Source organism: Periophthalmus magnuspinnatus, chromosome 12, assembly GCF_009829125.3.
Source record: "Periophthalmus magnuspinnatus isolate fPerMag1 chromosome 12, fPerMag1.2.pri, whole genome shotgun sequence".
In the NCBI taxonomy this organism is placed as follows: Eukaryota; Metazoa; Chordata; class Actinopteri; order Gobiiformes; family Gobiidae; genus Periophthalmus; species Periophthalmus magnuspinnatus.
In genome coordinates, this window is record NC_047137.1 from 8,923,961 (window position 1) to 8,983,799 (window position 59,839).

At 37.8% G+C, this 59,839-nt stretch overlaps 3 protein-coding genes across 6 annotated transcripts; 1 reads left to right on the forward strand and 2 right to left on the reverse strand.

Annotated features, from left to right (window-relative positions):
- Positions 1 to 1,050: 1,050 nt before the first annotated feature.
- On the reverse strand, positions 1,051 to 10,141 carry stbd1 (starch binding domain 1). Its single transcript, XM_055225672.1, has 4 exons — positions 9,698 to 10,141; positions 6,415 to 6,722; positions 2,255 to 5,808; positions 1,051 to 1,758 (listed from the first exon to the last, which is right to left on the reverse strand). Exons 1-3 carry the CDS (start codon positions 9,975 to 9,977, stop codon positions 2,260 to 2,262), a joined length of 4,137 nt encoding a protein of 1,378 aa, XP_055081647.1. The 5' UTR covers positions 9,978 to 10,141; the 3' UTR covers positions 1,051 to 1,758; positions 2,255 to 2,259.
- A 3,032-nt stretch (positions 10,142 to 13,173) lies between these two features.
- LOC117379221 (N-acetyllactosaminide beta-1,3-N-acetylglucosaminyltransferase 2-like) lies at positions 13,174 to 14,563 on the reverse strand. The gene has a single exon (XM_033975900.2). It carries the CDS (start codon positions 14,561 to 14,563, stop codon positions 13,238 to 13,240), a length of 1,326 nt encoding a protein of 441 aa, XP_033831791.2. The 3' UTR covers positions 13,174 to 13,237.
- Positions 14,564 to 18,277: 3,714 nt separating this feature from the next.
- smad2 (SMAD family member 2) lies at positions 18,278 to 36,203 on the forward strand. 4 transcript variants are annotated; one of them, XM_033976070.2, is made up of 11 exons: positions 18,278 to 18,483; positions 20,725 to 21,164; positions 26,842 to 26,931; positions 27,823 to 28,016; positions 29,428 to 29,562; positions 30,383 to 30,457; positions 30,579 to 30,632; positions 30,992 to 31,204; positions 31,918 to 32,055; positions 32,435 to 32,579; positions 33,000 to 36,203. In XM_033976070.2, exons 2-11 carry the CDS (start codon positions 20,905 to 20,907, stop codon positions 33,121 to 33,123), a joined length of 1,428 nt encoding a protein of 475 aa, XP_033831961.1. In that variant the 5' UTR covers positions 18,278 to 18,483; positions 20,725 to 20,904; the 3' UTR covers positions 33,124 to 36,203. The 4 variants fall into 4 exon arrangements, with proteins under 4 accessions (XP_033831961.1, XP_055081649.1, XP_055081650.1 ...); XM_055225674.1 differs by having other exon boundaries at positions 18,278 to 18,479; XM_055225675.1 differs by lacking the exon at positions 26,842 to 26,931 and having other exon boundaries at positions 18,331 to 18,483.
- The last annotated feature ends 23,636 nt before the right edge of the window (positions 36,204 to 59,839 follow it).

Genomic DNA, 59,839 nt, shown 5'->3' on the forward strand with positions numbered 1-59,839 from the left:
TAAAAAGAAAATAGATTTATATGGGAAATAAGACATTAGACTTTGGTTAGATTGTTGTTTTTTTTTACCCAGTTTGACTAGTAAATGAAGGCATGTGCATTTTTGGTTGAAATGAACTGAACTTATTGTGCCAAAAATTATATTAAAATATCACAATACAAAGTTATCAGGTATCACATCTTTTCTCATACCATGCAGCCCTATTGCAAAACACAAACATATAAAACCATTGCAAATCCATGGAAAAATTGTACATTTATAAAGGATTGTAATGAAGGCCAAATGACTAAACAATCATTTTGCACCTTTTCTGAAATTGATTATTATACACCTTTTGCCTCTGACCGAACCAAGCAGACACACATGGCATGAGCACGCGTCCCTGTCCTCCTCTGTCCTCCCTCCCCCTCTCCCTCTTTTCCTGCATGAGCCATCTCAATGCCAGCTGGACACAAAACAAGGACACATCAGGCCATTTCAATAAACACTGACAAGGACCTGGTGAATGCCCTTCCCACATTTTCGATTTTGTGTTTAAAGGTTAATAATTCACAGCTGTCTAAATATGCCAGCTCCTCGCCATTACTTCTGCTCTGTTAAGAATTGTGCTGTTAGATGCGCCAAGAGTGTTACATAATACTTAAACTGCTTTGGACTGGAAATGCTTCTCCCGTGTAGATCATATTAAAGGGCCTGGACCATTTTTCCCGTGTATTTGAGCAACATTTATCTTTTCTCAGTACAGATATATTGTATAAGCAGCTTTTATATGTGGAGTTCAAAATAAGTTCACGCCATACTGTTTGCTTCTAATTAACCAGGAAGTACGTGGTTAGCATCGTAGTTGATAGCTTGGCCATGATGACAAATCTCCGCTCTGACCTCTGAAAGTTGAAGGGGGGAGAAAAAAAAAAGCTTATTAACTCATCCCTGTGAATAATTAAGATCCTTTGTATGCATAAGGTAAGTGAGGAAAAACTTTGGACCACAGCAACCCATTTAAACTGAACTAGTGCCATTTTTCACATTTTCAGTCAGATACAGCGCCTTTAAGCTTGTAAAACTGATTTATTAGTTAATCTCACATTCATAACATTCAAAATGATTCTTAAAATTTGCATAATCCAGATATATAACTTTACATATTAACAAAAATAAGACATTCAGTACAATGAGGACGGAGATGTTAAAAATATTACTGGCAAAGCTGTATAATACTTTTTCACATTTTGTATATTACTGTAGTGGAAGGCACCATTATAATAACACAACATGGGCATATTTCTCATGCACAATCCCATGAGATAAGCAGCGTACAGCATCACAGTTGAGTGGTAAACAAACACACAATTACCTGATAAATTACTTAGATCGTAAAAAGTATATGGGCGGTTATTGCTGGGTTTATTGCTGTATAAAAGTGAACTATGTGCATTCACACACTGGTATATTGAGGATCAAGCAGCAGAGGCTGAATAACACTTTGCATTCAGTTTGCATAATTACACTGTATATAGTCAAAACTAAATTTGTTAATGTCAGTCTCTCTCTGCTGTACAATCATTTCACGTTCAAAAGTTGACCTACAAAATTGGTTTCATTGAAATTCCAGGAGAAAGCTTAACAGGTCACTAATCCATATTTATACATGACATATTACACTTGTGCAAAATGACCTATTAACAGCCTTCTGTTAGATATACACACTGAATGTTATATTAGAATCATGCAAGACAAAAGAGACGCCTTGAAGTGAATCTGCAATTAAAGAGAAAAAAAATTATGGATATACAATATCATCAAGGCCTTTTAAAAGGTGCACTATGCAACTTTTCTAGTGATGGGTCCGCCACCTGCTTGTCTCTATGGCAATATAAAATGTTTTGCCTGGAATGTTCCACAATAGGGCTTTAAAGTTAAAGGTCAAGTTATTGGTCAGATTTGTGGAGTGGCAGACATAGTAAACATGCATGCTTTTCCCATGCATTTTAAAAAGGAAAAGCATCACAAATTAAATAAAACCTATAAGCAGGTGGCAGGTGCCCCAACAGAAATGACCGGTATAATCACCATATGCATTTAAAAATATATATATCTTTTATTATGCTTCTTATCTTTACCAAAAACAGATTTCATGCTTTGACAGCTCTACTAAATAACCAAAGGCCTCATTCTCAATAACTTTTGAAAAATATAACTGCATTTTATACACAGACTATATGCAATCTATACCGTTTGTGTCTCCACTACTCACTTGTCCTACAGGAACCCCCACCACTTGTGCACCAGCAGGTCATCTCCGTAGCCTGTGTAGAGCAGTCGATTACCGCATTCCTCCCAGCGGCAAACCTCTCCTTTATCCAACACTACGAACTTCCACTCCACATGGCTCTCTGCAGGTAGGCCAACCACGCAGCTCCAGTATCCATCCTTAGTTTTCTCTAGGGGGACCACGCTCTTCCAAGCCCCTAGTTCTTGCTGGTCTCCAGTCACTGCCACTGTCTGATAGGGTGATAGAGGAAGGTAGTGCACACGGAAGGTGACATTGACATTCTGTGGCATGGGTTGGACCGCTAAAACCTTTTTGGCATTTTCTGCCCCATCCTCTGTAGTTGATGTTTGAGCTGATGATTTGCTTTCAACCAATTCCACTCCCTCCTTGGAAGAGCTTGCGTCTCTAGAACTAGTCAGATTCATCCATGGAAGCACTTGATAGCTACCATCAATAATCCATTCATTATGATCCATAGTAGCTTCCATAATACTGATTTCCGTTTTTTCTGAGTCGAGTTTCTCTCCTTCTTCCTTGCTGGCAGCACATGCTTGTTCTTTCTTCACCTCCACGTTTTTAGCAACTTCTTTTGTCATGTCATCACTAAAACTCTTCACAACTTGCATCATGATCGCTTCCATCTCTTTCTGATAACTATCTTCAATTTCACTTCCAAACGAATCCTCATTGATCACTAACGATTCATTACTTATATCTTCAGGTTCAGACAGCAGGATAGGACTTGAGGTTAGATCTCCAATTACCATGGTAGCCACATCTTCCTTGGTAACCGTGGCGACTCCATCACTTGTAAAAAGATTATGTGAAACCTTTTCTTCAGCATGAAACACAGTGCAAGTTGTACCTTGGGATGACAGCATGGGTTCAAATTCAACAATTTGACCAATTTCTTTGCTACCCTCTTCCATCTCAGGGCTAACTGCCATGCTAGATATCCCACTTTCCAAACTAGGCGATGACACGGCATCATCTTTCAGCTTGATTTGCTCTGTTGGCTTAATAGCACTGGCTTGAGAAAAATCTAGGGCAGCAGTCAAATCAGAGTTCTTGCTAGCATCTTGACTGGTTGTTTCTTCGATTAGCGCATTAGCCACTATGCCAACAGTAGCTTCTTCATTAGCCGGAGTCATTTTGTCTTCCAAGTGATCTTGACATGTAGAAAATTCTGTAGATTTTGACCTGATATGAGAGGTTTCGCTATCAACGTCCTCATCATCGGACATTTCAACAGCTGAAGTGCTGCCCTCCAAAGTCCTGCATATTATAACCACTTTACAGCCATTCTTTTCAGTCAAATTCGAAACCTGATTATTAGGGTCTGTAGGAATTCTCAAATCTTTCTGGTCACTATGTACTAAGATTTCCTTTTCAATAACTGGTGTAATCCCTGGCTGATTTTCCTCCTTTGCTGGCAATACGTTTTCAACCTCACAAACACTCTTGGATAGTTCACTGTTGATGTCTGCGACCATTTTTGGAACCTTCTGCTGAATTTTTTCTAAGTTTTCAACAGTTTCCATTTTGATCTCTGTCAGAACCTCACCTTCCACATTTGTAAGATCGTTTACTTCTACAGAAGCAACTGTATTTACTTTTTCCACTTGCATTTGAGTTGCCATGTTGGAACAATCAACCTCTCCATTATTATCTCGTTCAACAGCTTTTGCCTTTGGCTCTTTGGCTAAATTGTCACGATCAATAATTTTATTGTCTGGCAGTGGTTGCACACCTAATTGTTCTAAAGATACATTCTCTTCTATTTTAACAGAATTAACTTCTATGACAGCTTGTTGGATCACATTTGTTTCTCCAAGAGGTTTTGAGACTTCATTTTCTACACTTTCAAGAGTTTGCTGGTCTACTCTTTCTTCTTCAACGTGTCTAATCTCTTGGAGCGCTGTCTTAACTGTTGGCATATCGTTATTATCATGATATATTTGTGAAAAACTGTCAGAAGCGTTGCTAGTTACAATATCTTTTTTGCTCAACTCTAAGCTACATACTGTGTTCACCACTTCTTCTGTTATTTGAGCAGCCATATTTGAACAGAACACAACTTCTTTACTTTCTTCCTTGAACACTTTATATGAATCTTTCTCAGGTGCATTACTGGCCACGTTTTCATTATTAATACTAACACTGTGTTGAGCCTTTTGAACTTGAGAAGGTTGTTCCAGTGATTTTTCTTCCAATTGTGCAGGTCTATGTTCTAAAGACGTCTGCCTGACTTCCTTAATGGCATCAGCCACTATTTGCTCCACAATGCATTCAACCTTATTGCTAATCATTGCAGTTGATATTTCATTTGTATCAGTACTTGCACTCTGGCCAGCTGGTTTACTTTCATTGTTCAATCCAGAATCCATAATTGTAGTTTCAGTATCCAAAATTTCAGTCAACCCATGCCCTTTCAGATCAATAGATGGTTCAGTTGTGTCCGTTACACTTTGGATTTCTGTTTTGACATCAGCAGGGAGACCGGACAAACTCGTTTCTTTATCGAATACCTCCGTTAACTGATTTGGAGAAGGTTGAGACTGTACTAAACATTCTACCTCGTTGGAATTAACACTTGAACTTTGAACTTCTCTTTGATCAACATCGGTTTCTTTGCAAATGGGTTGAATCTGCTGCTCTCCGGTCGTATCTTTTTGGTCACTTAAAATGTCAGTGTAAGGTTGATTTCCATCCAGAACTCGGGGCGCAATTTCTCGATGCTGCTGATCTTGCAAACTTTTATTTTCTGACAAAATCACAGTTTCAGTTTCAACCATTTTAGACGTTTCCTGATTGACTAAACTTGAATCTTCTTTTACGCTGACATCAAGGGACTGGGGAATGGTGTCAACTAATGACGCATCTATTCTTTCACTTGGAACTGTATCTGGAAACTCTTTCTTGTTGTCTTTTTGGCTGGTGCTAAAATCCTTATCAATTTGGACTTCAGAGTGGCTGTTGCCTTCAAGAGCAATCATCTGATCAATTTGTGCATTTGATATTGGAGACAATGATGTATCACTCTGTTGACCGTTTAGAGCGAAATTTGTGCTATTTGAAGGTTTTACAATGACATCATCTCGAGTCTGATCAAACTTAGACGGTTCACCCTTTTGGCTAGGAGCAAGTAACAGTCCCTCCTTTACCTCAACTGGTGAAGGTGTAGAAATACCTTCATCATCACAACATTTGTCTGCTTGTCTCTCATTATTCATACCTCTGGATTGATCGTTTGTACCATTTGCCTGGTCAACAATGTTATCTTTATCTTCTTTGTAAAGAGCTGAAGAAATTTGTTCCGTCATCAAAACAGGAGCATTCTCAAGCGCAGATTCCAGATGCTTAGAGTTGGTTTCCTTTGTGTTTTCTTTGCTGTCATTAACACTCAAATTGGGGGTTGGGTAGGAACACGTTTGGCTGTTAAAAGTGAACAGAACAGTCTCCTCTTGTCTGAATTCCTCCTCAGACACGTCTTCGTTAGTCGTGGTGATGTCTTCGCTGGAGTCGGCTTCAGGCATCTAAAAATAAAAGAAAAAAAGAGTGGATTTGTTACATAATTGGGTCATTGTGGCGATTCATTGTTGTGGAACTGGAGGTTATTGAAGTACAATACTGTATAGTGTATTTTTGTCTGTTACCTCTGTCCCTACAAAAAGCCTCTAGAAGACCTTTGACCCACAGTAAACGCATCCCTGTGACCAAATAATGAGTGCCTTATGATGAGCGTGATGAGCTTCAAAGAGCTTTTATTTATTGTGGCTAATGTTAAACTGAATTTCTATTGGGATAAATTTAGGATCTTTCTAGTTGAAGAATTGGAATAAAATTTTGAATTACAGTATTATAATGATTATTTTCTTGTTTCTCACACATGCAGATGTAAACAAAATAAAGACATACAAATTTTCTCCATACAAATAATTCCATAAAATATTTTGATTCTGTATTGCATAAAAAATGTGTGACAAACAATGAAGGGTATCATTAACAATTTAATCCATTTTGATGATGTGTTTTTCATTTTATCCCCAGGTCAAATGTTAAAGGTGGAATTATTTTTATATCATTTTGTCAGACTCTTCAGAGAAAACAAACAGGTATATTTTTGAAAGATGAGTACTTACCTTCTCTTCCTCACAGCCAAGATCATTCAGCTGCGTTTCCCTCGTTCCATGGACCTCCTGTGTCGCATCCTCTGCTGACTTATGCGTGTTGCCTTTCTCCAATTTCTGCACAGCCTCTTCAGCATAGCTTTGCGTTCTGTGAGAATTCCACTCCCAGAAGAATGTGTGTTGTGCTTTCTCGATTGCAGTGTCTCTGCCTGGTTCCTTGTGTTTGTAAGATTTTCGCTCTGAGGCAGTCCTGCGCTGTCTCACTTGTGACAAATAACCATGCTCCTTGACATCATCCGGGGAGCTCTCATCACTAGCATCTAAAGACAGGGAAAGAAAAGGTCCAGATGTTCTTCTAAGAATGTGCATTAAAAATACTGACCAATTTTAAAAGGAGGTTGAACTAATTTGACCAGACATGAACTCAAATATCTCCAGATAGCCTTTAAGCATTAAGCAAGTTTGTGTACAGAACAAGCAACTGCCATTGATTTTTCTTATAAATGACAGCACACATAAACATGACCCATTTATTTTTCTTTAAGTTCACTATATATAAAAGTTCACTATATATAAAATCACCAAATATCAACTCAATGTTCAATAAAAGAACCATTTGGGCTAAACATTTATCATGTTTACCTTTTCTTTGCTCTTTTTGGGAAGTTGTTATATTTTATTGTGGTAAGATAGGATTTGTGCTGTAGAATAAGTATCGTCTATGGATCATTATAGATACTAGGGCTAAACAATATTGGAAAATTTCACAAAAATAAGAACTGCAGTACACATATTATGATGATTGTACTGTATTTTTTTTTTAATATTTTCAGTTATAATAAAAGAAAAAAATAAATGTTTTAATTTAACACGAAACTGTCAAAAAAAAACTTGAGACAAAACGAGGCTTAATTCAAGGCTAATCTTGGATTTAATAAGGAAAAGGAATTTTTAAAAATCAGCTTTATTTAATATATTCTTTTAAAACAGTACGATCGGGAACCTTGATGTTATTGCAATATATTGAGCATGTTGCAATATTGATTATTGTGTCACTCAATATTGCAATATCAATACGTTTCGCAATTTATTGTGCAGCCCCAATCGATCCGAACTCATTAAATCAGTGTTTCTCATTTGTTTGTAGCACTTTTAGATAAGGGTTTTATCTGGGTTATTTTGTCAGAAGCACAAAGTACTTTCAATATTATGGCTTTTTGTACAAAATTGATTCAGCAGTTTTGAACTCTCTTTACAACACAGCTTTATGGGAAAAGTCTCTTTGTGTGCTAATCAAGTCAACACTGAGACGTTATCAATGATGTCAGCAAATAACAGTTGCTGCTGTTTGCATTCTGCCAAAAAAACAAAAAAAAACCAAACAAAAACAGGTATACCAGGAAGTCTCAAACTTTGACCTACTTCTGCATTGCCCCCGAGTAATCTTTTGCCTACAATGGGATGTCTCTATAATGATGACAATGTGCATCCAGTTCAAGTAGCTGTGCATCAGGTTCAGTAGCTTTAACAATATTCACTGCAGGGGAGAGACTACCTTATTCTAATATGGGGCACTTGATCCTTATAACTTTACTTTCTTTGCAAGTTGACTCCAACCTACTTCCAAGCATCTATTGTTAGAGAATTGTAACTAAATAGTTTTCTGATTGTTCATGTTCTTAACACAAACAAATTAGTTTGGCTGTAGAAGTGAGGTATTATATAATAGCATCAATGGCCAAGTAATTTTTGAAGGTTACAATAAACTGCCTATGATCTCACTAAGAGTTTAACAGTAAAAAAAACATAACTACAGAGGAAAGGGTCTGGAGAGTAGAATAAGAAAGAAAACTCAATTTGGCCAAAAAATCCTATCCTATAGATTAATTTCACAAAATTCAGTGCACTTTTGGTCATTAAAATGACTAAATCAAGCCTGCTATTGAATACCTTATTGAGGGGCTTAAAGGCGTTGCACGTTTTGCACTGTAAATATACAACAGGAGGCTTGATTTTTGACATGTTTCTAGTTAGTCCTTGAGGAGCACTTGAATTTTTACTTGTAGGACTCATTGTTGCACTCCCATCTCTAGTCTCACTTTACAGATGGTTGGTCATATTGAATAGGAACTTGCCCTAGTGCCTTATTTAATTTTATTGACAAAAACAAAACATCAATTTGTCACAGCATATTCAATTTAAAAATCTAATTAGACAGTTCTTATATGGTCTATGTAAACACTGCAGCTTTTATCATGGAACATCTGACAGAGACTTTTAGCCCAGTAATGGCAAACTAATTTATGGGAAGCACCTTGTCAACACAACATATATCCCAACTGCAAATGTTTATACGTTGTGTACATGAATACCTAGCAACATTTGATAGGTTCAGCCTCATTGCTATCTGTTTACAGGCCAGGTTTCAAATGTTGACTGTAGCCTTTGCCTGTACTGTAGGAGGGAGAAATGGAGGAGTGCCATGTTGTGATATTTTTATCCCAAAGAGTGACAGTAACACTGGAACTGGGAAGCTGCTGCAAATAGCATTTACTACAGCTAGGCCTAAATCATTTTTTTTTTAAAAAGTCATCACACACGGAATGCAGTTTAATTGAGCATTTGTTCTTTTGCATTATTCTGCATTATTATACGTAAACAGCATTTTTGTGACACAGTTTGAAGACCTGGTAATACAGCTCTGACACAGCTAGATTTGAAGGCATTTCTTAATTGCCTTAAGGCTACTACAATAATCTTAACCAATCAAATCAATTAGTCTGTTCCTGCTTCTTGAGTTGAATAGGCTATACAATAGGTTATATAATAGGTTAATCAAGATCTATTTTGCCTGAGCCTGGCACATCTACCATTTAGATTTTTTTAATTAATGGTGTATTACTTTAATTTTATGCAGATTATGTAGTGATTTATGCAGCTTATTTATTTATTATGATTTTTTTTTATTATGACTTTTATTTTTATTTATTTTTTTTATTAGGAGGTAATTATTTATTAGGATATTTTTTATTAGGATTATTTATTCATTCATTCATTCACTCTTTTTATGTTGACCTTCATGTGTTGTTTAGGGTTTTTTTTTTTTTTGTTGTTGTTTTTTTTTGCATGCAGCTGTTTTGATTTGGCATCTTGATTTTCCAGCTTGACTCTTCCAACCCACATCAGCTCACACATTATACATGCCTTTTTAAATAATTGAGTCGCCTAATTAATCAGAACTGCCCTACAGGTCCAACAGCTGCATGACAAACTAAAACCTTTTTTTTTTTTTTACCTGTTGACCCCCTCCGTATTCCCTCCACGCGCGGCTCTTCCTTCTCCCCCAGGCCCACCGCTGCGTCTCCATACCCCGCGTTGGTGTCACGACGGTCGGCCTCGCTTGCTCTCCTCCTCCGCCGCTTCTCTCTCATGTTCTTGAAGATTACGAAACCAGCCACCACGCATCCAATCCCCACCAGCGTCAGCAGCACCGCGGGTCCATGGCGCGCAATCATGCAAAACAACGACGCCAAATCTATCCTCCTCTCCATGGCCACGGTCTTTTTCAGCGGCATGTCGAGTCCAGTGGTGCCCGGAGAATGTGCGTGGAAGCTCGGTGAGGATGTGGGAGGGAGACGCCGCTGCTCTGGACTCCCACACGAACAAAGTGGTCTGCTTTGAGGAGAGTAGTGACCTCTTGTTGCTGCGCAGAGCTGCTGCTGCAAACTAGCGCAGGTGCGTGGAGCTGATTGGCTTACAGATAGTCACGTGGACAGTGTGCTCATTCATAAAAAATAGAAATGCAATGTTTGTGAAAATTAAATCCCTGTCTGAGACTAAATATCTAGTCTGTTCATCTAGAGTAGGCTTCAATTTTAAAAGATTTTTGCCAATAGTTTCGGGTAATTAGTGGTCTGGGAGAGTTTGGGTGTGCGTAAATAGGCCTATTTTGGTTTTGGGCTTTGAGATTGTCGTAAATCGCCTAGATGTTATGTTACAGGCTGTAACTTTAAAACATTTTCAATTCAAAGAACGAGCCTACACATTTATCTTTAAAATTCACCACAAAACAGAAAGGGTCAAAATATACACCCTAAAAATTACGAGATGATGAGTTATTTTTTCTACCCCGTTGGTGGGTTAGGGCTGTTGGGTCACTTTTCAGTCATTTTCACAGAGCTGGGTCGTTTTGCTTAACCCAAATGCTGGGTCAGTAGGTTGGGTCATAGTTGGGTCATTTCAAATGACACATAATGACATTTTCCCACCTTTTCCCACCTCTTCTCAAACCCAACGAAATGGGTTACATACAGACTCTTCAACTGTCCACAGCAGCCATTACCCACCTCATCTGCTGCTCCAGATAAATAAAATAAATAGCATTGTGGTGGCCATTATAAGCATTAAGTTTTGGGTAGAATTAACCCTGCAGAGTAATTAAGTATAACCCAGATTGGGTTAAAATAATAACCCCGACTGCTGAGTTGTGTTGGTTCAATAGTGACACAACACTGGGTTATTTATACAATTTGGGTAATTTCTAACCCAACATTTTTAGTGTGTAGACCTATAGGCTAATAAACTCCCATCTAGGCTATCAGATAATCAAATTATAATATATTTAAGTGTTATCGCAAAAGTTACTAATTGAATTGTGTTAATTTTGGTGTGTGTTGTAGAGGCACAGTAAATGCAACTAGTGGTCAATGTTTAGCTACCGCGTTGCTACAAAAGCAGTTAGGTACAAAAGCAATTACATTTGATTATGTTCAAAGTATTACTAGGCCAAACCTATGTTAATTTATTGGCTCAGTCTGGTGAATGAAGCAAGTTGCACGGCTCCCATGTCTGACTATCAATAGTAGATTTATTCAAAAAATATAGTAGGTCTATACAATTATGATTATATAATATGTTGCACTGTACAAAATCCTCCAAAACCACATAAATTCCAGTCCAGTCTCCTCAGGGTGCATCCTCTGTCCTGCTGTTGTTGTCTTATATCCCTCTGTGTCTGTCCTCCTGAGCCTGGCATCCTGCAGCCACCTGATGGGCAGCTCTTTCTGTCACACTGTGTCCCATGGGTCGGGGGTGTCCTAGATGTAGAGCATGTAGCAGTGCAGGTCTTCAGGCTGTAGTCCCTCAGGCAGAGAAGGCTCCTGTGTCCACTGCTGCAGCATGTGAGAGAAGGGTCCAGGCTCCTGCTGCTTCTTCTCTGTCCTGCTTTGGACCCTCAGCACCCTGTCCCTCCTCTGAGCGGAAGCCCTGAGTGTCCAGTCTAAGGACAAAAGGCTGTCCCTCTGTGTGCTGTAGAGACAAGGGCAGAGGGACACATGTGTCCCCCTGCAGCCTGGTGTCCTCCATCAGCTGCACTGTGGGACAGCTCCTGGAACAGATGGTTCCTCTGATGGATCAAGCAAAAGACTGGACCAGTACACATCCTTGGACAGGTCCCAGTTAGAGGGGGTCCAAAAGAGCACAGCATTTTCAGTGACATGTCTAAGGTCAGTGATGTGTTTGTTCACTCTGTCTTCTGGCTTTAGTCTGACTGCAGTGGGACAGGCCTAGCACAGATGTTTCCTGTACTTATCACACATGTCCACTGAGAGGAGCTGTTTCTCTGCTAGATTGAAGACGTTTCTGTTTAACTCAGGGACAATGGTTAATGATAGACAAAGAAGAATTTGTTTAGCAAATCTTCAGAGTTATCAAATGTTACTAATGTCAAGAAGTGACTATTATGTAAATTATATCTATATTTAGGAATAAGGGCACAGTCATGTTTCATTTATCAGGCAATTAAGTTTGTTTCTTTATTTGACAGAAACCTGTGTGTACATTTGATATAAAATGCAAATTGTGAATAAGGAAAAACAAACTATTTTCTTAAAATTCCCATTTGTACACAATATAATAGCCCCATGTGTAATAGCAGCAATATAAATGTAGCCTTAGTCCCCAAATGCTTTTACAGTGCTCCTCTGAGAGTAATGCAATAAATAACAGCTATGAAAAATAATAAAAATACAAATAATTGTATTACATTAAAATGTTATAATTCATAAAAATGCATTGTATTTAGAATGACCTCCATTCAGGGAGCATACACCTTATCACAAAAGGGATGCAATCCTGGAGAAGGCATCAGGCAGTAGGGGGCGTTAGCTTCCTCTACTGTCTGGCAAAACCAAGTAAAGCAGCCTACAAGACATGTCACTACACTGTCACCTAACACAAATTCTATGTTTAAAACTGAAGACAGGATTAACCTTTACCAAGGAATGTGTTGTATACAGCACCTTTTAAGACCTCTAGATGTGCATTACATTATATTAGTTATTCTGAATGAATAATGTAATAATGTACTGTAACCACAGCTGCCCTGAGGCAGACTGACGTAAGCTAAGTCCGTTCACTACCAATGACTTGCTCACACACCACATGCACACAAGGCAAGTCTATTCTGACACAATGACAGTATGCACTAAAGCCACTGCCGCCCCATCAAAAACATAAATGTCTTGTTGAGTTCTTCGTAAGAAAATGTAATTAATTGTCCCATAAAATCCAAACACACAAGATCACATTTTCATCACAATGCAAGAATGACTTCTCCGTCAATCACTGGGCATGATAATTACAGGCAAAACAGAGGCAAATCAGTTTATGTTTAAACCGTACTGCTGAGGTAAATTCATCACATTGTCCTCTTTCAACCTTGCGCACAACCACCAAACACATTTGTCTGCTCTCATTTACACTCTCAGACCTCTAATGTCCGCCCCACTTTCAAATGAAGGTGGCTGCCTCTGCTCGGTCCCATTTGCCTCACAAATCACCGAAAGCATCGCATGCGCAGGTTCCGTAGATGGTTCCATAAAGCTATCATTTCTCTTGGGTTTCTCCTGTGCACCAGCAAAACTGACTTATATGCACATGGGTTGCCCCTTTGCGTATTGGGCAGATCGAAAGTCAAAAAACCTGGATGGTGGCTTGGAACTACTCCAAGTTTGCTCAAGCACATGCCGAGGTATACATCGTCTATGGGGAAGAGGGACACTTTGTCAGAAACCTCTTTTAACCGTAATGCCAGCGACCCAGAGTACACCACCCCACCTCCACCTGCATAGGATGGGTATGACCCTTGGTAGAAACTTTCAGGTATAAAGTACTTCGTAGATGGGTCCCGATTTGGTCTTGCATTGTTTATGACTTCTCCAATGAACAAGTCCAGTCCTTTGTCTGTTTCATTGGTGTAGGCTTGCCATAAACTGTGCTCCTCCCATTGTTTGTTAAGGTAATCCACAAGAGCGTCAGTTCGTACAAAGACATCATCATCACCTTTGAATACAAAAACTGCTTTCGGGCAGTACTGTTGAAACCAACGCCAGAAAAGCACATCCTTCAGAGTAAGGTTGAAGAATGTATCATTGAAATCCCATTGTAGGATATCTCCATACGTCTTGCTTTCTTTCTCCAGAAGATCATGAATCTTTGAGTTGGGTTTATACTCTTGCTTTCCGAGTAAGAAAACAGTTCGGACCAACCCTCCTCTTATATTATACTCACCGCTGACATGACCGCTGCGACCCCATGTTTCACGAATAGCTTGCCGGTTTTCCAAGTTGCCAGACTGTGATTTGATTGCCATGAGAAGCAAAGGTGTATCTAAAGTTTCATTGCTAGAACATAAACCTGGTTGATTGATAATGTATGGATACTCTCTGCAATGCATGGATGACACAAAAGCTCTCATTTGGTCAGACATGCTCTTGACTTTATTGGACGTAGTGTGCAATCCAACTTCGGGCATACAATCGGACATGCACCAAACCAACCTTGTTTTGGTTAGTTGGGTTGCTATGCTTGTGTTGCCTCTAAGTAATGGATTGTAGAGGCGATCACAGCCGTGTTGTAAGTGGTTCCATAAGGCTGTATCAATCTGTCGCAGGTTCCAGAAGGGGTTGAGTGGGTGAGGGGCCATTTTAGCAGAGCTAGAGGAGCTCCCAGGTGCTATGAAGTGGACAGGGGTTTTGGGAGGTGTGTAGGATATGGTGACAAAAATGGTAACCAAGATGTACACAAGGAGGTGACCGGTCATCATGAAAGGGAGCAGGCACATGCAGAGCAGCCTCCCATTGCATTTGCAGAATTTCCCCATTTTTCTGTGGAGGATAAAATGGAAGTTAATGTAAAGACAATGGAATTTTAAAGAAGACATATTATGCTTTTTAAAACTTAAGACTTGATAAAAATGAATTGTTCCCATCATAGTGGCACTTCACTTCACCTCACTTCAAATCACAACAACAGTTGCTTCTTAGGGTTTTAAAAGATCATTGATTTAATTAAAAGAAAGTTAGAAACATGTATATTCACCAGCATTTATGTACTTATTGTTCGAAAAATGGCAATGTAACATTTTTGAACCAAAATCAAAATTTTATGAAAAAATTGCAAGTAAGTATACAGAGTGGGCAGAGATAAAAGGTAGGAAACCGAAATGCCCAGAGCCTTGAATGCATAGTGAAAGAAAAATTTAAATCTGTCAACTGGACAAAAAGTTGTAGGAGTGAAGACGTTTCGCTGCTCATCGCAGCCGCTTCTTCAGTTCTGGTCAGATTATCGGTGGACACTACCTCATATCTATCTGAAGGGAGGAGCTAACTACAATGAAACTAACACGCCTATTGATTACAGTTTCTGTAGGCTAGGTTTAATGAGCTTTGAATGCAGGACAAAACACAATTAATGAAAAACATGCATGAATCACTCAAAATGCAACTTTGAATTATGAAGGAACATCAAACATCAACATCAAATGTTCCATTTAACTATCACAAATTTAAATACTAGTAGGATGTAAAACTAAAGCAGTCCAGGACTAACAAAACTCTAACCAAAACTAGACTAAACCAAGACTAAACTCACAGCAAAAAAGCTATAAAATCTCCACAGAGACAAGCAGACGGCAAACCCTCTACCGGAAAAGTTGCATAGTGCACCTTAAATGTCCTGCTTGAAACAAAAGCTAAACCATTAAAAAAGGTCTCGTCAACACCAAGGATTAAAACGATCCAAGATCACAACTAAACCAGGCAAGCAAAACTAAACCAGGACTATGTGATGTATAAGGCTAAATCAGGACTGGACAGTGTTATGTTTCACCAAGACAAAGGGACTGAACTTGGTACCAGGACCAAATCAAGGTCAAAAGACTAACAAGGTCTAACTTATAACACCCCAAACCTAGACAGAACCAAACTAAATGCTGATAATACAGATCCGAACTGAAACATCAAATTAATTCTGGGTATCATCAAAAGTATAGCCCACCATATTCTCAGAACCGCTAGGATAAATTATAGACCAGCATTACGACAAAGCAGAGTCAACCCTAGGGAGGTTTTGTCTCCTTGGTGATAGTCCACAGGGGCTTATTATCTCCTCCTGTATCCACTCCACGGCCCTCAGCTTAGCCCTATTCAGGTATATGCAAACAAACCCCCAAAGATACAGTAGCACACATTTACGTAGCCTATGTGTTGCATTAATCAATCTGAATGACTGTTAATGATTGCTGTGAGTATGGTGGTACAGGCTTTTCTCGTAAAAAAAAAACTAGACTGTATCAGGTCAACTGACTGTCAATTATTCAAAACAGGCTGGACATTTTATTAAAGCAACACAACCAAGTTACACGAGCTCCAATAATTTCTTTCAGGAGATATTCTACGTGAAATCTGCACATTAATTTGTTTTATTGTGAAATCTAAGCCAGGGTGCGCTTATTTTGTCCAAGACTTTCATAAGATGTCATTTATCCTATGCGTAAGGAGTCACTCAGTATTAGGTGCAGTTAGTTTTATATTGTCACTCAACAAGTTTTTCCAACGCTATTTAAATTAATGCCATTGCGGGCAAATACATCATTACTCTTCCAGAATAAAAAAGATAAATTATATGTTATATTTATATGCATGATACCTGAGCTCCAGGGTGGTGCTCGGTTTCAGTTCAAACCAATGTGGAGCCTGTAGAAGGTCTTATTCAGTGAAGGAACAACCGAGGCCAAGCTGATTCATGATTAATCACATATTGGGACATGCAGACTTGCTCAGGTCAAGAATGCTGATTGACAGCTCTAATGGCTGCCCCTGATTAAGACTTGCATGATGATGTTTGTTTACTATTTGTTTACTATTTGTTTACTATTTGTAATGCGGAACCAGTTGGACCAGAGTAGAGTGAGTTGGACCCTTTGGTTTAGCTGCACCATGAAACTCTATGTATCATGCAGATCAGGGGTAGAGGTTGGCTGACTGCATCCTGAGCAGCAGAAGTGGAATTTAAACAGCTACAGTCGCATCTAATTTATTAATCAGGGCGATGAACATGAACTTAGATTTTTCCACTGTCACCACCGAGTCAATGAGCTGCTCAGGAGACTGGTTAGAGTCGTAAAGGAGATGCGGTTCTGTCATCCTCTCTTCCAGGAGCAGACAGCTGTCACAGTGCGTAAAGTCAAGTGACGCCATACTGTAAAGGAAGTTAAACTCCACCAGTAAAAAAACAAACTCAGATGTAAACAATTTGGGACCTTTAAACGAGTGTAATCACATCCGCTTTAAAACTACAAAACTCACACACAAGGGCCCCCGATAAGGAGCCCACTGCGTTGAGACAGATCCACACTCCACACTCCACACTCCGCCAGGACACGCATTGTGGAAATACTCGCTTAATATCGCAGTAGCATCATAGTATACGAATATTTACATCAGCTGTATATTTCTCGACCTTGTAACTTTGATTAACTGGCACTGATCGAGGGACTTTTGTAGTAAAAATGCCCTATAGTGTTAAGATGTTACCTGAACACCCTAGTTTGAATTCATATCAAATGTAAGATAATTATTATTAGTGTAGGTCTACTTACAAACAACTGCTGTGATCCGAGAAGAAAAAGTCCCGACGCCAGCGGTCTCAGGGTAGTCGAAGTGTTAAAACCAGACTCACTGGTGTAATTTGCGGTCCGTACTGCATTCTTGGTTTATGTGTGCATCCATGTCGAGGGCACTGATCACTACTGGCAACAGGTCCCACAGGTGAGGCACAGTCTGCGCAGCATCCGCCTCTCTACGTCCATCATGGCGTATTTATAGTCTCCTTAACCATAAGGCAAATGCGCTGATTTGGAAGATGCGCCATTGGGTTTCATTGTGACAGTGACTAAAGAAAGATATGAAAAGTTTGTGATTTGCATTGTTGTGGCGCGGTGCTGCCTTGAACCGCGTATTTGCGTACACTGTGTGCGTCCAATAGGCCCGTCGTTGAGGTTTAAACTCTGGTGGGCCTTATCTACTCCAGTACACAGCATAGGCATCATTTTGATTTACTGAACAGAAGTAGCCTACAACAATATAGACCGTATTGTTTTACTGTATTTTATTTTATTTTTACCTTTTGCTTTTTCCCCTATTTTGTATTATTACTTTATATCTTGCCTAATCTATTTGCATTTAGGGGGCACGCTCCGGTGTGGCTTACAAACACACGGTTTGGCTGCATTATAACATTTGGCCCAATTAAATCATTCGATTTCAAAATGGACAAGCCTAGAATTTGGGCTATTGCATATAAAAACCTTAAAGGGATGTTCTGAATTGGACTGAATAGTTGGAAGTGATTGAAAATTGGCCTATTTGAGATTGTTATGTAATTTGAAGAGGACAATCAAGGTGCCCACTCCGAACATCAGCGACATACCTTCGTGCTCCGCTCAACAATAGATGAGTGACACTTTTTATGGCCAATAGCACGAAGGCCTGGCAACAGGTTATGGAGTAAACGGAGCCACGCAGCCAATGGGAACAGGCGGGGGCGGGGATTAGCCGCTTGGTTTATGTTTTGAGTGAAGCCATACATGTTTGGTTGAGCATTGAATGAGGGGCCATCATCCCGGCGGCTCTGTAGAGGAATATCCCCTCAAAAGTGTCTTTAAACGGCTTTATGATGAGGACACGGGCCTCTATTACGGGCACCTGAGTGACACACACCGTCTGTGGACCTCCTCGGTGGGTAAGCGCGTGGTTTTATTCACAGCATGAGCTGCTTTTTGTGCGACTAAACATGCAGCCGACCTGTTTATTTGTCTGTGACACAAAAGTAGCAAGCTTGCTTGCTAGCGGATTTTTCCTGCTCGTTTTTAGATGCGAGGGGAGGAGGTTTGGGGAATCAGTCATTTGGAGACAAAAGAAGCCAGGATTTGTGTAGCTTACAGTCCAGTCCCCACACTGTTCCAGTTGAATACGGTCCCCTTTGTGGTTAGTTCGAGCCTATTGGAGTCTACATCCATTGTTAGGAGATGTGAGCCAAAGCGCTGCTGCTATAGCCTTTAGCCTTTTCATAGCGTGTGTGAATGTTAGCGATGTGTGCACCCAGAGGTAACCCAAACATATAGGTTCTCACACAAAAAGACCTCAGTGCAGACTAAACAAATGTGTAAGATGTGCTCACAAGGCCCTGAAAGCACTAGTCAGCATAAGAGCAGTAGACACATGCAGTGGAGCCATATCAGCACGTTTTGTGCTTTTTGTTTCTTGCACCGTGTGTTTCTTAAGGGGCTGCTACCACAGCCTGCAGGGGCTTACGTTCCAGAGGTGTGCTAGTCACAAGTGCAGCCTTTGTTAGTATGTGATCAAGGACAGCTATAGTGTTCCTGTTATAGCCTACACGTTTTTATTCTACTGATAATGCTTACTTTGATTGGCTTCTCCTTTAAAGCCTATAATTAATGCAAAAATCTTTAAATCAGCTTGAATGGACATGCAGAAAACATTCTACCCCACACTGCAGCCAATATGAATCTGTCTGCTAGAAGTTCAGGTGGTTGTGAAGTTAATTATTTCAAACATGCTTTAGTCTGTTCATTTTCCTGACCTGTACTAGAAGTGAGCAGTCCAAGGGTTAATCCAGGGAAATTAATTCTTAGAAGAAGCTTGGACCTCCAGAGTACCCTGCCGCTCTTATCCTTCCCTCCCCGGCTGCTCAGATAAAAACTCTACATCACAGGGGTATCAGTCTTTTAAGACTCATCGATCAATGGCACGCAGCACTTACCCACCCACAAATATCTTTCAGGAGCGCTAATGTTGTTATTTAATTTTCATGTTTGTAGATAACTTCCTGTGTTTGCACTTACTCCAGAGTCTCTCAGACAGGAGCATCGATCTCAAGAAGTTTAAAAGAGTAATGTTAACATAGACTTGTTTATGGAAGTTTTACTCAAATCACAGCAGCTGTATGCATTGCCAAATCTGCTTAATAGGAAGTTGCACTTTGTTGAACTCTGAACATTAGTCTTCGTCTTATTCAATACAATTTGCTATAGTCTATTGTCTTTTCTTTATATAGTTTGAATATAAAGGGATGCCAAATACATTATGAAGCTTAATATAGTTGTACTATTATCTCTTATCATCAACATTTATTCACCTCTTTGTTATAAAAAAAAAAAAAAAATTAAATAAGGCAATACAGGTCAGCAAATAATACTAATAAATACAAAGATTTCAAACTTGATTTTGATGCTAATCAAAATCCTCCTCTGATTTAAAAACAAGCTTTGTTTTTTAGAAAATATAATACAATTTTCAACTCCAAGTAATAAAAGTAATATTTTTCTTAAATGTTGTAAAATAGTCTTAAATCTATACTGAAACTAATATAATACAACTATTGAGGAAATGTCCAGTTCTGTCCTAATTTTTGTGATTTTTGAACCCTCCAATATCAACGTTCTAATCAATGTTCTGTTCTAATTAGTAGTTTAGTATTGAGTGGGTATTGATTTTTGAGTCTTGTCAAAATTTAGACTTGAATTTTGGTTTTGGATAACTATCTTTGACAATATATTATGGTTGCTTTATTATTCTAATTGCGGAATCTTACTAAAGCCACAGTATGTAACTTTTCTCTAAAATGTATATTTTATTTTAGTTGTGTTAATTGCACTGAAAAACCTGCATTCTTACTCTGAATGAGCTTGTATCTCCACAAACCTGGCTCTTACTTGGTCTGGAGGAGGCCCTTCTCCTGCTTGTTTTCATAAAAATGCTGTACCTTTGGCTATAATCCTCCACAGTATGGCATAACACTTCAAATGTTCTTAATGAAGTGAAGTATAGTTTTAACTTTCCTTGGAATCCTGCAGGTTACATGTGACCTCCAGTAGCTTTTAAATTACTAAATGTTGTGTTACTTGTGTTTCTTGTATTTCAGTTCTTTTTTTCCAATAATTTCTTTTCTCTTTTTGTCTAGGTTTGAATTGTACCAGCTCCCAGTTGCTTGCCACTTGAGACATCCAAGGACAAATGCCTTAAGTTTCATATTATAGAAACATTGCATTCGCTTACAGACCCCAACCATTTTCTATTTCCTTATATCCAACATTTCACCGGTCTTCACAACACATTACCAATCCACCACACTCCAGCCACTATGTCGTCCATCCTGCCTTTCACTCCTCCGGTTGTGAAGCGCCTCCTGGGCTGGAAAAAGAGTCCGAGCGGGACCGGCGGCGCAGGCAGTGGGGGCATCGGAGGCGTGGGGGAGCAGAATGGAGGGGGACAGGAGGAGAAGTGGTGCGAGAAGGCTGTCAAGAGCCTGGTGAAGAAGCTGAAGAAGACTGGGCAGCTCGATGAACTGGAGAAGGCCATCAGCACACAGAACAGCAACACCAAATGTGTCACTATACCCAGGTGAGCCAGCCAAGAGAGCGCAAGTGGAGATTTTGTTCTGTTTAAGCGCTACAGGGAAAATAAAACATTCTTGATAATGGATGTAGTCTTTACTATTGCATTTAAATAGGCGTTATTACACTTCTGTGGGGTATTAACCTCTAAGATATAACATCTGTAGATCATCATGTTACCTTTTATTGTTGTGAGTCTCCGTTTGGTCTCCGCGCTAAGTCATTCCCCCTTTAGTGTGTATCCCGCTAATAAAACTTGTACATTACATCAATTTTGTCAAGTTGTTGTGTACAGTTTTGTATCATATTTTTGTATATTTATGGAGAATTGTCGTGTGGCAACATAGGTGACATATGCTTGTAGGCTGAGTTTTGGACAAAATCGTACAAATAACGGTAAGAGTTTGAATAGGGTCCAGGAGAGATCGCTAAGTTACTGAAACAAGCATAGATAACTTCTAAAATCTCTGATGAAGGAACATCATTATAAACATGGTAGAAAGCTAAAAAAGTAAAAGATCTTTGCATAATACCCCCCTCTTTATTAAAAAAAAAAAATTGGGTTTACGTAGTCTTATTGGGTATATTTACATGGCCAAACTTTCATAACTAAAACAACCTCATAATAATCAGGCAAGTGTTGTGTTTGGAAGACAAAATTCAGTGACAGTACAATGAACTTTGAAATAACTAAATGCATCTCAACCATAGCTTTCACAAATCTACATTGTAGAATGTTGTTCGGATGTTTCAAAAGTAAGTGAATATTGCTATCATGGTTTCAGTGCATGTAGGTTTTAGCCTGATGATTTAGTGGTGACTAAAATGTCCCAATGTTTTAGTTAATATTTTGGCTTATTTAATTTGTTCGGAAAATGGGGCTGGGTGATATGACAAGTTTTTGTTTTTTCATGATTTCATCATGAGTTTCAATTTTAATTTGCCTTGATTAAAAATAGCTTTCAGTATTAATTTCCTGAACATAAACAATACAGACTTAATCATTGCCATAGACCCAAACATATCTTTGACGATTTTAAAAATGACTAAACCTGGTTTCAAATTCAGATAATTGCACAGCCCTGTGTGAGGAAGATAAAAGATTTGGTCAAGTTTTTGTTTCGAATTGAAGAAATGTTATGACACTACATGGACAAGGATTCACGAGAGATTTACTAAGGTGAAGATGCACATTGGATGTTTGGAGCCATGACAAAGAATTTAAATGAATTGACCTTTAGCCAGGGAAAAAAAATGGCAAAAAACTAAACGGATGACTTTTGGCAGAACACCCATAAAAGTGAAATCAGGCTGATATGGCATTTGGACGTTTGCAAAAAGTATTTATTGTGTAATGCTGGACTGACTTCCACATTTGGTCATGGTGTACGGGTAGTAGGGCAGCAGAACAGAAAATGCATTAGAGGAAGCAGATGGTCATTACTAATATAAGGGATATCCAACATGCTTACAAAAACCTTGATTTGCTTACTTTGCGCAGCGATTAAGTTTTATGGGATTATGGGAACACTTCAGTCTGTGCACCATATTTTTCTTCTTAGGAAAAGTTAAAGCAGACCTATTATGCAAAATCAACTTTTTAAGCTTTAACTATCTTTCCCCTTCTCATTTATCCTCTCTAAGTTGTATTTAGCATGATTCATGCATGTTTGAATAAACTCTGTACACCTGTTTTCATCCCCCGTTTTCACCACCATTGGCGTAAGCCCACTGCTCTGTATTTACTTTGTTCTCTAATTTTATTTTCTTACTGATGATACACGTAGGCTTCAGCAGCGTTGCAGTCTTTTTGGTACAAATGAAAAAAATCAGCTACTCACTAGCGTTATTTGCAGCCTTCCATCAGAGGTGCCAATAGCTCTTTGTTGTGATGATGTTTACGGCGATGTCTGCTCCCTTTGGGCACCAGTTCTCTAACGTGGAAGGCAGCTGACTTGTTTCTTTTATTACGTTGTTTTAGATCAATATTGCTAATTAAAATGTCCAAATTATAACGTAATGATTCATGGGGCAGCTCTGAGGGCAGCATTTGGCCCCGGGACCACAGTCTGAACACCCCTACCATAAATGTTACATTGCAACCTTTATTTGGTTGATAATGCATTTTAAAAGTCAAAATGTACAATAGTAATGATTTATTAAATGATCAATTAAACACTGACTAGTCAACTACTAAAATAATCATTAGTTGGAGCCTTAATTTAAAGAATTTTGGATCCTGGTATAATTCTCTCTACTTTATTGAATTCACCTTACATTAATATTACTATAGCTTTTAACTTGGAGGTTATCAAAGTTCTTTTTATGTTGATTCAGCTTAAGAAGCTGCAGCCAGTCTCTATAATACCTCCTTGCATAATTAAAGTAACCTTCCACTTGGCTAGATCCTTAGCTTTAAAAGGTTTCCCATTTTGTCATCATTTAAACCTTCAACCGCGCTATTTTATTTTGATGGATAAATGAACTAGTTGAGATTCTGCAGGTCCTATTTCCTTAAGTATAGATTTCTCCAGCGCTGGTTTATTGGACGCAGTGAAACCTTATCACGACCAAACTGAGAGAGGATTCGAGGCTAGCATGTGATTACTGTCAGTCAATCAAAGCTAGCTAAACGGCTCAGTTTTTTTAAGATTGTGTTAGATTTCACTACTGGTTATCTAAGCTGTCCAACTCAGACCTTATCTTGTATACTCCGTTTTCTATAATGGAAAAATGTAGTCGACTAAGAATTTCTTTCAACTACAGAATTGAGTAATTTGTTATTAAACACGTATTACTATAAAGACAGTTCCTTTAAATAAAACCTGTCACAACTATATTATCGCACAGATATTGATACTGGGATATTACTAATCCTAACACAGTTGTTTCTCACCAGCTTTTAAATATATTTTATATAAAAAGCTAAATCAACTTTTTGAGCTTTCAACCATGTCATAACATTGTTCCCTCATCAAATCACATGCCTGAAGTGGTTTTCTGAACCATTCTTGCATGTTAAACTTTTTAATGTTGTTTTTGGTGAATTTAGCATATTCAAACCAACAAAAGGTAACATGGGGATCTAAATATGTTGTGTTTAACAATTAATACCCTATAGAAGTATAATACCCACTCTTTAAGGATATCTATTTGACAATACTGGTACAGGGGTGAGGTCCACATTGTGCTGTGCATTTAATCAAATTTGAATTATGTTTGAGATTTATTTCTAATTGTGAATCATGATCAACCAATTTGAGAAATGCCCAGCCCTAGGTCAACATACCGGTGTATATATACAGTACAAGGATAGTGGGACTTGTAGTTGTAGTAATACTTGAATGTTTCTTGTAGCTGTAATTCCTCACTTCTTTTAACATTCCTGGCTACTTCACAAGACAAAAGTAAGCCTGATAATTCCTGTCTGGAGATAGCCTTTGGCTGTGTGGGCCTTTGGGAAGAGGTAGTCCATGTCTAAGGACCTCTGTATCTACTGACACAGACATTAAGCATGGGAAACTGTTCCGGAAAATCCAATGACCTCAAAGAGTGATAAAGTGTGTTGTTTTAAAAAAATACAGTCCGATGCTACTATGAAACTCTTCCACTATTGTTTTGGAAATAAGAGGAGTGATTATTGTGCAGACTAAAGATGCTGATAAAACATGTCTGTGTGGTTTTGAGTCAGCGGTGTGGAAGTGGTCTAACCTTGTCAACCGCTTAGCCAAATTATTGCAGTTATCATAAGGCATGTACAATTGATACTTTGCAGCCAATGTCATCAACATACACTGGGGGTATGAAGCTAACTGGAGGGACTGCTCTGTCTGAAGCTGTGTTACTCAAGTTAGCCTTTATCTGAGCTTTATTTTAACACAATCTCATGAGAAAGAGCTGATTTAGTTCAAACTGCAGGTCAGATGATTTGTGCTCTTAAACAAATCTCTCAGACATAAAACTACAGTCACAAACTAGCTAGCACTTTGCGTACAAATTGTGCTATACAAATACATTTGCCTTGCCTAGCATTAGCCAACTGTTTTTCCATTAGTCGCACTCACTTCTTTTTATTGGACATCAAATGCCTAAATGGGACCATCAACACTCGCATTGATGAAAATGTGTTCTTGAGTTTTCAGACAATTTTATTTACTATAGAATTTTCTAAAAATAACCTGTGTCGTCAACATGGAACTCACTGCTACTTCCTGTATTTTTGTACTTGTCAACTTTTTTTCCACAAACTTCCAATTGACTGATGTAAAACTATGATAAATATTTACCACAGGTACTATCCCAAAAAAACATACACTTTAAAGAAACTTGTGCTTGGTTGATCCATTCCAGCTAAATTTATATCAAAATATACAAAAGGGTGAAAATAAGGAAAATGGCATGTTCTTCTTCACAAAATTAACTAACGCTGCAAGATGTGAGAAATCTTCTTTGAGAGATACTTGTGACCTTTTAAGAGTTAGAGGAAGGCATCGGCTGTGTCTGGAGATAGTATTTGCAGGGGCCGGTAGTGGTCCTTCTCTCTGAGTGGGGAAGTGATAAGTGTCCAGATAGCACACATTTCTGCTCAGGAAGGATCAAAAGTGTGTTCATTGTGTTGTCATGTCAATACATTTGTGTAGTATTTTTGATTTTTTCTCACACTATTGACATGTATATTAATGTAACATGTTTTTTCATCAACAACAGCATATACAAAAGATATGATGAGTCATTGATTATTTAATGTGTTGGTGTAACCAGACAATGCAAGAGACTAACCTTAATATACCGGTTGTTTTTTTTTGTTTTTTAGTAAAATAAATTCAAAAAACATATGTAAATCTGTTTGGAGCAGACATGACACAACTGATAAGTACCAGACCAGTACCTAAACAATTCCTATGTTTTGTCATTATTATTTGCTACCTATTCCTGTATTTGTCTATTTTGGTACCAACTTTCGCTACCTTTTTGCATTTCAATATGATGGCATTTTAACGTTGCTTCTATACCGTAGTGGTACCTTTTAAATGATACCCAGCCCTAGACACATCAAAGCAATTAATTTGAACACCATTATCTTGACACTAATGTTGCTTTCATGAGGTGTCGGATGAATTGTAAATGCAACTTTCCGAGTGGAAGTTGTACGTGAAGTTGTTTGCTCAAGTTTGAGAAATGAGTTGTTCTTACTACTTCTAGGATTCCCAAGTTGTGATGTCGAGGTGTTGGTAGTCAAAATAGAGTTCACAGCAAGTAAAAGATGGAAAGATATTTTGAACTACTGTAGGCAGTAGTTTCTGCTCAAAACATTGAATCTAAAATGGATACAGAGTTCTCAGCTTCCAACCAAAAACACCCAAACACACACAGATCGAGTGAACAAGTCCTGCCCTTGAAATCTCTTATCCAACCTGCCTGACTTGCACATGAAAGCAGCATACATTTTTGGTGATGGAAAAGCCTGGTTTAACCTTTTGCATTGTCTGATCCTTCATGTATGTTCTCATGATCACACCATTTGTTTTCTTATCAGATGAAAGCGGGCAGCGTCTTCTTTCATTTGAAAGATGATTTTAGTATTTATTTGACTACTGACTCATACCATGTTTACCATCAGTTTGCTTTTCTTTTCATCCTTTTGCACTGTGTGTGTGTTGTTCTTGTGTGTCTGTCCTCCATAGCAATTGCTCAGATCTTTGGGGGCTAGGCTCAGGCCACACGATAGAGCAGTGGGAGTCTGCAGGCATGTACGGATACCAGGACCACGGCAGGTGAATGCATCCTTTTACAAGCTCTCCGCCATTTAAATTACTGTCTGATCTAATCTATTATCTATTAGTTTAATACATATACACGATACTGCCTACGCTCTGTTTGGTAGTCCTAACATATTTCACCATATAAAATACATGGAAAGTAGGCTGTACTAAATGGCATGCTGACAGGGGTACTTGCTGTTTACTTGAAAATTCTAATTTAGAGTAGATCTTTTGTTTAATGATGAGGTGGATAATAGAATAAATAAATTGATAAGAGCCAGTTTCCATCTTGACCAAAATCTAGACTGGTTATTGTGGTGAGAGAAAATGCCACTTTGTTATAAATGTTACCTTTTTTAATAGTTAACAAGTCTTGTTGGGTGCATTTTAGCTTTTCTGGTGGTGGTGGAAACGCCACCTGCTTGTTTCAGAGTCTGAAAAGATGTTGGCGCTTTGCCTTGAATGTTCCAAAGAATTGTGGAGAACTTGGCCATGTTGCATTTATACATTTCTTTTATTGTCAAAACAACATTGAAAAACCTGATTTCTTTTTTTAATTTTATTTTTTGTAATGTGGCCAGGCTCACCTGTCCACAGATCTGGCCTATAATGTGTCCTGGTGGCATCATCTGCTTATCTCCGTGGAGATGAATAAGTGTAATGTCATACTGTACATAATCTGTCCATGGAGACAAGCAGTCGATGGACCCTCCACCAGAAAGGTTACATGGTGCATCTTTTAAGACCTTGTTAATAATCAAAGATTATTAGTACTCTGCTTTTCACTATATTGCATAACCAGTTCCCACCATGGCCAAAAATCTAAAACTTTCTGGATCAAAAACCCTTTAACACCATAATATAAACCCCATCTCTCACCCATGCCCCCTCACCCCCTGACAGGTCACTGGACGGCCGCCTCCAGGTGTCTCATCGTAAGGGCCTGCCCCACGTCATCTACTGCCGCTTGTGGAGATGGCCCGACCTGCACAGCCACCACGAGCTGCGCGCCATCGACACCTGCCAGTATGCCTTCAACCTCAAGAAGGACGAAGTGTGCGTCAACCCCTACCATTACCAGAGAGTGGAGACGCCTGGTAATTATCCTCCAGACATGTGCTTCATAAAACACCGCCAGCTCAGTCCCTCAAGGTGTCCCCTGTCAAGGCTGTAATCATTGAACCTGCAGATGGAGACTTTGTACTGTTCTATTTTTCAGATTTATATATATTTATATTTTATATAGCTCTTAGGGCTACAGCGGTTAGTCGATTATAAAAAATAATCGTAGTCATATTATCACAATCATTATCTGGACTATACGAACGCATATGAAAAGACCTCTTGATGGTAAAAGATGGTAGCATTTTTAAATAGAGTTTGCAATTTTAGTATCATGATGACACCATTTTGATTCTGATACCACAATGATAAAAAACAAAACTCTATTTAGACAATGGAATGCCATTTTCAACATTAAATTGTACTTTTATTTATAGTACCATGTGGCCTTATATGTGTAATCCTTAGGTTCCGTAGGTTCCATAGTGGTCCGTACTAGGTGTGATTTTATATTTGTTCTGATACAGCTCAAGATCATTCTAAAGCTGTTCAGGAAAGCTTCATTTCCATCTTTTGAATGTGACTTTTAGTATCGATCAATATCTTTTTTGTGAGACTTTTGACAACCCTATTGAATCAAAGTGTCAAAAAAAAAAAAAGAATAATTTCCATTTTCATTAATAGTACACTTTATTCATAAACAATCTGTCTGGAAGCCCTCAGTCATCACATTTCAACATTTTATTTAGTTGAAAATGTATTTAACAATAGAAATAATTGTTTAAGCAGTTGACTAATTAAAAAGATTATCGCTGACTAGTTGACAACAAAAATACGTTTACATCAATACAACTACCATGGCTGTAAAGATAAAAAGTAAGCACTCAGATATGAAACCAAGTCTTTTAAAGAGATAGTTATTAAATGTACCAAATACCCAACATAGATCGACAGACTGGGGTGATCGATAAAGACAAAAATCTTTTAAAAATTTTAAAAATATCTAAATACTGTTAACAATAATGCAAAAAACTACCAGAAATGTGCCAAAACATACATGTAAGTAAATTTGTTGAGGTCTAGCAGCTTTCACAGCTTTCAAAGACCAGAGCAGAGTTTGTCGTCATGTTAATGCTAACAACTAGCATGCTAACCATGCACTTCCTCATGTCAGACAATAAAACTCTTTATCATTAGATGCAGATAATAAACAGACACATTTTGAACAAATACATGGAAAAAATCTAATACAGGGCCTTAGTTTAGGCCCTGTAACAGATTTTTTTCCATGTATTGATTACACTTGATTCATGATGGAAATTACTTGGAACACAGTAGCTCAAAAGATATAATATAAAAAGTAGCATTTTATATATAAAATGATATGTAAAATGTTGCAAAATTTGTCAATTATGTTGACCAGAGCAAAATTGCTTTGTGCTTCAGTGCTGCCCCCAGTGTTGGTACCACGCCACACAGAGATTCTGACCGAGCTTCCTCCTCTAGACGATTTTGCAAATTCTATCCCTGAAAACACCAACTTCCCAGCTGGAATCGACCCTCCCAACAATTACATACCAGGTGAGACATACACTTCAGTTTAGACAAGTTTGTTTTGTAACTGACATACTCTTTCAGGATCTTGAAATAATGTAATTCGCCTAGTGTCTGATCTGTTATGTTTCCTCATCAAAAACATACCAGGAGTTGTTTTGTTTCAGCCACACATGTTTAACACACAAATCTTGCATATTTAGGCTGAGTTCTTTTCTCAGATGTAAAACCTGTCATGTGATAATGCAGTGCTCCACTGTGTTATTAAACTCCATAGATCTTCACCAGGATGATTTGGACCATTTCAGCCCTGGAATTTCCATTTTCTACTGAACTAAATGTGAAACAGAGCATTTTGAGCTTTAATTAATCCTTTTTTTTATTAGTCCATCTACATCTCTAAGGTATGATTTTAATGGTTTAACAACATAACATTAAAGCTTAAAGCTCACAAGAGTCAATTTTGTGCAATACAAGAACTTTTAATTCACAAAATGCAAGCAGGGTTTTTTTGTTGTCATTGCTCAAGGGTGGTGTGTCTGAAAAAAGTTTTAGAAGCACTGTTTTTAGCTAGACACCCTAATTGAGCTATTAGCAGTCTAAGCTTTGAATAGAGCGACTGGGAACAGCTTTTAGGTAAATCATTGCAAGGTTGACTTCTTACTGGGAACATTTTGTAATGTTTTTTGACTTTAGTGTACAAGTTGAATCAGTGGTCTCACCAGTATTTTTACCAGACGCACCAGACTAATTAGATTATCTATTCAGTGCTTTTTGGAGTTGCGATTTACAAAATTATAAACTCTGTTGTATTTTCATTGCTTTGTTTTGCTTTGATTGTATACAGAGACTCCGCCACCCGGATACATAAGTGAGGATGGCGAGACCAGTGACCAGCAGATGAATCAAAGTATGGAATCAGGTAGGCTAATATTAAGTACTTGTGCAATGTACACGAACAGTGATGGTGTGTAAGTGACCAGTTTGTTTGTGGAGATTAGCAAAATGTCAAAGGTTAATAACATCCCATTTCTGTCTTCTAGGGTCTCCATCAGAATTGTCCCCAAGTACTTTATCTCCAGTCAGCCATGGACTAGGTATGGAAAGAAAGTATTAAGATCAAACTTGATTTTAATTTAGGCATGAATACATTTAACATTCTTAGTAATTTCAGTCTCATTTCAGTGCCCTTATTAATTAACCATAAAAAAACAAACTGTACATTTTTTAAAGAACACATTGAGGATTATTCAAACATGCATGAATCACTCAAATTACAACTTCAGGTGAGGTTAAAGATGAGGGTGCGTTTTTGGAACATGATTAAAAGCTCTTCAAAATCAACTTAGTGTTTTTTAGTTGATGAGTGCCATATCATCAATATATGGATTTAGAATACTTCCAAAAATCTAGGTTTCTAATAATTTGCATGATTGGTCCTTGTCCTCCCTCACAGACCTCCAGCCGGTCACCTACAGCGAGCCGGCGTTCTGGTGTTCTATAGCCTACTACGAGCTCAACCAGCGAGTGGGAGAGACCTTTCACGCTTCGCAGCCATCACTGACTGTCGATGGCTTCACTGACCCCTCCAACTCTGAACGCTTTTGTCTAGGACTACTCAGCAACGTCAACAGGAACGCAACTGTGGAGATGACAAGGAGGCACATAGGTACAGGCACAGTATGATACATTTTACATAAAGACATTAGCTAAATAATATGAATAATTAAAACATTTTTCCCTGTGTTTCATTAGATTTGTCATTTATGTTTATAAAATGAAGATTCAGTTCAAGTTCTAAATGCAGCCATGATTTGAGCATGGGAAATGACTAGAAAGTATAAATGACAAAAAATATCAAACTCTATTTTAATTCTAAGGAGAGGGCTTGATACAATATTGATGCACAATGATACAGGAATGTTCTTTTATAATGATATAATGTAATTTTTCAACACAAAATGATCACACTTTCATTTTACATTGTTTTAAACTGGTACTGATGTAGGTCAAGACCATTCAGTATGAAATGAATAGTTTTGATACTAGTTTTGGTATCAATGAGTATCTGCGCATCAACACTTTTCACAGTTGCTTCTCATACAATAATCCCATGCAATCCAGAGAATGTGTTGATTTAAAAGAGTTGGCAGGTTTTATACATAAAACCTCATGGAGACAAAGGGAAATTTAGTTCTTTAGACATTGTGTTACCTAAATATTTTGCAGCTTTTACAACCATTCAGATTTCAGTGTGATTGCTACTAATCTAATAGCCCTTTTTATTACCTTTTTTAAAATTGTCTTTCTTGTCTCATGATTTTTTTGCTACACTTTTCTTGAGGACCGTCTTGGTTGACCCCTGCATTTCTCTGCTTTCAGGTCGCGGCGTACGATTGTATTACATTGGAGGAGAGGTCTTTGCCGAGTGCCTCAGTGACAGTGCCATTTTTGTTCAGAGCCCCAACTGCAACCAACGATACGGCTGGCACCCGGCCACAGTCTGCAAGATACCATCAGGTTTTGAAACACGCATGCCTACTTGCATTTATCTTTAAGTATGCTATATAAACAAGGTCATGCATAAGTATAATTTGTCAGGACATGTGGAGGGTATATATTAAGTTTGTTGAACATGGTAGCGGGGATGAGGGAGCAATGGAGGAACACTGATGTCATCCACAATGTGCTTGTGTTTCTCAACTCCCACACACACAGTGACTCATCTGTACCCGTCTTAACTTTCAACATTTCAGTCATGGCCAAACAAGCAGTGTGATATGTAGCATTAGGGTGGCAGTACTTGCATAGGGTTGCACTGTTAGAAAATATTAACAACGCAAGTGGATAGTTTACATCGGACTCTTCATTATCTTCTTTTTGTATTTGTCTTTTATAGGCTGCAATTTGAAGATCTTCAATAACCAGGAATTTGCAGCACTCCTGGCCCAGTCTGTCAACCAGGGCTTTGAGGCTGTGTACCAGCTAACAAGGATGTGCACCATCAGAATGAGCTTTGTGAAGGGCTGGGGAGCAGAATACAGGTGCCAACTGTTGCAAATATACTTTTCCTACTTTCGTTACTCTCATTTCATAATCATCTGTTCACCTATTACCTTTTACACATATATGTAGCTTGGGAATGCACCATCAGATATCTGATCTGTGTGAAAATCTAAACCTGAATAAGGACCAGAGGGCACCCGCTCACATGTGAATGCATGTTTTTCAAAACAGTTTCAAGCAATAAAACACCCGTAATTAAGTAGATGAAAGATGGATACATTTACCGCAATGCTGTGGCAAACCTGAAAGGTTACATAGTGCATTGCTAAATGCTAATGAGTCAAATTATGTAGTAGGGGGAACTGACCCAAACCTCACTAGTGTGTTTGGCATTATTGCCATGTATAATACTACTGGGAAATTTTGATTTGTTTCTTGTTTTGCATTTTCTTCTGCAGAAGACAAACTGTCACCAGCACTCCCTGTTGGATTGAGCTCCATCTCAATGGCCCCCTCCAGTGGTTGGACAAGGTGTTGACTCAAATGGGTTCCCCTTCAGTCCGCTGCTCCAGTATGTCTTAAACTGAGTCATCAAATGCTGACACATGTAAACAGGAAGTCAAAAAAGAGACAGATCTGTCAAGTCCACTCCAAAATGGGGGAAAAGACTATGGATCTTTGATAGATAGACGGGATAAACACGGATCAGTGTGGGCCAAACGTCAGCGTGACATTCCAGTCATCTCGGGACATATTCAACCTTTACAATTTCCAAACTAATTGATGTCATAATGGACCAAACGTTTTTACTGGATGCTCCAAAACACTAAACACAGTGTCGACAGAACTGTTTTGGCAGTAATTTATGCATGTAACTCACTCAACATACTTAGTAGGCTCATGTCACCTTGTTATTCCATGCAGTTTGTCGTTTTCTTTTGCAGAAACATTCATATAGAAGGCTTTTTCTCGGGTTACCTTTTTAAACCAAAGCCAACTAACAGCAACCTATCAATTAATAGAGATTTTAAATCATTAAGTCATTTTATTGGAATATTTGTCAATGACCAGCCCAATATTATCAATGTTATTTTTATTTTTTTCTGAGTGACCGATGTTGAAACGAGTTTTGGCCAGATTTGGCTTAAATGATGTAGATGCCTTCTTGAGTGGCTAACCAGCAAACATAACTGGAATGTATAAGCTACAGGCTATTGAAAACAACTGTGTCGATTGACTCATGATAATTAGACGCAAAAATCTACAAAATTTTCCCAGTTTTCTATAGTTCTTTGAGACCCAACAAATTGCACTATACTTTACTTTTGCACATCCTTTTTATTAATAAGGAATGTGCAGTATGGACCTTCACATTTTTGATTGGCACAATGTCCTAAACTAACATGCAGTATTGTCATCTGGTCTTTGCAACATCTAGTTTTACTACTGATGTTCTTAACAGCTTCTATACTGTTATTGCACTGCCCCAAAAATATGCACCCTTAATAATGTTACATGAGTGTTGCAAAATATGCAGCGAGGAATGTTTATGAAGCCCAATGAAAGGCGGAAATGGCAGATATTTTTTATACATAATTTGTGAAAGAATTCTATGCTCTTTTTTGACCTACATGCCCTTGTTGAATTGGCTTTTATGCTGTTTTGAAATGTCTAAATTGGATTTTCTCTGATCTATAACCAGCTTGTTCAGTATTGTTCAGAATTCTACACCCAAATCTTTCAAGTATTTAAGCTTTAAACGACAAGCTAGGTAAACCACAAATTAATATTACTTTACACATTCTTTGTATTTTCTTATATTTTCTATATATATAGATCTATTTAAAATTTCCCACTTTTCTTTAGAAATCAGTATTTTAGAGTATGCCCTTTATTGCCTGTTATTTTACAATATCACAGCATGATGAAGTAATAATAAACATGATGTACTATATATTGCATTTCCACTGAAAAAAATGAAGTGCGAGCTTTTTGGACACAATTGGCCTTAAGATGCCCCAATTATGCAATTTCTGGAAAAGTGGCTGTTTTGGTTTAAATCAGCTTGTTTGTTAGTACGTACAAAGTATTCCTTTGCTGACAAGATGGATAAGAATATGGTCTTGTATGGCAAAGGCCTTTCTACAACTGCCAGCTGTAAAAATGGTGGGCTCAATTGTCACAAATTAGTGTTTGTTTTTTTTTTCTTTTATACCGAACATATTATTGAAGACTGTATAGATTAAACTTTAAAAAAATCTGATGTATTAATCATTACATTTTGCCTTTCAACAGCTCTGGCATTAAAATGACTGTGGGTGTGTTTAAATGCGTACAGGACAGTGTAATATTGGTCTTGGTCCCGTCACTAAAAATATAGCACTTGTTTGGGCACCCAAGCAATTATGAATTTTGTTAAAATAGGACCTTACATGTAAATAAGCCTATAATGTATGTAAATAACGTAAAAGGCAAAGAGGCTACACCTTAACGGCTTAAAGCTCGTAAGAGCCAATTTTATAGCCTTTAAGAATGTTGTTACCTCATCAAAAACATACCTGGAGTTATGTTTTGTTTCATTCACACATGATTGAGTAACCCTTTATTATTGGTTTGTCTACATCGCCAATGCTGAAAATGCTGTGATGTCAGCAGTCTTCAGGTAAATTGCTACCTTTTACCTTTTTTCAGTAGAGATGGGGCAATTCCATGACTGAAATTATCTAAATGATTCTAGTGAAGGTGTATGGAGCTTAAAAACACTGTTGATCCTTCCTTTATTACCACATGACATCACAAGGTAGAGCAAAGTGCTTTCTGCGTGTGAAGGAAACAAAACGCATGTCCAGGTATGTTTTCGATGAGGAAGCTACATCATAACAGATCAGAAAATGGCATAATATAGGCCCTAATTCAGGGTAAAGCACTCATTATAGCCTACATTTGTCAATATTGGACCATTGAGTCGCATGTAAACACATTCACCTTTTGCTATTTCCAATTGCATTATCTTTTAAAAATGTACTTTAGTCTGTACAATTCCCGTAAATATAGATTTTTATGTGAAATGGTTTGAGTTCTGCATTGCAATCATATTTGTGGTTCAGGACAGACAGGCAAGGTAAACACCAGCATTTCAAGAAACCATTTTATTGAATAGCGAAAACTCTATGGCTGCTGGCCTACATTTGTACTTGGAGGGGCTTCACAATATTTGGGTAATTGAAAAGCATTAATGGGTTAAGTACCGTATTGTATTCACTCTCTGTAACCCCACAGTTATTAAATAGTCCAATTGTTGCCCACCTGCCACCTCCAATTAGCCTATTTTCTTCAATAAGACCAACCGATGCATTTTTTTTCTTCTTTCAGCTCTGTTTTAATTTGATCTTTTTATAATTTGTAACATTGTCTCCAAGCGGCCCAACTCTGCTCGGGATTCTGCTATTCTGAAATGGGTGCCTTTGGGGGAAAGAATTTCTTGTCATGTCTTGTGATGTTGATGTATATTATTTCATGCATCCATGTTCTCTTTTTCTGTCGACTATGTATATTGCATTATTATAGACAATCTTAGGTTTTCTGTCTTCATCCTATCAAACTTCACTTTCACCACTATTCAGACATCTTACAGTGTAACTAATAAAGCTGTTTTAAATCAATTTTGTTCTAGTAAATTGTGGTGTTCTTTTAATTTAACGTGTACTATGAAACATTTCTGGTGTTGGGTCTGCCACCTGCTTGTCTCCATGGGGATGTTATTGTTTTTTTCTTTTGTTTCTTTAATGCCATACTGTGGAACATAACAAGCAAAGCAATAAAAACTCTATGGAAACTATGAACATGCTCTCAATCTGAAAAGTTACACAGCAAGATTGTGTTTTAATTTCCAAATGTAGTCAAAATTAATCTCTTGCAGGTGTTTTGCTCAAACTCCTACACAGTTACATTATTATATCATTACAATATTCTGAGTTAATTTAAATGCTTTTTATTGTATCTTTCAATTTAAAAGTGTAAACTACTATGAACTTCCATCTGCTTGCTTGCAAACACCAGAAACTGTAAGAAGTGTAAGATAATTTAATGTTTAATGCCATAATTTAATGCTATACTGTAAAATATTCACAGCCTGACTGATAGCGTAGGTGCCTATTTTATTGGAAAAAATCTAGGTCCTTCTTAAACATGATTTACTAATGTTATTCTCAGGTTTTTGTATTTCAATTTGATATTCTGATATAGCCCTATGCATAGATAACAAAATAACAAAAGAATAATCGACTAATAGACAAGCTTAATATCTATGAGTTAAATATTTTAACTAAGCAAAACAATGAAATTTTCATTGTTTTGCTTAGTTAAAATATGTAACTAAGCACTAAACACAGCATTTCACATTGAGTTTTAAAAGTAATGTTACGATTTTATTAAAAAAAAAAAAAATGAAAAAAGTTTATTTTCTAGAACGGACTGGAATGAGCATTTAGATGCAGCAGGGGGCGCTACAAGGTCACAAAATAATTTTTGAACCGAATCTATCGGTGTTCTCCATTAATACAGGAGACTGTGGAGGCCTCCCATAGTCTAGAAAGAACATGGAGTAAATATTGGCATAACAAAATCTCACTTTGTTGCTCATTGTACTACTAAACTAAACTTATAAAATAGACTCTATAGGCAATACGTGGCATTTGTGCCACCAAAATCTTACCCAAATCTATGGGAAAAGTGGATCTATTTCTATCCATACTTAATTTGGCATTTTATAAAGAATAAGATTCATTTCTGACATTGCCATTTTTCTGTTATTTTTATTTATATAATTATTTATTTTTTGTATTCTATTGACAGGCTATCAAGCTATCGTGAATTTTCTCGAAAAATAGAGTTCACAAAGATGAAACAGTTGCCAGGTCTTGGATGTCAGCAGCAAAGGTAAGCTAAAGTCTTCAATTTATTTCAGTGTCAAAGTTTATATAGACTAACTTGCATTAAGTAGGCCTCCTCATTATAGCTGTGTATAAAGTTAAGACACATTTCTATTGCACAAAGTGGGGAATTTTTAAAAAAAAATCATTTTATGTAGCAATTTAAAGGTCCTGTATTACACAAAAGAGACTCTTGTGGGTTTTGTAGCCATCTTACCATGTTACCTTATTATTACCTCCTCAAAAACATCATAGGCATGTTTGAGCAATCCTTTATTAGTCTGTCTAAGCTTCAAAGCTCAAAATACTCTTGTAGTGGTAGTTTTCAAGTCAACAGCTACCTTTTAGCTTTTATTCAGTAGAGATTGACAATTCCAGGGCTGAAATCATCCAAATGATTCTTGTGACGGTGTATGGATTTAAAAACAAACAAACAACAAACACACAAAGTGGAGCGCTTCCTGTATTACCACATGACATCACAAGGTAGAACTGGGTGTTTTCTGTTTGAGAGAAGAACTAAGTATGCCTAAATATGTAGGACTTGTGAACATGTGTGAATGAAACAAAACAAAACTCCAGGTATGTTTGTGATGAGGAAACAACATTATAAGATCAGAAAATAGCGTAATGTGGGCCCTTTAATGACAAAACCTTCAATATTTGCATAAAAAAAATAAAAATAATAAAAAATCATGCATTGAATACTAATGGTATGAGGTGTTTTTTAATATAACAATTTATCTTTTAAGTTCTTAGTTTTATCTTGCTCCCATTATCTCCATCCCATATCATGAAGTAGTGGGCACTGCACAGAGCGGTAAGCATTCTTGTATCTTAACTTTCTGGAAGTATAATAAAGAGTTACAAGTGTGTCAGCCATTTGTATCGGCTGTGGTTGAAGTACAGAGGTTTAGTTTATGTTCCTGAATAGCTTAGAGGAGTGTGGCGTCTCCTTTATGGGTAAAATATTGATCGGGCGTGCTGTAACCATGCCATCTCGTGCACCGGCCGCAAATGTAGAATGCTTTCCAATAAGTATGGGAGTAATTCACATTGGTAAATTACAGTCACTGTGTTATGGACTGCTGCAGAAGGAGCTATTCCTGCCTGTTTATCTACTTACTCCATTGTGCTGTATAGATTTCAAATTACTACTGCTGATTTATGCCATTTTATACCAATTATGTCCATGTAAATACTAGGGGTCGACAATATATTGCCTTTTAACACTGTGTCAAATGCAAACATTTACTAGAGATCTTTTTAATGCATTGTAGCGTTCTGCTGTAAGAAAACACAACACATTTCTTCTGGTTGTTTATTTTCTGAACACAAGGTCAACTGTAGGCCATAACTGACGCCAAAACAAAAGCAAAATAACAGCAGTCTGAACGCAATAAAGCTAGTCTCCAAAAACAAACCAGTAACAGACGAATAGAACCTTCACCTTAACATGTCGGCATAGCATAGTTTCCATGAATGTTGCTGCTTTTCCTGCAATGTTCCTTAATATTAAACCAATTTAGTTCCATGGATAAAAGCCAGTAACACCGCAAAGCCAATTTACAGGTCAGATCTGTGGAAATGCGTTAAAAATAAAACTTTGAAAACATGTGTTTGTACTGTGAGCAGGGTTGCCTCTCCACAAATATGACCTGGAAGTTAGTCTGGTGGCTCTGTCTGCTTATCTGCAAAGAGATATGTAACGAGCAAGGCAAAACAAGCAGCTGTCAGACCCACAAATGTTTATTATTTTGGTATTAGGCATCACCAATCCAGATGCATTTCTTAATATCTACTATCACTAAGACCATATGCAATAATGTAGTGACACTTGAATATTACTTTCTATTACTTTCTATATTTTGACAGGAGGGTGGCCAAATCAAGTGAGAAAAACTACCCAGGGAACTCCAATTGGTTTGTATAAACAAGTCACAAACAAATGTTTTTAGTTTGCTTAAAGTGGTCAAAGTCTGTGGACTAAAACCTGCCTAAAAGATGCCTTGACTGTTGTGAGCTTGTTTCTGTGTTCCCTTAGCAGGTTCTGACATTAGACCTGGCACCAGGCCCCAGACTGTCATCTATCATTCATATGACTTTTGTTGTGACGTTGTGCTTGTGCAGTCTGACGTAGCGGGCTAAAGTTCCTTGCAGGAGTCCTTACATTTCACCTGCCTGACCCCTACACTAAACCATAGACTGTGTTGAATTCCTCGCTGTGTCCCTCCAGGTCTTGCCTAAGAAGCAGCTTATGTATCTGGGGGTATTCTTGCATAAGTGGGTAGTACTCAGTTACCCAATTACATTTACTTCAGTAACGTTTTTGAAGAAATTGTACTTCTCTGACTTGTTTTTAGACTTTCACCCCTGCTAAAGTAATACCTCTGACAGTGTAACAGTTTCGTTTACTTCCCCACTGTGAGTAATTCTTCAAATGACAACAGCTTTATGTTGACAATATGAAAAGATTTGAACTTGAATTTGTGTTTCTTGTACCGCTCCTTTAGACATGATTTAGTTTTGAATGTTTTTGTGATCTATCATATGAAAATTTGTTACTTTTTTACTCTTGAGTCATTTCTTGGACCACTACTTTGTACTTTTACTGAACTTATACAATTTTGAAGTACCCTTACTCTTACTTGAGTCCAATCTTTGGCCACTCTACCCACCTCTGACCCTTTGTGTGTGTTTGTTTAGGTCCCATAAGACATGAGAGGAGTAATCATGTATAAGTTATGTCAGCTAATTAAGACTGGCCTAACCTACGGCTGACCCTGAGCAAACAACAAAAGAAGAAAAAAAAGCCTTTGTCGCTGTGTACCTGCGGCCTCTTAGACACACCGGAGGCTTGGATGTCGCATGCGTGTGTGTTCTGTTGGTCATCGGTGCGGTGCTACCCTGATCTGGTAACTGGAGCAGAAAAGAAACGAGAGAGCAAAGAGAAAAGGACAGCGGCAGAGTGGAGGAAAAGTTGTTCTTCGGTGAAAGAAAGTAAGAGACTGGTCCATGTAATTAGGCCTAAATGAGTTTTCCACTGGGTCAAAGCAGTGCCGGGACAAAGCTAAAGGTGAGGTCAGGGAGGCAGTCGGAGAAGGGGCAGCTGTGGTCAGAGGAGAGAGTATTCCTGGCATCAGAGCACATGTTAGACTTTTACTGTACTGAGGTTTGGGGTTTGGGGTAGGGCTGCGAGTTGTAAATTTGAATGGACGCAATTAGCAAAGGCTGCAGTTTTTGAAGTGCCATAAATTCTTCCATATCAACACAATATTCTGGTTCATTCTGTATACAAACTGCTAACACTGTAGTTTATATCTGTACAAACGTGCTCTGAAATACATGCGATCCTATTATTAAAACATAAATCATACATAGATATTTTTCCCAAATCATTCACGCCTAGTAAGGGGGAAGTAAATAGGAAAAAAGATTCTATTTGTTTTGAATGTACTATCAGACAATCCCTGTAAAACCTATAAAAGTACTGAGCACACATGTAGATATAGATAAATAAATGGCCATACTTGTTTTTGCTGCAGGTCCCACTGTTTGTCATGGAAGTGCATTGAAGAAGAAGTGTGGAGGACATTTCAGTGCCATTGTAAGTGTAGTTTTAAAGGTCTGCTATATAACTTTTCTGATAGGGCATCCCTCACCCTCTGATCTTCCTGGAATGTTCCACATTATAACTCAAAACATGCACAATAATCCTCCAGTTTAGGTTGTCCTGACCAAGTCTACCAGCAAGATCAGCGGCCCCAGTGGCATTGAAGGATGGGTCAAATGCAGACAGCAAATTTCCCTGAGGAGACAATAAACTGTACCTTTACTCTATGGTTTTAAATGTAGCTACTTTGTTTTTATTGACTTTTTATAGCTTAAAAACACACACCTTATGCATTTTTACTGTGACCAGGGTCAACTCTCCACAGATCTGACCTGTACCTTGGAGTGGTGGCATCATCTTATTGTCTCCATGGAGCTAGACGGAACCTACTGTCAAATTCTACACAAAGCAACAACATCCTTCGCCAGACAAGTGACATAGTACACCTTTGAGGATGATCACACACTGAAGACAAAACAGAAAAAAAAAAAAAAAAAAAAGGCGGCTAGATAGACGTACATGGTCTGGATTGAGAAGGGGAGAGTTCAACCGTCTCTGGACTTTTGGGGTCACACCTAGGGCAAACTAAATAATACATACATGACATAATGGTGACCTGCATTCTCCTCTTCTAAAACATGTTAACAAAAAGGCTGTAAAATACCAAAGTGCCATATGCATTGACATTTAGCCTGAAGGTGTCATTTAGCTAACCACAAGTCCTCCTACCGCAACTGTGTACTGTCCCATGTGACTTCAACCAAAACACCAAACACCCAGCCAGATTCATCCCTCTCTCACCAGCACCCGTTTGAATGTAGCCTCAAACCACCTACCGATTCCCACCTTAACACATCATAAACATCTCCAAACCGCAATCATCAGCAAGTTGTGTTTTTGTGGTTTCAGTGACATCGCCTCACCGGGGTCGTGACCTGTGCTATGCTTGGGTTCAAGAGGTCAGGGGGAAGAGTGGTTGTTAAGACGGTAAGGACTCACTTAAAGAATGATATCCGATTATTATATATCGAAATAACCTGACCAATTAATCGACACAACAACTAAAGGACTACTGCCCTACAGAGTCGTAACTATTTTAAAATTATATATATATATTTTTTTACAAATTAAAATAAAATAAGAAACATAAAACAACCTTTCATTTCAAAACTACTTATTTTTTTCCACTGATTTGCAATAATTTAAAAAGAGAATTTAAAAAGACAACACGTTTTTTTCCCCGACTGGTGGATTTGCATATATACTATGTTCTCAGTAGATGTCATGTGTGCCTTTGACTGCATTATCTGGTATATTTATGAGAGCATTATCAGTCACACACAAAGGTATAATGTCCCACCTTTTCTGTTCTTATCGCGCCTCCCCCCTCCCTCCCATTACACATGCTACACGGCGGGGTGTGTGCGGGGTTATGAAAACAGTTAGGCTTAATAATTGATGTTCTGCATTTCAATCAATTTCACCACAGTGTTAGGCTAATTAAGGTTAGCTCCATCCTCCCCGGGCCTGACTGCGCGTGTGTGTTTGCCTGCTCCTGAGGGCTCCACGCTTCACTTTAGACCAGCATACATGGGAATTCTCTATTTTAAGAACAAGAGATGGAAGATAGTCTCTCTCTCCCTTCGTCTCTCTCTTTTGTCTTTCTTGTGTGCTTTTCATCCCCCCTTTTTTTCTCTCTATTCTTCTCTCACTCTCCCCAGGCAGGATCCTAAATGCAATTAACACAGCTGCTTTACTGCCTGCTAATTATTAACACACACACACATACTCGATACACACACGAGGCAGAAATGATTATTTTATGCCGGACTAATTTAAAGTTCATTGACAATTGTTTTAATTAATTAAATAAGAAAAGCACACACTTTAAAAACGTCAGGCTGCCAGGCGGGCACTGCAGGCATTTGCATATGAAGGTAATAATTATCCGTGGTGTGTGCGGCGCTTACCTAAAGCACAGACTGTTTTGTGTGGATTGTTCATTCAGCCACACAACCTTAAGGTGTGTGTCCCCGCGCTAATGAGACTTTAAAGCCTTTATGCCAGTATTTAACATTAACAAGGATAACTAAAGAGTCCAATTAAAACACAGAGCCTTATGTTTGTGCTCCAACTGGCTAGTCGTTGTAAGAAATAAGGCCAAGGTTAATTATAGTCTTAATTACTTTAGTTTTTTGGTCCTTACCCTCTCTTATCTTGTGATAAAAGTATAGAAATAATCAGGGCACCGGCCTTTAAAAATAGCAGGATGTCAAATCAACATGAGACCACAAATACTAAACATAAACAGCCTTATTTAGATTTACATTCTGTTCATCTTCAAACTTTGTGTTGTTGATGTTGATAGAAGCTTGTCACTGTAAAATGTAACATGTAAAGGTTATTAGAAAAAAAAATACTGCATGCTTATTGCCTTACCTTAATCAAGTAACCTTTACAGAAGAATTACATGTACTTTTACTTCTTTCTTTTACTCATTTACATATATACATTTGAGGAAGCTGTGTATTGGTTAATTGAAATTTGCCAGTTTCTTATTACAAAATACTTAAAGTTACTTAATAACTAATAATAATAATTATTCCATTGTCACTATGGGGGTTTCAATAAAATACTGTTGTTTGCTCAGATTACTTGCTTATGGTGATATAATTCAAACGTCTGTGTACAATTACTCGTCTCTCTTCTTGGGTCTTTAATTGAGTTTTGACTAAGGAGGTAGAAAAGAGACTTTGCTTTGTTTTAAATGGCAATTATTAAACATGTAAATATCTGTTTTGTCATATCACTAAGCTCTCTTTAAAATACAGTCATCTATTCTCAAGACATCCACTGTGAGAATCTAATTTGAATCATATGTCTTTTTTTTACCTAACCTTCTCCAGACCTCCCCATTCTTCCCGGTGGCATTATGAAGCACAGTCTCAGTGCTGTGGACATGACAGCGAACTCCAAACAAAGCCAGAAGACGCGCGCTCCTCGTCAACATGAAAAGGTAAGAAGATGGAGAGATGTGAAGAAAAGGAGTGCATGTAACTAGACACCAGCTGTGTTTGTTTAATAACGTCAAAGGAAGGAGGGAGAAGGGAGGCAAATAAAAGAGATTGTAATATAACTAAAAGATGAAAGAATTCCCTGTGACTGTCTGCGCCGGACTCAGGTGTTAAAGTACACTCCCATTACACTCCCAACTTGTCCGGAGACACAGAGCCACCTTCTTCCACCTCCCACAATCCTCTCTGCCGCACATCACAAGCTCTTCATTAATTCAGCCATGCTTCCCTTTCTTCATCCTTTTTATCTATTGTCCATGGAGTTCCTCAAGTATTTTATTCATTTATTATTCAGGACAAAGAGTGACATTTGATCAAGGTTTGAGAGGGGGGTCATCTATTCTGAAAAATACAAAATTATTAATGTTCATTCAAAGTTGTAGCATTAACTAATAGTTGTTGTTTTATATGTCCAGGTACAGTATTAGCTGCTTTCCTTCTTAGAGTCAACCCTTAGTGTGATGTTGTTTTCTGGTGTAGGATTTAATATATATGTATATTCGTGTATTTATGTTCGATATTGAAAATGTATCCAATATGTGGCACCGAGATATATATATATATATATATATATATATATATATATATATATATATATATATATATATATATATATATATATATATATATATATATATATATATATATATATATATATATAGTCTTTGTGTTGCTCCCAGTCTGTCCTCAGGTTTGTGCATCAGATCTGTCTTTTTGAACAGACTAATGAGTGAAATTATGAAGTTATATCACAGATGAATACATTGTTATATTTTTTACAAAAGTGAAAAGTTAATTTGTAAACTTCACTACAACTTAAATATGATCCTTGCAATGGATATTAAAAGCTTAATATTGGTATCAGCTCAAAAAAAATATCATATTGGTGCATCCCTATATTTTTTTAGCGATGTACATGACTTTTCTGCAGCTCACTTCTTTATGATGTTTACCAGTATTATAATAATCATGATCAATGAGCTGTACTCTGAGCATAAATGTGCAAACTAGATGTAAATAATAATAGTTTCTCAGGTCTGTTTTGCATTTTGGTTGCTGCTGAACACAAAGGCTATATTTTTGGACAGAGTCTGGACATGTGGCCAGAGGGCACACACTGAAGGACCAGTCGTGTGCTGTTCAAATGAATGCATGAATATGTGTGTCATCCCAGCGTATTTGTGGCTGTTGTGAATGAATGAATGTGTGTGGCTGAGTGTGAATGGCGGCCCCTGGCCAGGCCACGTGTTATTGATGCTCCCGCCTCGGGGTGCGTCGGGGAAATGGATGTGTACGCGGGGTCATGTTGTGTCGTCAAACGGCGCCTGGTGAAAGATGGCCAGCACCGATATGATCAGTCATCTGTTGATCAAGATGTACTGCTACCGCCCCGCCGCACTTTCTCTTTGAATTTCACTGTTAACTCACAGCAGAAACTGCTTTTACTCCTTTCTCTCTGTCTTTGTGCATGTGGATCCAATGCCACTTACATCAAGGACTTCTAGGGCAAAACATGTAATTGCACCTTATGTTGTTAAATCAACAGGGCTGTTGATTTTTGTGCAAGATCGCAATAAGCTTTTGCCAGTGCCACAATGCGTCCTGTTTAAGTCAGTTAATTGATGCACAGAGCATGTCTTTACCAGCCAAAGGCAAGGATTCTTTTAGTTGGCTTCAGCTGTACAACTCAAGATTCAGCACATAGTTAAACACATCCTGTAGCAGTAGCGTTTGAGACTTTAAATATGAACTGCTGAATACAAGAATCACAAGCATTTCAGAAGAGTTTTTATAGAGGTCTAGTTTCAGAATGGAGATGGGATATTTTGTTGTTTGCAATAGACATTATGTTGTCTGAATATTTGTAGCCTTTGCAATAATTGGGGACATTCAAATTGGGATTCAATAGTGATTCCTTTTGTAGTCATAAACCTACTTACTGTGCTATTAACTGAAACATAGACACATTATTGCCTCTAGATAAATAAATTCTCCGTCCAAAGTGAAAACAAACCACGTTTAGTATTGTATTTGACTAAAATCCATTCTGCTTTGGCTGTGGTTGGCCCATATTGATGTCCATCTATAATACAATATTATGCCAGTCGGTTTACTCTGTAGACTCTCTTCCATCATCTTGCCTCCTCTCATGACTCCTTTACCCTTGTCTTTCAATCTATTCCTTTCATTAAAGTGTCGTATTACATGTACACACAAACAGGAAACCAAAGCATACACATTACGCACACACACAGTAGACACACGTGTGTACAGTGTGGTCGCACTCTGCGGTGGGGAGGTAATGTGTAGCTCAAACAGTGGTTAACTGAAAAAGCAGCAGTCTAAAGTGCTGTGCGCTGTGGTGAATGGCTAATGTGCTTCTGAGAGTTTGGTTTTTGGACCTTTTATTGTCTGTGGTTAAAACATAATGGGATTTCATTGTGTGGTTAAGAGCTATGATAGTGTCATATGTGTGAGCCTTGGTACATAGATTAATGGTTACTGACAACATCGATTTTGTAACATGGCTTTTTGGAAAGAGACTATTGCACATGGGAATTCTTTTGCCTCAGCAGTCACTTGTTTGTGTACACGATTTACACAATGTAGAAGAACAAAATAAATAGGTCATAATTGAATGGGGACATGAGGATAGCACTATTGTCTTAAATGCGTTAGTGAGGTATGTTTTGATTTCATGGCGATTGACTATAGGTAATATACTGAAGCTATTTTTTATATTATACAATGGCACTAGGTAGGCTAGGAGGCCTGGAAGCTGTACTAGTGATTTCCTCATTACAAAGGTTGGACTTTGACCATCACGGCTTTGGAAAAAACTTTGGAGTGACTGGGCCACACAAATGGAAAACCTCAGCAATACTCTTATATACTTAGGTTTTATGCAGAATGATCTGTTTTGGCATTTTGAATCACCTCCCGGTATTTCAGAGTTCAGGAAAACAGATCATGTTTTTACAATGTGTGGTTAGAGTCAAGACCGGCACAGTTCATTGTGCACTGACCCTGGCCTATGCATAATGTATCAGAGCTGACCACACTGATGTATTAGTGGACTAAATGACTGGATTAATGGTGCTCATGGAGGGAGTTGGAAGCACTAAAAGGCCCCACAAGTGCTTCAAGTCCTGGTGTGGACCTGCCTATTTAAGCCAAGTTATCTTCTGTTTCTTTTTATCAGAGCAAGTATTTCAACCGTAAAGCCATAGAATCATTTGTTGGATTTAGTTGATTAATCAGTTATGTTTTAGTGGTTGAATACAAATTTCACATTATCACTATTTAGTTAACAAATTAATTGGCAAGGAGCAATTTTAGTTAACCAAGAAATTCTTTAGTCAACTACAGCCCCCCCTTTGAGTTAGTCAATTATCCATTTTATTGACATTATAACGATTTCTATGGGAGAACAGCAGAAAGGAGAAGTTAAAGAGTGAGTGAACTTGCTAAGGGATTGGTTAAAAGCCAGTTTAATGATTCCCGTTTAATCTGTCTTTATATATTGTTTCCTAGTACTTTTTTACTGCATAAATAGTAGTTTTGGGGTGTTAGTATCTCAGTTTGTAGAGCTTTGGTAGAGCATTTGACCACTGATCCGAAGGTTTGGCAGTTTGAATCCCGCGCTCGACCTAAACATCACTGGTAAAGCAGTCAGTGTCTGCGTACACCGGTGTATGAATGTGTATGTGAATGAGTGAGTGGTTTCTTGATGTAAAGTGCTTTGAGTGCGTTGAAGGAGGAAAAGTGGTACATAAAAATGTGACCGTTTACTGTTTTTACATTAGCTCCTATGTAGTTGTGTCTTGTGAGTGCAGTTAGAGTCAGATACACAGAAATACATAATAGTTTTGAGAACTTTTGCCATGCTCCTTATTTAGTCGACTAACTGATAAGCAGGACATGTCTTTAGTTGACCAAGAATTTCTTTGGTCACATACAGGCCTACAGACTTATAATCTTTTGAAAATCGCTGCTATGATTCAGTCAGTGTCATCGTCTACATCCTTCATCTCTTCCTTAGTCCCTCTGTGTCTAGCCCCAAGTTGTAAACAACTGTCATACTTAGCCCTCTTAAATAGCCTTCACAGTTGCATATCTCATGAATGTTTCAGAGGGAGTGCTGAATATCATCTGTCCATAGCCCATACTTCGCCCTCACTTATTTACATCCGGCTGCCCCTGCGCCACTGAAACCTCAACAGTAACATCAATGATTCATCAGCCAATGTTTTAGCAAAATGCACGAGTCTTCTGTCGATACCAGAGGAGGAAGGGAAAAGCGAAAGAGAAGGAGCGGCTGGAAAAAAGACAAGAATGGGAGGTAAGAAGATATGATTAAGGCAGTGCCAAGGAAAAGGAGACAGGAAAAGAACATAATAACTTTGAGTTGATCAAGTCATGAATGTGAGGGGTTAAAAGGACCAAAAGCAAGACATAAGCAACATGTCTTGATTATCCAGATCAATGTTGCAACCGCTACCTACAAATCAGAGGAATTGGAGGAAAACTAAATATTTGGGATGGGACAAGACATAATTCCCACAAGATAAGACAAGACAAAACAAGACATGAGATTGGGACCACAAGAATGACAAAAGATGAGATTTTGATCATTTAAAATAAATTAACCTTCCAGTCCAGTTCACACTTTAATTCATCTGTTTATTATATTTGATATCTTTGCTGTCTTTGTAGCATTGCTTGTTGTATCTACAGGTTCTCAAGAAGTGTCAGCCCTTTTTTTGCCAAGTCAAATGTAAAAACATGGGAAAAATCTCAACATCTTTATCTTGCTAGATCTTGTAGCAGGAGGTATTGCCCCATCTCTACTAATATATATGCCAATACTATTAAATATATATTTTTACTTCATAGAGTTCAGTGAGTGGATTGGTGCTTTTGGTGTTGGTCAGGAAGATGGGAGCAACTATAAAACAATAAAAAACCCTACAAAGATGAAGAGGTTGAGCATCATATATAAAAGCAGCAACATCGCCATGGAATGAATGGTAGAGCTGTCAGTTTATATGGATCTAGGGTTGTCAAAAGTATTGAAAATCAGGTACTAATTGATACTTAAACAAGCATCGAAACTAGATACTAATTTGAGTAAGTAATGATACTAAAAAAGTCATATTCACAGGACAGAAATGAACCTTTCCTGAACAGCTTTAAAATGATCTTAAGCTGTATCAGTACAAGTCCATTCCTTAGTGTCCAAGTTGAAATTTTAGTATCGCGACAACACAACACTACATGGATTTCAAAATAAAAAGCTGAAGTCAGAGAAAGAGAGAAGGTATACTCACATCAGCGAAAAGGAACATGTAAAAGAATAGACAGGCCACAAGAATGAGGAGAAGAAAAACCTCAACCCTTTTTTTTCTTTCCACTGTGGCACACTTGATCTCTCTTTTATGGATGAAACATGGCCTTTTATCTTATTTTTGTCATAAATCAATGACATTCTGCCGACACACACAGACATAGGAGTCTGATATGTCTTTTACTCTTTAGATTTCACTAGAACATGACCCTCCCGTCTCTCCAGAGGGTTTAGATGAGTTCGTGGACATTAACACATTGATTTGAAAAATGCACCTGTGTTTTGTGATTAGGCTGGACTATGTGTGGTTTTGTGATATACCACCAAAAGTGCTCAGAAAAGAATAGGAGAGTAGATCAAGTTCATAGCTTACTTAAAATGGCTTTATTATGAGATTTGTCTCCACTGTTCTAAATTGTGCACACATTTTGTCCTAATTGCATTTGTACAGCAGAGGAGTACTTTTCCACGTTTGACCTAAAATATGTTACCGTTCCTTCTGACACCAAAACCTGCTAATGAGTTTGGCTGTGTGGATCGGAGGGTGCTGCAATCGCATTAACAACGGACTGTTAGCCTTTTTTAGCCAATTTTTGTGCTATGGATACACTGCAGATCTAACATCAGAGCGACGTCTATTACTCTACCGTGCTAAGTATTTCTGTAAGACACAATTCAAATAAAAAAAGCAGACACACAAAGACACAGGAGCACCAGGCCGTGACTTTGACGAAGACTTGTAGACAGGAACAAGGACGAGACACCGCTGCTGTGTTCCTCTGTCTTTCCGTCTCTTATTCCTGTCGTTTGGCGCCCTGGGTGAAATTATGATAATAAGAGAAAGAAAAAGCTATTACTGTGGCTGTTCTCTCATTATGTAAATGATATTAAACAGGCCCTCTGTGTGCTGTGTCGGAGCGGCCAGGTGCGCGTGCGTTCGTGTTTGTGTTCATCGCGGTCAGCCTTTTATCGGGACAGTAACATTCGCGTGAGCATGTTAAACGCTGTGTTTCAGCCATGTGTGCTAGCATGTCCCGAGGCGATGATGCTAATCTCCACACAGTGATTACAAGGTGTCAAACTCCCCCCACATTGATTATGACATGTTAATTACTCGCCTTGTTTCCACCTGCTTTGCACTGTTACACAAGACATACAAACATTATTGTAATGTATTCATTTTTATCCCTTGACTGCACATTTTTCCAACATCTATGGCACTGATGTGGAGTACACCACTGCCAATAGTTTGTTAATCTCAAGATTCAAAAATTCACACCTATTCAAGGGGTTCAGCTTCCTGTTATATGGTGCCATTTTGAGGATGTTTGACCATACAAGGTACATTTGTTTTTATTTGCTAAATGCTATGGCAACGCTTCTAACTTTCATCATTCTGCAACCCATAGATATTTGCAAAGATTTAGATTGACCATTGTCCATCTCTTGTTCCAGCTAAGCAGTGGTAGCCCCATATTTCAAATAAACACAAATTGCTACATCAAATTCTTTCTCATGTTCAATAATCAATATGGTTTCACCTGTTGTCACAAAAGATTAAATTGCCTTAAAGCGGACCCCACTCTGGGTGATTCAGAGAAACTAATTACAATATGCTTTATGTGATGATCAAACTTTGTGAAATATTGGCAGTATGCTAAAGGTCTGGTCTCTCCCCAGCTGTACCTCTCACACTTAATGCTGTTTAAAAGTGTGTGTTTGAGGCGCTTGTCCTGCTCCACTCCATTGCTTGTTTATATGCTTCATACCACAGATCCTCGGGGCTTTATAAATATTGATCGTTACAAAGAATGGATAGATGCTTGATAGCTTGTCCAGGCTATGGGAATACACTCACACTGCACTAAATCCCTATTACAGGTACTGCGGCTCGTACATGCTTTAATGTTACCTCAACTTAAAAGGGCACTATATTTTTCACATAATGTACACATGTATGCATTAAGTTATAGCTTTAAAATGGACTTATTTATATCTGATCGTGAATGATCTACATCTTAGTGTCCTCCCATTTCAAACTCAATTTCGATACTAAGGACTTGACTCAATGCTTGATACTGATTATGATACCACAATGAAGATAACAGTTCTTTCTTTATGTTACCATGAGATCTTATACCAGTTCTGATAAGTCTACATCTTAGTGTCGTCACATTTCAAACTCAATTTCGATACTAAGGAACTCACTAAATACTCAATACTGATAATGGTACTATGAAGATATAATACTTTATTTATGTTACCATGAGATCTTATACTGGTTCTGATAAACAATTATTTTGCTATTCGATTAATCTAGCAATTATTCTTTTTATCAATTAGTACTGATTAGTTGTTTAGGTCATTAAAGGCCTGTGAATATGTAATTTTCTTTTGCCAAATGTAACCCAGATAACGCTAAATTAAGTATGCTTGATAACAAAATAGACTACAATTTGGTGTAATTCTTGCTTTATCTTAAATATAACCTCTTTTCCTGGCACATGACATGTTTTGGAACCAGTGTATAGCCCAGATAGCGATTTGATTAGTAAATTAGTTGATGATTATCCCATTATTTGATTAGTTACAATTAATCTATTAACTTGTTTCCGACGTAGGATCGATTAGTATCTGATTTTTTATACTTTTGACAATCCTACTACATGTACAGAGAGCTATCAGAGCTAGCAGAGAGTGCCACGTGTAAAACAAAATCTGAAAAGACACTCAAGATAAAGCAACCTATGCTTGATACATCCCTACCTGTTTTCGAGCACTCACACAAATTGAATTCTACCAATTTAAAGTTCAAAAATCTAAGATATCAAAGAGAAAACACAGAGAGCATTTGCTGAGTGCAGTATTTCACAGACCATACACATACACATAAAAGAATGTATGGTCCAGTTAAATGTCTGGTCTTAGTTTTATTACATTTTGTTTGATCTTTATTAAACCAAAGAAACCCTACAGAGGTTTCAGACAATCTTTTGAGAGTTATCTTTGAAGGCTGTATATTTAGTATTTGAAACTAGGGCATACAGTTGATTCCAGTGGAGGCTAGAACACATGTCTATTTGCAGGGTGTTTAGTTAAGTTATACACACTTATTATATAATTTATTAAGGCTACTGCATTGCTGATTATGCATAACAACTATATTCATAAATGTTACAACCGGAATTTCAACAATCTTTATACAGTTTGGTGCATCAAATATAAGTTTATTTATAAATTGTGTGATACAGCTTCATGACAAAACTCCATTTGTAATTTTTGAAAAGTGTTTCATTTTGAGCAGTGACATATATTAGAAGAGGTGGTATCGAATGTGTATAATGTACTTTGATTCTAGATATCGATTCGCACATCTCTGTTTGAAACTAAACTACCCAGAGGAAACTACAGGGACAACTTCGTGATTCAAACTCGAGACTTGTTGTAAAAACTGCTAACCATTGTGGGCTTATCTTGCTTATGGGGGTGAAAGGTGAACATAGCAATACACGAATTTCAAAATAATAATAACATTTACACTATTAAAACGGTCAACTCCCTTAATAAAACAATTCACATCATGCTTTCACTATTTTACTTTAGCCACGTTATGTTTGCTTTAGACTCTTCAGTAGTTAGATAATTAGATAACTAGTTATATGTTACGCTACATAGTCTGAAATCAATTAAAGATTATAGGTGAGGTTATTAACTGCTAACTCATAAGCCATTTAGATCACCATGTTACCTTTTATTGTTTTGAAAATGCTGTATTTGTATATTAATATATTAACATATTAATGTGTTTTATAAGTTTCCCTTATCCTTGTGATAGTGCTCTCCCCCTTCAGAGCGCTATCACAAAGCAATGGGAGTGCATCCTGCTAATGAAACTGCTGCACATTGCGTTTTGTATCATGCTTTTGTATATTTATGGAGAATTGTCGTGTGGGAGCATGATGGCGTAGGCTTATGGGCTGAGCGTTGGACAATATTTTACAGCTAACCGTTTGAATAGAGCCCAGAAGAGACCGCTAAATTACTCAAACAGGCATGGATGACATTTCAAACCTCTTCAGTCATGTTTTTGATGAGGGAACAAAGTAGGGTAGAAACGTAAAAAAAAGTACATTTTGCATAATACCCCCTATTTAAAGTTACAGGGACAAACAAATCCTTTTGGCCTCTCCAAAATAATATATTGCCACTTCCCCATGCTTATAGCCTTTAACAGAAAAACATTTTTATATGTGTCTTACTGCAGATAATTTGATAGAATTGTACTTCTGCCTTCGACATATAAATATAAATACCTATTGCAAAGTAAGAGTCCTTAAGTGCATTCAAACTCACATCCAATTCTTTAGTGCATGTCCAACATTCAGCTGATGTAATTTGATTTTTATCTGTGTTAGTCCTATGTGAAAGATCCTGCAAATGTTCAAAGGTTTAGAGCAGAGTGGGCCCCTCAGGACTTACAATAGATGACGATGATTGGATTGAGGCTTGGCTAAAAGTGCAGCAAGACCACTTGAAGATGTAGAGTGTTTGAACCAGAATAATGAGACTTGAGATCTAAAGATGTATTACCACGAGCCCATCTGCAACCTGAGCTACAGCACACTACATAAACCACCTTTCTTGCACACTTTTAGCATGTCAGGAAAATAGAATTAGGGAAGATTTGTAGGGCTGGATTTGTCAGTCTCCAAATCCTGAAAGAAGGGATATTTTACTTCTACATGGTATTAACTGCTAACACACAGTATGTTCAGCTCATCATGGTACCTTTTATTATTTTGAAAATGTTATATTTGCTGAAAGTAGCATATTAATGTTTATAAGTTTCACTTTTGTTTTTGATATTCGAATAGAGAGATCGCTAAATTAATGAAACATGCATGGACGATATCTAAAACCACTTCAGCCACATGTTTGATGAGGTAAAAATGTTATAACAGGAAGAAAAAATGAGAAAGTAAAACAAATCGATTTTGCATAATAGCCCCTCTTTAAACTACATAACGTTTTTGGTGAAAAAGGGTCAAAGAAAAGTACAGAATAGGTAGCAGTGCTAAACCTTTTTATGATTCTCATCAATTTTGTCAAAATTGTGCATGCTATAGCAACATGCAGATATAATACACAGTGACGTAATATACATATATCCATTAATTACATTTTACTATGCCCCTCTTTGTAGGAGTGACTGGATCAGTGCTTTATCTTTGTTAAATAATAATTTCACAGATATGAATGAGAAAAATTTGTAAAGAATCCATCTAATGTAGAATTGATGTGAGCAAACCTAGTGAAGTGAAAGTGACAGAAAAACAACTGTCTCCTCACTTAAAATACTGTAACCATAAAGCAAACCTGCACTTTAAATGTTGCAATATTTTTATCCCATCCCTGAAATGGTACATTTTAAAATACATGGTCCCGCTGATGACAAAGTTTTATCAAATACAGTTGGCTTTCAGACTTACATATATATTCACATAGCTTTATCAGAAGTGGGTAGTGCTCATTTACTCAAGTAACTGTTTAAAGAAATTGTATTTTTCAGAGTACCTATTACTCCTACTTGAGTACATTTTTATTGAAGAAATAGTAGTCTACTTGGGTAAAGGGTTTGGTTACTCTTCCCACTGTAAGTAAGTCTACAAGTGACAAAAGCTTTATGTTGACAATGTGAAATGATTTGAACATTTGTGTGTCTTGTACCACTCCTTCAGATTGATTTTATACCAGTTTTAGTCTATTATTTAATGTTTTGTCCATCAAATTACATTAACTTTACATTATAAACCAGATGTTATGTCCAGTTAATCTTACGGTTACTCTTATTTGAGAAGTAGTTTCCCCAAATACCTTTTTTCTAATTATTTTAGTATAATTTTTTGAAGTAACGTTGCTCTTACTTGAGTACAATTTTTGGCTACTCTACCCACTTCCGAGCTCGATATTCTGGATATTTCCCACACGTGCTAGCAAACAACTTATTCAGAAGCTGCCACCACCACTTAGTAAATAAGACTTGGTTTGTCTAGGCTATAGTGAACATTTGCCATGCATGTGTAGCCGTGCGCCGATGCATTTTTCATGTGTGTATTTGAGAGATCCGCAAAAGCAGAGATGGGGGAAGCGGAGGAGCGATGCTGTCTAGATTAACCATGTAGTTGGCTGGTTGGACTCTTAATGAAAACCAATAGAGATTCACTCCAGTTTAATGAACACCAGGCGGACCGCAGCATCTCAATTTACCCCCGCAATGAGTCCCTGTCACAGGCTACCGCGTGTTGGTATCAGACAGGACCAGAGTGGACACATTGCCCACTTCCACTCCTGTTTTTTATCATCTTTTCTTCTCTGTGGCTTCAGGGTCTAAATAGGACTTTACTTCTGGTTTTGTCTCATTAAGTAACTCAATCAAATGACAAGTCTGATCACACTTCTGGAACCAGTAAGCAAACATGGCAATGAGGGGCTCCGGCAAATTAATTGTGTGCACACGGATGACTGTACCACATCAAATGGTACTGTGATGGGGTTCCATTTTCAGTTCTTTACAATAGTCTGAAAAGTTGAATTATTAACACTCAGAGAAAGCAAGATGTCAAGTCATATTTTGTTATTTTAGATACAAAAAGTCTATTTTACCCAGTGTTGAATGTTTATGACGCAGCCTTATGATGTGCGTCGTACCGTGAGTTTCCTGATGAGATACTGCACTTTACCAGAACCACTATCATGCAAAGGCCATGTCTCACTGTTTTAGATCAAGGTTGTGTCGCTCAGTGCAGAGCTATAGGTAGATTTGAGGTGTATCTGATGGTTAAGTTTATGGAACTGTTTGTGGGTTTTCCTTTCCAACTGTCACATGACCATGAAATTTTCTACTTTGGTTTACATAATTCCATTTTTATTAAAGATGCGCAATATAACTTTTCTGGTGGAGGTCCGCTGCTTGTCTCATGAGGATGTTTTGCTTTGTCAGAAATCTTACACAGTATTGCATTAAACTGATATATCTTGCACTTTCAATTACTTATGTTTTTATTGCTATAACAATACCTTGGAAAAATATGCATTTCAAATATGAGCAGGGTTGCTTCTCCACCATAGACTGTATATATATAAAAGGATATAGCTAATTTGCCAGCCACATTCCAAATAGGAAGCGATTATAAACACACTTCTGGTTCCATTGACTCTAGCTCCAATTCACTTTACATTAGAAAACTGTCGGCCCTCGCTCTGTAACTGCTGCTATCAGGCTTGTCATTTTGGTCTTAAAATGTTCATATTGACCCTCTCTACATGATCCTGGTATTTTTATTTTGCTGCTGTGTCCGTGACTCAAAATATGAACATTAATAACAGACAATTCAGGCACCTTCTTTTCCCAAGATTGCTCCGCTAGCTTTAGCAACAAGTTTGACTGACAGCATTGCTAAGCTCCCGCCACCTGCTAAACCAGCGGTGCAGGCGGGAAGAGGCGTTACCTTCAACAACTTTGCTCCAGATTGGCTCTTTGGTTGCTGTGATACTCGTGGTCGAAATTCCAAATATAGAATCTACCCCAAATTCACCCCTAAAACTGCTAGCCTCGATGAGCTTCATTTGACTGGAACCGAACGTTATGCCTGACACTACACTCCCTTAGTCCACTTCTTTATCCAGTTTATGCTCTCTACACATGTAACAGTGCGGTCTACTGGCATCACCTGCTTGTATCCTTGGAGATGGAAAAGCTTAATACAATATTGTAGAACTTTTCAGGCAAAGCAACAGACAAGCAGGTGGCGGATCAGCACCAGAAGTTACACAATACTGCACCTTTAATATTGGCATTGTTTATAAAGTGAATCATTCATTAAATTTTATTTTTTATTCCGGTTGGTTGGATGATATGGGTTGACAGGTAATATCATACACTACCCCAAATGCAGATGACTTTCCAGCCTGTAAGATTCTCTTCCACTTCAGGATAATATTGCGTTCTAAGAAAAAGACTAAAATGAATGGAAGCTGTGTGAGTGTACAGTGTGTTAGGGCTGAACAATTTGGAAAAATATCTAACTGCAATTTTTCTGACAAGCATTGGGATTAGATTTGCGATTTATGTTTTGTTAATCGTCCAGAAAAATTGACAATAAGACCAAAATATGAACAGAAAAACTAATAAGAATCACATTTCAAAACTTCTAAACTATCTGGGTTCACAGTTTTTATGCAGAATAAGACAGGAGATTTTGTTGTTTGTGGAGGAAATTTGCTAATTGTGTCCTTTCAAATTGCAATTTTGCTTCGATTAACCTTGCAGCCCTACTGTGCATATAAGATGAAGAGTGTTTGCTTCGTAAAGCTTGGATAAAATAAATCAACAGCTCAGTGAGTGTTATCTGAACAGGTATTTGACCTGCCTGACCTGACTGTGTTACGACTAGACTGGCAACATGATCTTCGCCTGACCCAGCTGAACACTCGGACTGACTAATTCAACAGATAGAGCCACTGGGGCAGACGGGCTGCTTCCTCTATCTACCACTTAAACTTAGATGGGCACATGACACTTAACCTGCTCGTGTTTCAGTATGTTCTTCCAATTAGCTCAGAGAGGAGATAGTGGACATCATCTGAAGAGAGAATGGCAGTAAACACAGATACAGGAGACTTTGAGCTCCACTAATGAGTTTGAAATGTGAGCACAGCACCCTCTATTCCACGGTATCGCCTCCGTCCAATCAAAACAAATCTACTCGGGGACTTTCTTTTTCGCCTTAAGTGTCCCACTATCACTGTTTAGCGTTACAAGGATAGTGTTTCTCATCCATCTAGACGATTAAACGCTCTTACTATTAATGTTAACCAACTTCTTCAATTGCTGTGTCCAGTGTTACTGCAGAAAAATGCAAAATACTTGGAGCACAGAGCATCACATTTCAAAAACAATGCGATATTATTTCATATTATTTACTTAATTAGATGCAGATGACCAGGAAATCCCAATGGACAGTTAAACTACATATGTAATTCTAAATAAAAGAATTGTTTGCTGTCTGACTGGTGTCAACATGGGCTAATTTTGTGGCAGAAAGGCTATCCAATAAAAAATAAAAAATAATAAATAAATAAATAAATAGATAGATAGATAGATGTATCAATAGAAAGACAGATAAATAAATAAATATAAATAAATAAATACACAAAATTTCCACTTCATTCACACGTATCACAAATATAAACAAAACAATAAAAACATCACAGTAAAAATATGTAAAAGGAGCAGTCTATGCAACAATAATCGAATACAAGTGCAATTGCAGACCAAAAAAAAAAAAAAAAGATGAATGAAATATGTGTAGTGTTTCGTAACAGCAGGATGAATTTAGAAACAAAGATACTTGAACCTTACTGTTTAAAATAGTGCAAACTTTCACTTGATGGTAAAGTACGTGCAGGTCGAGGCCAGACAGGTGAAATGCACACCAGAAAACACATCACCCGAGCCACCTCTGATACACACTATTACCTTCCACACGGTTACCCTAGCTTCACACAGTGTAACCTCTCTCAATAATTACCTCAGCTTACACAGACACATTGAGAGGTCAGATGACGAGGGCAGTGCATGGAAGGTGGATAGCATAGCGGTGTACGGTATACTTTGTCTCCCATATCAGGAAAAAGTAACATCTCCCTATATCAAAACAACAAAAAACTTGAAAGAGCAACATATAACTTAATTGAGATCCTGCTTGTCTCCATGGAGATGTTATTGCTTTGCCTCGACTGTTTCATAGTATGGCACTAAATCATCTTTTCAACAGGTTGTGTTCACGTTTTCAAATGAGATGATCTCGTAATGTCAGATGGGCTTATGTAACTCTATGGGAGATTTACTGTTTTTGAAAGAAATATCAAAAATAGAAATCCACAAATGTTGAACCTTATCATTATTTGTTTGGGAGATAAAACTGACAAATTTTCATGGCTTGAAGTCATGTCCACTGACAACACTCACGCTTATGGACTTTGTGAGGCTATTATGAAAAAATAAATGATGCTGTCAAAGAATACCTTGAACTTTGTGCCAGTTTTTGTTTAATGTTGTTAGGCCCAGTAATTACAGAGATGTTAATCATAAACCGGGTCAACACATCTGCAATCTGACAGTTCAACAGGAAATTCCACCATAGAATTTTGACCTGTCGTCCAGCTCAGTTTTAAACTATAGGGATTCGAGAATGTTGTGTTATCACGTGAACGCAACCTGTTATATGATATTGTTAGTAAAATACCTTGAAAAACATGTATTCCTTCTCAG

Excerpts from the sequence above, each read along its gene's own strand:
- stbd1 (XM_055225672.1), bottom strand. The coding sequence starts at position 9,977 with ATGCCGCTGAAAAAGACCGTGGCCATGGAGAGGAGGATAGATTTGGCG. Across the intron at positions 6,723-9,697 it reads AATACGGAGGGGGTCAACAG|ATGCTAGTGATGAGAGCTCC; the intron begins GTAAAAAAAAAA and ends CCCTGTCTTTAG. Across the intron at positions 5,809-6,414 it reads TTGGCTGTGAGGAAGAGAAG|ATGCCTGAAGCCGACTCCAG; the intron begins GTAAGTACTCAT and ends TTTTATTTTTAG.
- smad2 (XM_033976070.2), top strand. The coding sequence starts at position 20,905 with ATGTCGTCCATCCTGCCTTTCACTCCTCCGGTTGTGAAGCGCCTCCTG. Across the intron at positions 30,458-30,578 it reads GAATCAAAGTATGGAATCAG|GGTCTCCATCAGAATTGTCC; the intron begins GTAGGCTAATAT and ends TCTGTCTTCTAG. Across the intron at positions 30,633-30,991 it reads TCCAGTCAGCCATGGACTAG|ACCTCCAGCCGGTCACCTAC; the intron begins GTATGGAAAGAA and ends CCTCCCTCACAG.
- LOC117379221 (XM_033975900.2), bottom strand. The coding sequence starts at position 14,563 with ATGGGGAAATTCTGCAAATGCAATGGGAGGCTGCTCTGCATGTGCCTG.